The sequence below is a fragment of the Psammomys obesus genome, unplaced genomic scaffold (assembly GCF_907164565.1).
Source record: "Psammomys obesus unplaced genomic scaffold, mPsaObe1.curated_primary_1811, whole genome shotgun sequence".
In the NCBI taxonomy this organism is placed as follows: Eukaryota; Metazoa; Chordata; class Mammalia; order Rodentia; family Muridae; genus Psammomys; species Psammomys obesus.
In genome coordinates, this window is record NW_026596085.1 from 357,382 (window position 1) to 426,672 (window position 69,291).

The window sequence follows — 69,291 nt, forward strand, 5'->3', positions numbered from 1 at the left end:
CTTCTGAGAAAGATCACGTTCAGAAGTTTTGGATACCAGATAACCCTGTTCGGCCAGAACCCCTGCAAATGGGAAGGGACACTGGGCACTCTTGCCACTTCGGGGGTCACAGAGGGAACAGTAGGGTCAGCCTGAGCACACAGAACACCGATCTCGATGCTAGGTCCCCAGATCCGCATTCACCATCTGCTTGCCCGATGCCTCCCTAATGCTGAGTTCATTCAGTTGTGCAATAGCTCAGAGGGACGCCCCGAGGGTTGGGTTTTGTACACTACCTCATGCAACGATGCAAAAGGAATCGCTGTTCTGATGACCACGGGCTCACCTTTGCTACCACCCTGTGGAGCAGCTGAGGCCTGTCAGCCTGTACCCCGCTTGCAGGTAAGGCTACTGAGACTTAGAGACGGGTCCAGCTTGCCCACACTTGCGCATAATTGGTTGTTAAGACCACAGCCCACTGCTCTTCAAAACCAAACATCTCATGCTTTCCCAGGGACTAATCCTCAGAACGAAGCTGAAGATGAAAAAGGGATTTGCTGGGATGGGGAGAAGGGATAATTCTAGTTCTCACACTTGTTGCGAGGGTATGGGACATTTTATCCAGTCAGCGCTCCTAGGTCAGGAAGCTCCCTTTCCTCTGAGGCTCTGGCTTCAAGGAGACAGACTGTCCGGCTCACACCCATGATCGTCTGCTCTTTTCTGTGGCTGAGCCCGAGTATGCCTCGCTCTAGTGCTCTTCACTATGCCTAAAGCCTCAGTGAAGTGCTCTTGCTTTCTTGTTTATTTTTCTTTCTTTCGTCCTTCCTTCCTTTCTTTCTCTCTTTCTTTTTTTCAAGGCAGGGTTTCTCTGTGTAGCCCTGGCTGTCCCGGACTCACTTTGTACACCTGGCTGGCCCTTAAAATCACAGAGATCTGCCTTCCTCTGCCTCCCTGAGTGTTGGGATTACAGGCATGGGCCACTGTGCCCGGCTTGCTCTTGCTTTCTTGTAGTTTCTTATAGTGCTTGTATTTTGCGGCATCATGTGACATTTGTATACATACATGTACCATGTATGATCAAGGCAGGGTAAACATCCTCCCTGACATTTAGCACGTCTTTACAGTGGAAGCCTTCAGACACATTTCCCTGAACTATGGAAGTTCTCACTATCTGTAGTTGCTTTCTTGCCGAGGCTCCCTGGACCATGCCTTATCTAACTGTAGCTTTGTATTGGCTATCAACCTTTCCCCTCTTTCCCCTCCCCCCCCACACCCCTTGGTAGCTGTACTCTCCTGAAGTTTGTTACTCTGCAGAGTAGGCCCCTCCACAGACTGTGAACCATTGTGCCCCTTTGTTACACAGGCTCTCAGACATTCAGGCCTGAGCAGGACAGAGTTGGGGCGGCAGCTCAGTTAAGAGCACTTGCTGTTCTTGCAGCAGACCTGGTTCCCAGGTTCCCAGTTCCCAGCATCCCCATCAGGCAGCTCACAACCACTTGTGATACAGTTACGGGGAATCCAATGTCCTCTTCTGGCTTCCGCATGGCCAGGTCCACATGGTGCACACGCACTCACAAGTGCACGTAAAATAGAAGTCTTTTAAGAAGATCAGTTTGCTGATCCAAATAAACTGAAACTTGGTGCAGAAAAGCATTGAAGTGTGTCAAGGCTGACAAGGAAACCAAAGAGGAGGCAGTGTCTGTAGCCGAGACCGGAGAAGAAGAGCAGATTCCCAGGCAGCAACACTGAATGGGGGAAGTGAAGGAGAGGATGATGGAATTCCTGGATGAGCTGATATGGATAACTTGTGCCTAGGACATGGGAGGTGAGGGGTGAAACCCTGTCGGGGAATACTGACTGACCAGCACCGTGGGCCGAGCCACACGACACTGCAAGCCAGTAGCACAGCCTGGCTGTCCAAACAGCTCCAGGGAGCACAACAGTGCCAGAAGTACAGCAGCAAGGCAGAAAGTGCAGAAGTGGGCAAAGAACCCAGAGAGAACAGAATCCTGGAAACCAGCAAGAGACGCTTCTAGCAGGCCTCTGGGGCCTAATGTGGAATAAGGCAAATACAGGGGGCCCCAGGGTTTGAGGTGTAGGCCCTCAGGTGACTTCTGCCTGAGCCGCCTGAGTGAATGGTATGGAGGACCAGCCTGTGAATGGGAGGCAGAGGCTGAAGAGGCCTTTGGTGTCCTCTTTCTCTTTAAAAGAACTCGGCTATGAAAACAACTCCAAATGCTCAATAAACTAGCAAGGAAGGGAGAAACGTTGAACTGGAACCCAAGAATGGGATGGGTTGTGGCCTGGCAACAGAGCACTTTCCCAGCATGTCCGGGCTCCGTCGTCTCTAGCCACTTCTGCTGAACTGAAACGCTGTCTTCTGGAAGCAGGAGGGAGCATCATAAGACTCAGGAAGCTTGCAAGACTTGTGAGATTCTCAAGGCCCCTCCCTGAGGTTATATAAGCAATAACCAGCTTCTGGGCAAGAGGGAACTCTCTAGTGACGTCGCTGCAAGCTGTGCAGGGACACAGCTATTGGGAGTCGGCTAAGCTGGGGTGGAACCGTCCCCTCAGGTGTCTGCCTTTGAGTGACCCACGCTCCTTTAAGTAACCCCGTTAAATTCGTTAGTTCACCAAGCCAGACTTGGCTGGAGTCTCTCCTTTAGTTTGTCATTGCTCTCTGTGTGTGGTGAATAGAAATAAGCTCGAAGGAAAAGTACAGCAGTACCCGGCAGCACAGAACAAACACCTAAGTAGAAAGAGAGGAAGCCAGGTGCCTGCCTTTCACCTGGGGAGTATCTGCACACCATGCAAACTTGAAGTGTGTTTTTTGTTTGGTTTGGTTTGGTTGGTTTGGTTTGGTTTTTTTGTAGGAGGCAAAGCCTGGGTCCTTCCAAGTGAGAAGACCCCTGCGCAAAGCTTTGGCCTATAGAAGGTAATGCAGCCTAAGGATCAGCTATAAATAATTTTTTCCTCCAATACATCACAGAAAAGCTGCTGAACTTGAACTTTGGTACTGGGTGAAAGTGGAGGACAAAAGTATTCCAGGAGAATTCATAAATGCCAGCCAGCTCCATGATATGTTCTTATTTGAATCTGCCCTATCTGGACAGTTTGGGAAACTACACACTGTTCAGATTTAAGTAACTGAGGCCATGCATGGTAGTACAGAAAAAAAAAGTAACAAATCATCTCTGGAGGTAACTACAGGAGATCCTCTAGTTAATATTACAATAAATATACAGCCAAAAAACATAACCAAATAGGACTCAGATAAAAATATATCAAATTAGAACTGTATGTTCATAGAAAATGCCTTTTTTAAATGAGTCAAATAAAAAATGTAAGTCATTGCTGACTTCATGCGTCCTTTACACAGTTACATATACTGGTAGAAAAGAAAGAGGGCAAAAAAAGAGGAAACGGGGCTGGAGAGATGGCTCAGTGTTTAAGAACACTGTGCTCTTCCCAAGGACCTGGGTTCAGTTCCCAGCACCCACATGGCAGCTCACAACTGTCTGTAATCTCAGTTTCAAAGGATCTGACGCCTTCACACTAATGCACATAAAATTAAATGAAATTTAAAAAAAGAAATGAGGAAATAGGATGAAAAATATACAAGAAAGTAAGCAAGTAAATGAAAAGGGCAATATTCATATGCAATAACTAGAATATAATATATACAAATAAATTAGACATATACGTGATTATAATAAATGCTAATGAACTAAATAATCCAACTTAAAAATAATGACTTCCAGACCAAACAAGAGGGAGAAAAGATTTCAGATATCCAAGGTGAAAGGAATGATCTAACTTTGCTCTGTTGCTTTATTAAGCGCAGAGAGATTCTAGCTTACATCTAGTGAAGGAGCCAAGAGGAGTTCAAAAGCACAGGAAGATGAAGGAGTAAGAGGTAGTTGGGGAACGCAGACACCAGATGCAGAGGCGCAGGGGCCAGCTTTGGCCTGGAGGAGAATGTTACTGTCTCAGAGACAGGAGAAAGGAGGTGAGCAAAGAAAATGTGTAAGCACAAAAGGTTTATCTTAGTGTTCTCAGACAAGGAACAGTTTTTTCTCATGAGTAGTTTGCGCATAAGGATGAATGGCTTATGACGGAGGCTATGCTGGAAGAAAATGGTAACAATGTATAAAAATTCATGACAAAGTGTAGTAACATGGAAAAACCGAGAGTGACATCAGGGATTCAGAAAACTAGAAAGAATGTCCAAGTGGTGCTCAGAGCCCAGCAGGAAACACAGAACATAGAGATGAGGCCTCAGGAACCCTTTTAGGCAGTGCTGCCTTTTCCAGAGGTGGTTACCAGCCTAAGGTGGGGTAGATGGGGCGGAGGAAGAAATGGTGGAGTCAGAGGGTGGGGCAGATGGGGTGGAGGGAGAGGTCGACAGAGCATTGAACGAAGCCGAGGGTGGACTCCCTGGACGACAGAACGGGAGGGTGGTGTAGCTGGTAGCTGAGGACAGGCACGGTCTGGAGGGCGTGCTGTTGACCCTACTTGGTGTCAGCAGCCTGCTGTTTGTACACAAGTGGCCCCACAGGAAGGAGCTGAGCTGTGGCATTCCTGAAGAACACCCTTCGAAGTGCTCCTTGCTCTCTCTCCGCCCCAGAGGCTCCCACATGACTGTAGAGGAGGGCTTTCTTCTTCAGCTCTCACACTGACCTCGTTCCGCCCCAGTGCCTCCTGGGTAAACAGGCCCTGTGCCCTCAGCCGTGAGGATTCAGACTTGAGTTCCCACCTGAGCATGCCCAGTGCCCAGATAGGGTTGCTCTCCTGGTCATTTTCCTGTTGTTGCGAACCTCAGTTTCTTTCTGTCCACCTGGTGCCCCTGTTCTGCATGTTCTCATGACATTCCAGGCCAGAACTTCACAGTGTGCTGGTGCCGTAATGTCTTCATCTGCTGATCACCTTCCCCCACACCCAGATCCCAAGAGATCTCCTGGAGTTTGTCAGCCATCTTCTCCAGAGCAGACAGGCATCTTTCTTCCTCAGGGCCATGGAGATCCAAATCTAGAGGGCAATTTTAAGTTGTTGAGTCTGATACTGCTTGCCTGCTTGCTGGTTGGTTATGGTTTTTCCAGACACGGTTTCTCTGTGTAGTCCTGGCTGTCCTGGAACTCCCTCTGCAGACCAGACTGGCCTCAACCTCAGGGATCTGCCTGTCTCTCCCTCCTGAGAGATGGGAATAAAGGCATGTTCTACCATGTCTGGCTTTGATCGCGTTACAGAGAAACAGAGACTGTCTCAGCAGAGACAGTGGAGACTGGCAGTTATCGTAACGAGAACTTTCCACACACCCACCCCTAACGCACAAGGAGGTGTCCAGAGACTGACAGCACGCTTGTCTGTAGGCTTGCCAGATCCTGTATGGTCCCTACAACCATCCAGGGGTGATGTCATTCAGCTCCCTGAAGAGGAAGCAAGCCACCAGCACAAGGCCATTCATCCATACCTAGTGGGGCAGCTTCCCTGATGCCCTGCCTCCCCCTCCCACACCCCCCTGGTGCCCTCCCACACCCCCAGGTCCCTCAGCTGAAGCTGCCTTCTTACCTGTTGATCTGGCACCATGTTCGTCATCAATTCCTGCGTCTCTAGGGAGCCGGGGCTGGGCTTGTTGTGTGCGCACACTTCTGGCCACAGCTGTGGCACCAGGTCTGGCTCTCCAGGCCAAGGAAGAGCAACGTGGAGACGGGCTGAGCCACTCAGGGCTCTCTTATAAGCATCTGAACTAAGACGCAAGAAACCGAGTGACATAGATGGTGTAGGTGCCTGGACATGGCGCTGGGCTGAGCTGGGCAAGAGGTGTAGAACAAAGGCTTGAGGTGACGGGGACAAGAAACTGAGGCTCACTGGGGTGTGCTCGTGTGCTTGCGTGCTTGCGTGCGGGCGTGCGGGCGTGAGTGTGTGTGTGTGTGAGAGAGAGAGACCCCTCCAGCCTCACCCACAGTCACGTATCCAGCCCAGCGTCTTCACACCCATGAGACCCGGCAGTATTTTCCCTGGTGAGGTCCTTTGAGATTGCCATCTGTCTCCTCATGGAAGTGTCTTTGTTCTCAAAGCCTGTGACCCAGCAAGCAGAGCAGCTCACATAAGTCGATGGGCTCGGGACTGACTCCTCCAGGAAGCCTGCCCCTCCTCTGTCTGTCTGTCTGTCTGTCTGTCTTCTCCGGGTCACTCACAACCTGACCACAGACGGCAGCAGCCATGTCCCTTTCCTTCCCACCATTTGGTCATGTTGGTTGGTGGCATCTCCCAGCTTTCCGTCACCTGTTACCGTTTGAAGCTGCCTGCTTTACCACTGCCATTTTACGTCTGCCAATCCTTGTGCAGGCTATCATTTCTTCAACCTTGAGTACATGCTGAAAGTCTGTGAGATGGGCCTTGGCCTAGGTCCTGGGGATGAGTAAGCATTTAGCTCTCGCCCTCCAGTCCAGGAGGGAAGCTGCAGTTCCCCTGGCCAAACTTCAGGGCCATGATCCCAGCTCCCCACTTGGATACCCACCATGACAACGTTGATGCCCAGACCAAAGCTCTTCCCTGTGTTCTTTCGCATTGTTCAACCCCCGATCCTGGAGTCTTCTCTATCTCCCACTCTTCCTTCTTTCTGATCTTCATTCTGTGGTTCAAGAGAAAGAGAGAATGAGAGAGAGAGAGACAGTGAGAGAGAGAGAGAGAGAGAGAGAGATTGTATGCTGTTTTAGGACCCCATCACTTTTCGAAAACCTGGTGAAGAATCCTGCCAAAGCCTCAGGGCGGGGGAGGGGAGGCTGGGCAATCTGAGCCCGGGGCAAGGCCGGGTGTCTGGGAAGCCAGGTTACAACCGCCAGCTTCAGAGCCTGGGCGCAAGCTTCAGAGCCTGGGCGCAAATGGCTTCGCACCTTTGACTGCAGCTTCCTTGGCCCACTGAGGCCCTAGCCGACCCGGTCCGACCCCACAGGCCCACCTCCTCTCCAGCAAGCCCAGCCGCCTAGGACTCCGCAGCACAGCAGGCACCAAGTAAAACTGTTGTGTTTCTGGAAACACACCACACGCCGAGCAGCCTTGAAATCCTTCTTGGAACGGGTCCAGGGGTTTATTTATGAAATTCCCAGGGGGTGGGAGAGACAGAAGTCTGGACTTCGCAGACTGAGAGCTGCGCCATCATCTCGCCCGCTCGCATCCCCGCCACTCCAGCCAGCTCTTACCACAGCCCAGCTCAGGGCTGGGCCACCAGAGAGCTAGCTCAGGGGCCCAGGGCTCAGCGTTTGGCCATCGTCCTGCTCTCTGGCCTCCCTCCCTCCTCTCTGCCAGCCCCCACCTTCAGTCCACAGCCCTTCCCCTGCCCCCTCCACTTTGGGGATCCTCGCTGTCCTGTGGATCCACGCTGCAAAACTAGTTTCTACCAAAGCGACACGGCGCGAGGCTGGTCTGTGCACTGGGCGCTCTTCGGGCTCTTCTCAGTTTGGTCCAGAACACGAAGGAGTTTGACACCGAGGCATGCGTGGAAGAGGCTGCTGAAGGCTTGAAGGAAGCTCAGGATGCCCGAGCCTCCCTGGTGCTTTGGGGATGTCACAAGCCGGGTGGTTAGGCTGATGACGCTGAAGACCCAGGGGACCTGCTCCCAGCCCAAAGCACAGGCACTTCCTGCTGTGTATAGGCCTTCAGGAGAGCGACTGAAGGAGAGCCACTAAAGGAGAGCGTTCCTAGCGGGACTTGAGGGTGTTATGACCTCTTTTCATTTTTATCATTATTATTATTTAGTATTATTATTTGAGACATGGTTTCTCTGTGTAGCCCTGGCTGTCCTGGATTCCATCTGTAGACCAGGCTGGCCTCGAACTCACAGAGATCCACCAGCCTCTGCCTCCAGAGTGCTGGGATTAAAGGTGTGTGCCAGCACTTCTAAAGCAGTTTCATAGCAGAGGGTTTGTCTAGTGTGCAGGAGGCCTTGGCTTCTATCCTCATCCTGCCCTGGGAGGCAAACAAAACATACGCCCTTGTCTGTAGTTTCCTGCCTTCAGCGATGCCAGAGGCTCAACCCTACAGAGGGACTCTCTCCCACAGACGTCGCCATCTGACTTCAGGACTGGCTTCACTAATCTGCTGGAGGCATGACAGACAACTTAGGCCAAGAGTACGTGCTTGCCACAGGAGTGGGGGGCTTCTAAAAGGTCCCAGGGTACCATCCCCTAACCAATAAAACCAGAGCACACGCAGTGAAAACCCACGAGTGGAAGAGTAAAGGGAAGCATCCTTTAAGGACTACCATCTCCTCGGCCTCTAGCTCGGGTATTTAGAACGCTCGCTCTGTTCAGAAAGAAGAATCCAAAAAGTTCACTCGGCTTCACACACCTCCGGAAGCCTCTCCTCCCTCGGGAAGTCCCAGCCTGATTACACAGGATGAGCTGGGGTGGGGAGAGACCTGGGAATCTCTCCCTGGTGAGGCAAGGCGGGTGTGGGTGCACCTGAGGGGGGCAGATCCACTCCTGGCTGGGAGGGGCCGGCGTCAGCCCGCCAGGGCCTGCCTGCACGCCTGTGCGCGCCTGTGCGCACGGTGTGCGAATGCGCTAGTGCGTCTGGGTTGGGGAGGGATCGGCACAGGGATAAAGGTGTAGAGCTGTTCCAGTGCATGCCCCTGAAGTCGGCCACGGCCTTCGCCCGGGCTTGGGTCAGCGTACTCATGGCAAGGGTAAAGGTGCACACCTATTTTTAGAAAGCGCGGTGGAGGAGCGCCATGGCCTCCGGACGTAGATAGGACTCAACCCCCAAGATCTCTGATTGCTAGTTATGCAGTCTGGGGCCTACCACGGACGCGCTGCAGCCTCCTGGCTCCCAATGTGTAAGACAGAAAAACGAGGCTTTTGTCTTTTTTTTTTTTTTCCTATGAGACAGGGTCTCGATGTAGCAGTGGCTGCCTGAAACTCAGGACATAGATCAAGCTGGCCTTGAACTCACAGAGATCCGCTGCCTCTGCCTTCCAAGTGATAGGACTAAAGCGCCCCACCATGGCTGGTGAAAGAATGGTTTTTGTTTTTGCAGAATGTATGTGAGGATAGAAGGAAGTTGTCCTTTATCAGTTGCCAGAGACTGAAGGGAGGCCTGTTGTGCGAGGCCAGGAAGGCCAGTGCTGACGTCAGGCTGCCTGTTTTAAACCTTACAGTGCCGCAATCTTCCCATACATCGGTCAGGAGTGACATCGGCAGCTTCACAGGGTTGTCATAAGGCTCAAGTCGTTAGTACACACAGCACATTCATGCTATCTGTGTCACGGACCCAGTGTTTGCGCCTCCGTGGCCCTTGTCCCGGGACCCAGCCGCACTGCACAGCCCCTGTCCCAGCGTGCCCTGCCTGTGGCTTCAGGCCAGGTTTTTTCCTTACAGTAAAATCTTTTTTTTTTCCCCCCCAAGCTGGTCCTTCCCAGGCGTGCTGTTGTCATGGGAACCTGCAGAGGCTGCCTCGATTTGGGGGAGAAAGGGCTTGTTGATGAAAGCCAAAGAATCCCACCACTGCGCTTGCAGCCACTACAATAGGGGGATGGCGATTACAACGCCAGAATGCAGCCAGCCACTGCGGGCTGTTTGTCTAAGGAGGTTCCCACGCACCCCACCTGCTGCCCGGTGCTCAGGGGGCCCCTAAGTGAGCAGCTATGACTAGGTGAGTGAAATCCCTTGATTCAAACCTCTCTGAGTCCATTTCTTTCCTCCTTTTCATCTTCTTCCTTCTCCTCCCCCTCCTATTCTTCCTCTCCTCCCCCTCCCTCCTCTTTTTCATCCCCCTTCTCCTTTTCCTCCACCTTCTCCTCCTCCCCCTTCCTCCTCTTGCACCTCCTTCTCTTCCTTCCCCTCTTCCTCCTTCTCCTGCATTTGCCTTTGCTTGAAACAGGATCTCGTGTAGCCTAGGCTGGCCTCTAGCTTGCTATGCAGCCCACTAAGTAAGCCCTTGAACTCATACTCTTCCTGTCCCCATCTCCTGAGTGCTAGGATTACAGGCATGCGCCCTACACCTGGCTCTCTCTGCCACCTTCTCTCCTCATTTCAAAGATGGGGCCAGTGCTGAACAGTGCTTCGTGGTGGGCTGAACAAGTTCCAGGCTTGGAGCAGGGTTTCAGACTCCACTTGCTACTCCTCTTCCTCTTTAAGAAGATGATGTATCCACAGAGCAGGTACAGTTGGCTTTGGGGGGCAGATGGGCAAACTGAGGCCTCCGAGTGACTTCCCGAGTCATGCAGCCAGCAAAACAGAAGCCCTCTGAAGTGTGCCACTGCCTAGAAACGCTGGGGACTGCGGGGAAGCAATGTGAGTAGAGGGGGCACAAGAACAGGCACGTGCCGTCCAATCCAGCACGCAGAAGACAGTCCAAGGCACCGGTTCTCAGCCTGGCTAACGCTGCGACCCTTTAATACATTTCCTCATGTGGGGTGACCCCCAGCCACAAAATTACTGTGCTTCGACTTCACAACCGTGATTTTGCTGCTGTTACGAACTGTAGTGTAAATGTCTGATATGCAGGGGTATCCGATATGTGACCCCATAAGGTTGGTCATTTGACCCCCAGATGGGTCTCAACCCTGCAGGCTGAGAACCACTGCTCCAAGCGGACAAAGAGCCAGCCCATCTTCCCCTGGTAAAATTCCACCCCTGAAAGCAAGGCGGCCCCTCCACCTCTCTCTCTCTTTCTTCCTCTCTTGGGAGGGGCAGAGCAGCAACACAGCAGGAGCCTCCACAAACGCCATGAAACAAGGACCTCCTAATCTCACCCCTCAGGGTGTATAAGGCGCTCCACCAGCTCTAGATGTTTTTTCTTTATTATTTTCAATTGTGTGCAGGTGTGCGCGTCCGAGTGTGGGAATGTGCACACTCGTGGAGGTGCCTGTGAAGCCACAGGTGTCAGGTCTCCTGAGGTTAGACCTACAGACTGTTCAAACCACACGGATGCTTCGACTTGAACCCGGGTCTTCAGGAAGAGCAGCAAGTGCTCCCAACCACTGAGCTGTCTCTCCTGCCACTCCATGTGCTTCCTGACCCTCCACCCCATGAGCAGACGTGCTCCCGAAGCCATGGACAAGCCGACGTTCGCAGAGAGAGAACGGCCCTGTGAGGTGCAGACCCTCACACAGGCTTGCAGAGAAGTGTTTACCAGGGGCCGGGGGGGGGGGGGAGCTCAGTGGCAGAGCTCATGCTTTGCATTCATAAGACTCGGTGCCCCCTCAAGAGCACACACACTCAAAAGTAATGACACAGAAGTATGTTCATGGTGTATAATTAAGGTTGGGAAAACGGGTTATAAAATAGGTGCAGTATAATCTGAAATTATACATAAAAGAGCTGGAAGGACACACAGGAAAATGTTTACAAGATCTCTCTGTTCAGTGAAATTGTAAATAATGTCCTCTTGACTATATTATCAGCATCTTTTTTTTTTTTTTTTGAGACAGGGTCTCTCTCACTTTGTAGACTAGGTTGTCCTGGAACTTGCTATGTAGACCAGGCTAGCCTTGAACTCACAGTGATCAACCTACCTACCTCTGCCTCCTGAGCGTTAGAATTAAAGGTGTGCCCCACCTCTTCCAGTGAGATCATCATTTCCAAAGATGACTATAGCCTGCTTTTGTGATTAAAACCAAAACCAAACAAAACAAAGCTAGCCAGCTCTGTGCCACACTCCTTTAATCCCAGAAGGTGAGATGGATTACCGAGTTTGAGGCCAGCCTGGTATATAGAACAAGTTCTAGGACAGCCAGGGCTATACAGAGGAACCCTGTCTTGAAAAACAAAACAACAACAACGAAAACAAAAAACCTAACCCAACCAAGAGCTAATTTAAAATAGCCTTACCCACAAAGCATGATTATGTTAGAAAAAAAAAGAAATGTATGTATGTGTATATATATATGTGGATTTATAAATTACATAATAAACTTAAATACTATACCATCATTAAAATGATTACAAACTCTGCAGAACTATTTAAATATTTATGAGATGCTGACTGAGAAGCACCAGACTCAACATGGAGTGCGCTCTGCGGTGGTAAGTATGTGCAGTACATATGCAAGGAAATAAATGGTTTCTGTCTAGTAGGATGGAGTACGTGAAATTTCCTCCCCCACTTTCAAAGCATGATACTTCCCCTTTTCAGTAATAAGCAAACAGCCAGGCAGGGCATGGTGGCTTATTCCCATAATCCCAGTACTCACAAGGTAGAGACAGAAGGATTAGAAGTCCAAAATCATCCTTGGCTAAATAGAAAGTTCAAGGTCATTCGGGGCTATACATGACCATTATGTCATGCCAGACACAAAGGTGCATACTGTAGTCCCTGCATTCAGGAGCCTGTGGCAAGAAGGATCACCCAGGAGCCTGCGAAATATACTGGTACAATAGTGGCACAAATGTTATGGGAGTCACCAGCCACTTTTTGATTGAATTTAAGGCCAACTCCATGAGGTGGAAGCCATACTTGACACTACTAAGGTGACCAAGAGCCTAGACAGGTCATAGGCTTAGGGAGAAATCGACTACTTCTGTTCTGCTAAAGGAACACAGCAACACAAAGACTCCTCATATGTTATAGATCAGTGATTCGCTCAGGCCTCATCAGAGAAGCTGCTTCTTGGAGTGGGTGGGAATTAATACAGAGACCCATGCTGTCTGGATATACCTATCCTTTTGTAAACATGCCTAGGATATTATACCTGATCAGTTGGTCTAAAACCTGGATTAAAAGGTCTAAAACCTGGGCAGGGCAGAATGGGGTAGGCATGGCAGTTCTGGGGCTTTGGGTTCAAGAGAATCATGGGAAAAAGAGAGAGGAGGCAGGAGGGTTCCATGATGGGTTAGCATGAGCCAGGAGAAAGGACTCCAAGGATGGGATGGATGGAGAAAACACCAAGATGAAAAATATAAGCAAGTATCATGGGACCACGTATGGAAGGTAGAGCAGATGAGGATGGTTAAGGTGGGTGGCATTGGATGGGGGCTGGGAGACGGATGGTGAGATTACTGAGACAGTGTAGGTAGAATATCTGTCCAGCCTGAAGTAAATAAGGATATTATTAGATTTAAAAGGTGTCTGCTTCTTATAAATTGTGATGGTGGGTTAAATAATACTGCCGGAACGATTATAGCCCACTAATGAACATTTGTTAGACCATACCTTTTAATTTTACAGCAACCAATGCTAAACACTGGGCCTTATTCCTGAAACATTTGTAGAGACCTGGTTGCAAAGAGTTCCACTTCAACCCGTGCTGCATGAATCTGCTCAGTACTCCTCTCTGGCCACGAGTCCCTACTGTGCATGTAAACACCTCATTTATAATTCCATTTCTTTAAAATCTCTCACTTTATTTTCTTGTAACATGGTCTCATCCTGTGTCCCTGCCCGTGCGCAGACTGGACTGGCTTCAGATCTGTAGCAATGTTCTCTGCTTCTCAAGTGCTCTGATTACAGGCATGAGCCGCCACGCCTGACTCATTCTTCATTTTCATGATGAGTTGTTTGCTTGCTTGCTTTTCAAGAAAGGTCTCCTGTAGTCCAGGCTTGACGCAAACTCACTGTGTAGCCCAGGATGACCTTGCCCTGCAGGTCTTGCTGCCTCTACCTCCTAAGTGCTAGGCTTGAAGGCGTGCCCCACCCCAGGGTGCTTTTATGTGGCACCTGGGATTGAACCCAGGGCTTTGAGTGTGCTTTGCCCTCTACCACTGAGCCACCGCCCCAGCCTCAGCCATGCTTGTTTTACAGGTCACATGGGTCACTTGGGACTTCACTCAAGTCCAGGGAGCCCCTTCCTGCCCAGTCTGCTCCAGACCGCCCTCTCTGCTGCCCAGCGCCGAAGAAGAATCTAGAGGGGTGGAGGTGGGTTAGATGAAAACACGAACACACATCAGGTGTGGTGGGGCTTGCTGTGCCCCTTTCCACGGATGGGACTCTGAAAAGTGAGCCGACAGACTAAGGCTGTCCAGCTGGAGAGAGCTGGCACTGGCGGCCATGTCTGTCACCCTTCAAGGTCCATCTCCACACCCACGTGTCTACTGATGGGTACCAGTCAGCCAGGTTAAGCGTGTCCCAGACGGAGGGGACAGTATGTACAAACGCCTGGAGGCAAAAGGAACAAAGGACTGGAAAAGAAGTTCAATGGGGCACGATGGGTGTGCGTGTGTGTGTGTGTGTGTAGGGAGCCGGGGCCCAAGCTGCAGGTCAGGGGCCTGTTAGCAAGAAGTTTCCACACTTGCGGGTCCAAGGAGGACAGTGACCTGAGGGCGCTTTTCCAGCTGGGTGCTCTGGGTGGGCCGGGACCAGTGAGGTGAACAGGAACAGGGCCCAATGGCCTAGGCAAGACCGCTGGGAACTGAGGAGTGGCAGAGAGAGGCCGGGGGAGGGGGCAGGTGGATGAGTTTCAGCTGACGAGAATGGGACCCGGTGGGAGGGAGCAGAAAATTATGGATGAATGTTGTGTTTGTTGAGCTAAAGCAGGTCACTCCCAGGTAGGGGGCTAAATCGGTTGGGGGAGATCTGTGTCAGATGTGATTGTGCCAAGGAACCATCCAGAAGGCTGGAGATGTCATCCTCGGAAGGGACCGGGGTGAAACACAGCTTCTGGCATCTGGGGATTAGCTGAGCTTGCGTGGTGCTCACTGAGCATGCGCAAAGCCTCAGGTTCCACCCCCAGCCCTGAACACGTGAGGCTCACTGGAACACGCGTGTCTCTCTGCGCTCCAGAGGGAGAATCTTCCGCTCCACGGCGCAATTTGAGGCCAATTTGAGCCGCTTGAGTCCCCATCTTAGCAAACAAACAGAAACACAGATTGGGAGGCCACTGATACACATTAACACCAAATGGCACTGAGGTGGCCCAGGAAGGGTCCAAAGAAGACCCAGCCTGAGTGCTCCGAACCCCTGCGCCCAGCAGGCGGGCCAAGCAGTGAATGGAGGGACACCAGCTGTGGGCGCTAGCAGAGCCAGAGGCAGGTCAGCGGGCGAGATTAGGACGGAGTGAGAAGGGGCCACTGAATTCAGTGCTAACCTCCAGGAGATGAGTTTCCATGGCAAAATCAGGAGGCAGTGGCTGAGTGGGAGTGAGCAGGCAGACACTTTTCCAATAATGTGACCAAAAAGGGGACAGGAGGGAGGAGGAGGGGTGGGTGATGGAGGGTGAGGGCGTGAGGTTCCTGCCCGGAGCAAGCTGGTGGAACCTTGGGGAGAAAAGCTGATTCACTTAGAAGGGTGAACAGTCACGAGGAGTGAGGGGTTTAGCTGCGAAGGGAGCCGCCTCTGGTCCCAGCAGCCGGGAGGTCTGCTCAAGGGTTCGAGGTCAGTGTGCACCAGCTGGGAGATAGTAAGATCCTGTCTCAAGAAATAAAGTGAAAAGTGGGGTGAAGCTCCGGAAGAGGACTGCTTATGCCTTCAGTTGTCAAAGGGAAGCCAGCGTGCAGAGCGTCCGCTGTGGGAGTTTAAGATGTTTGAAAAAAAAAAATTACTAAAGGTGCTGAGAAGACACAATCTCCTTTTCCAAAATAATTGGAATACCTTTGTTTTTGTTTTTCTGTTTTCTTCCTCAAATTCTCCAATTTACACCTGGGTCTTTTTTTTTTTCTTAAAAAAAAAAAATTGTAACTCTGGAAGCATGGCGGAAAGATAGCTCTTCCTTCTTTTCTTTCTTTCCTTTTTTTGTCTTGTGTAACCCTGACTGGCCTGGAACGCACTATGCAGATGAGAAGGCCTGGAACTCTGGTTCCTCCTGCCTTCTTCTTCAAGCTGAACACTCAATGCCTGGAGGAAAGGCCATTTTGAATGGGTGAACCTTAGTCAAAAAGAAAAGAGAAAAAATTAATTGTATTCATTTCAGGTACAAACAGAAACATACACTGTTACCTATGGGCTGGGAGAGAATACTTTGTAATTAGCATTGAAATTGTTTGCAATGTAAATTCCAGTTCTGAAGTACTTGACTATGCTTAAAAACAGTACTTCAGTATTTTAAGAATCCCCTTGTGGGGTAAAACCACTTTGTATCTATTTTAAGAGCTTGTTAAGTCTGCTTAAATGTAGTTTAGAGAAGAATTTAAGATCCTGGCTACATCAGAAGACAGCTTCTAGCAGGTAAGGGCCTGCGCAGGTGCTTCCAAAGGCCCTTGCACCTCAGGCAGATCCGAGGCGAGATTGTAGCTAAGGGAACAGTGGGGGCGTGAAGGTAAATTTCATTTCTCCAAAGGTCTAACTAGAGTATCGATCCAAAGGGAGCAGGCAGTAAATGCAGCATGGAGAATCCAAATAAATATAACTGGAGAAATAACAAACACACATATGGAGCCCTCCCTTTCCCTTTGAGCTGCCGCTCAGCTGTGGCTCCTGGAAGAGGTCAGGGGGTAAGAGAGCGGGGGGCTGGGCTGCCGGTGACACTGAGCTGCACAGAGCACTGTAAGCTGAAGACAGGAATACTAGGGCAAGAATAACGCTCTACCACTGGTAGGCTTGTTTTGTACGTCTGTCTGTCTGTCTGTCTGTCTATCTATCTATCTATCTATCTATCCATCCATCCGTCCAGCCCATCTGTCTGTCTGTCTGTCTATCCATCCATCCAAAGTCTCAATGCTCCTATAGCCCTGCCTGGTTGAGGATGGCCTTGAACTTCTGGTCCTCCAGCCCCCACCTTCCAAGTGCCAACCAAGACCACCAAGACTGCAGGCTTGTGTGCCGCCTTGCCCAGCGGCTAGGATTCTTTGCTTAACAGTGGCTCTGGCCAGCCCACAAGGTGAGGGAGGACATGGGATGCCTGCCTCTGCTCTGTGTCCTGCTGGGTCATGAACACAGAGTGACTGATTCAAGACTCAGCTCTGTGGTCTCACCCGCCCCCCCCTCCACACAAGCCTTGGGGGAATCAGGAGGTCGTACGGTGCCCTTATGTTACGTAAGGTGGCAAAGCCTCTCTCTTGGATATTATTTTCCAGTTCCGTCTTCAGTTCCATTTCAATCTCCTTCTCTCCTGTTCCCCACACCCCACCACACTCTAATGAGCCGCTCCATGTCCTGAAATATATGAATATCCTTAAGGATGTAACGTTGTTTTGAATATGTATGCATTCTAAACTTAAATAAGAAGGCATTGTGCTATCGACTTCAGTCTCTTCCTTTGCCAATCAATTGTGTGTGTGTGTGTGTGTGTGTGTGTGCCTGTTTGTGCAATCTTTGTGTGTGTGTGGCCCTGGGCCTGGCACTCACTATGCAGAACAGTCTACCTTTGCACTGGCAGCAATCCTGTCTTTCTGCCAGGTGCTGAGAGTGTGCAACTGTGCTCCTCCAAGTCCAGCTTCAGTTGCGTGTTTTAAAGATCTCACGATGGTGCTGCACACACACATTTGCAAACACACACACACACACACACACACACACGCATAGACATATCAGGTCCACTCTTCTAATAGTCACACAACAATACAACTGTCACTATGACCAGTTATGAAACGTTTTCCTCGCTTGCTTTTATCCATTACCCCCATAAATGCTTTTCATTTTGTTGTTCTGACAGGGACTCCCTGTGTAGCCCAGGCTGGCCTCCACTTGGGAGCCCTCATTTCATACACACACACACACACACACACACACATATATATATACTTGTTTGTTTGTTTTGGAGACAGGGTTTCTCTGTGTAGTCCTGGCTGTCCTGAAACTCGCTCTGTAGCCCAGGCTGGCCTCGAACTCAGAGATCCGCCTGCCTCTGCCTCCCGAGTGCCGGGATTAGAGGCGTGCGCCGCCGCAGCTGGCTTGACTGCGTTGATTGCTGGTGTCTGACGTGTGCACATCAGTTCACAGGTGTGCCTGGGTTGGCTTCTGAGCTCTTTTCCATTCCCATTTGTCTGCTTGCCTGGTTGTGTTCTTTTAGCCTGTAATCTGTCTCATGTCTTACTACCTGTGAAAGCAAATGGCCTCTGACAGGAATTCCACTTTTCAGAACTTACAGAGTCACTGGAAGGAAGCAAACTGATGACGATACTGGTTTGCATGCTAACCATGATGCAAGGGCCAAAAATCTGGGAATAATCAGAACTTCTAGAAACAGAGACAAACGATGGGATACCACAATTGTGCTAAAACTAGAGCGAAAGCTATCTATCTACTATCTATAAAGTCCTTGAAGATATATGAAGTAAGGTACAGAATGTTGTGTTATAATAAGCTTAGTTTTGAGGGCTGAGAAGGCAAGAACGCATCTTCAAATCTGCCCATACAAACATAAAGCCATTCTGGAAGGACGGAAACAGAGGAAACTGAGACCAGGAGTTTCTTCAGGGATCTGAGTACCTGGACAGAAGGACTGCAGGGACAGGGAGCCGATGCCTCACCACTTACATTTGTTTTAGAAGCGTGTGAATGCATCCACTTTCCAGAAGTGACCGAGGGGCCTGGACCTTTTGCTCAGCAGTGCAGAGGCTGCCTGACCTGCCTAAGGCCTTGGGCTTCACTTTAGCACTGAAAACAAACCTGCAGTAAGGGAGAGAGTGAGGAGGCCTTGGAGGATGTTCTCTTCCAAGAGAACATTAAACCTCAAAGCCTGTGTGTTTGTGCACACAGGCCTAGTGCCCAAGGTCAAAAGAAGGTACCAGATCCTTTACAGCTGGAGTCACAGATGGTTGTGAGCTGCCAGGTGGGTGCTAAACACCACCCGCCCCTTCATACCCCCCATCTCCCCACCCCACTACTCCTCCGCCCCCAACTCCCTCATCTTCCCCCTCCCCCACCTCCAACCCCGCCCCCTGCAAGAGCAGCAAGTGCTCTTAACTGGTCAGCTAGATTTCGACTAGGATAAAATCCATCACTCATCTTTTTTTTTATTCCATCAAGTATCAAAAGTTCAACGAGAGCCACAAAGTGGGACGAGGGCCTTGTGGTAGCCATGACTGGGAATAATTAAGAATTCAGGAGACAGTCTCCAAACTGTATGTAACTATTTTTTTAAACTTTATTGTTAATTTCTAAAAATTATTATTTTATGTGTATGGATGTTTTGCCTGTATGTATGTCTATGTGCCACTAGTGTGCCTGGTGCCCACAGAGGCTAGAAGAGGGCATCGGATCCCCTAGAACTGAAGTCACAGACCATTGTGAGCTGTCGTGTGGGAACTGAACACAGGTCCAGTGGAAGAGCAGCCAGTGCTCTCAACCGTTGAGCCATCGCCCCAGCCCCTTTTATTCTGTCTCATTTGTGGTGCAGAGGATGGCACCCCGGGCCCTGTGCACGCTAGGCACGTGTTCAGCCACAGGGCTACGCATCCAGGCTCCTGGAGTTCATTTTTAAACTCTGAGCACGCAGAACTCCTGATCCACCTCTGTGTTTGCCAGCTTTACCGGGGAAGCCCATCTGTGGGTGGGAGGGGGAAGAATGGCCCATCAGCCAGCATGGTGCCCTCCGTCCAGAGGCAGGCTGAGCCTCCTCACCCACCTTGTGGCACATCGGCCTAACTGCAGGCATGGCTCTTGGAAAGTGGGCTCCAGAAACCCAAATGTGCAGTAGGGCGTGTCCTGAAAACTCGTTTGCTTTTCTTCTTTTTCTAAACATCTGCTGCGAGTTTTGTCCTAAAGGATCATAGGCTCCAAATTAGTAGAGTCAAAATTAATGAGACTTTCCATCAATAAGCCTGAGAATAAAACGATGGAAAATCTACTAATTATAGAGCAGCCAGCAGCCACCAAAGCACAACTTGGACCCAGGCCTCTGAGAAGAGGGAGATGCAGGAGCCAGGGAGACCCCAGATGGAAGCCAACCTGTGGGGCTAGCCTGCCTGTGCCTCTGCCCTTGCCCCTGGACATGGAGACTCGGCACCCAGCGCTCCCTGCCTCCTGAGCACCCCTCCCGGGCCAGGCTGTGCCAGGGCTGGCTTCTGAGAAATGTGTAAAATCTTCGAGCCAAATTCCTGGAACCTCCAAAATAAGGCCTGGCATGGAGGTGGGGGCCTGTTTTCTGTGAGGGGGCTGTTTTCTGCTCAGTGCTGGGAAGCTGCTGGCAGGGGAAGGTGGCGTGGAAAAGGAAGAAGGGTAGAAAAGGCAGACCAAATGCCCTCCGTACCCTAGCCTGTGGATTTCCTTCTTCATCTCTTTATCAGTGTTTGTAACTGAGCTTCTTATCAACAGGAAACGCCTGCCTGAAGGGATGAGGCAGGTCCAGGGGGACTGGATGCCAGAGACTGGGAATTCTGGGTACTGCCTTGCTGCTGGTCAGCCTGACTGGGCTGCCTTGGGATTTCCAGGATTCAGACTCATTGCCCTGGCATCCAGTGAAGGCTGTAATGTAGACTTCAACAGGGACCCCAGGCTGGAATGTCTATAGAGGGGAGCCCAGAGAGGGCTCCCAGTCCCAAGCCTCAGTGCCCAAGGTCACTCTAACGTGAGAACTATCTTAACAGCCAAGACCCCTCCTTCCCAGACGAGATGCCAAGGACCTGCCAAGGTCATGAACAGCTTGGTGACAATCATCCCAACCAGCCCTTTTGGGAGGGTGCTTGCCCCCGAGCCCCTAACTGGCACCAGTGTGGGACAGCCAGATGCTCAGCATCGGCTTGCTGCTGGCAGGGGAGGAAGGAGGGAACGGGCACACACTGGGTTCTCCCTGCCCGCTACTGGCCATGGTGGCACGCTCGTGTGATCTGAGCACTTGGGAAACTGAGGCAGGATGGTGGAATGTTTGTCATCAACCTGATCAATGTAAGGAGAAAAGCATCAATTCTAAACTGTCTTAAAAAAATCATCAAACTGGGATTCTGATGGGTCAGAGAGGTCTTCCAGGGGAGTGGCAGGCTGAGGGTTAGATCTGTTGCCCCAACGGGATTATCTGGGGGCAAGCAAGGCTTTCCCGGTGGCTCAAGCCCAGGTTGATCTATTCATCTGCCTGTCTTCTTCCTCCTCCTCCTTCTCCTTCCAAGCTGTCAGAGGACTGAACACTCAGCCAGGCGGGTCTGGTAGCAGAGGGAGGAAGGGAGCTGAGGTTCCTGAATCTTTCACCTTTCCAGCTGCCCTTGAGCAGCCAGCCGGGCTGTTGGGGACGATAACCGACCCGTCCCAGCTTCCCACCGCTGTGTCTGCCCCGGATCCCGCAGTCAGGATGTAGGTCAACACGAGTGGGTGGGTGAGAAAGAAGAGACTCATCCGGCTCGACACCCCTCAGGGCAGCAGAGTGGCAACACTTGAACCTGGAAACTGCCTGAAAATAGACAGCGTGTCTATGACATTATGCAAATTGTATGCAAAGTCAAGGAGCGTTCTGCCTCTATTTCTAGCAAACTGAATGTGGCCCTGGTAGGAGCAGCTTGTTTCAGGAGTCGTTCACCGGGAGCGAAGACTGCACAGCTACCGGGAGTCCCAGCGCTGGGCCACTGGACTGGACACACGACCCCCCCACCCCCACCCCAGGGAGGGCTTTCAAAGCATGCAGATTTTGTCATCCCTTGGGCTGTAAATCATTTCTTTGATTTGATCTCCCAAGGGCTGGGATTGCGGATGTGCGCCGCCACACCTGCCGTTAGGATGTTGATCTTAACGCAGGGTAAGCCAGAGGCGCAGGGTCCCCTCCCTACAGGCTACTGTGCGGCAGGACTGTGAAGGATGGAGCCTGAGAAGGAAAGGCTCTGTGCATGAGGGCCTGGCTACCAAGAGGCATTGGCGGAGGAAGGGATGAGCACGGGTATTTAGGCTCACGCTGCGGGGGCTACCTTCACACCACGCGGCGTGCCGTGGCACCGATCACCTCTTGGGGAGGGACAGAAATGCTCACTGTACGTATGTATGTATGTAATGAGGAAGCTGGAGGCTGGGGTCACGGAGGAAATCAATGTGGCCCAGCGCTTGGGCTGCGGTGGCCTGGCAAGGCCTCTTCCAACAGCGTGGTGATGGGGCCGTCCTGCCAGAGCCTGCCCAGCCCACGCGGAAGTGTTGCGGGTTTCCCACTGCCCTCTCCCCAGCCCTCACCCACACTGTGGTCATCCGGGTGCCAGTAGGGCTGCACGGCCTTGTGGGCCCGGAAGAAGGGAAAGGTAGAGGCTAGAACGCCGTCAGCACCCCGTCATCTACAGGCTCTGTGTGTGTGCCAGGGAGGAGGACCCCGGCCCCAGTGCAGGAGGCTGCAGGGCTGCACCCGCTTGGAGGCATGGGGAGTAGACCAAATGGCCAACCTCAGAAGAAACTGGGGCGCCCTCCCTGTTTCCCTCTTGTTAGAGAGTTTGTATCTCTGGGTTGGACAGCTCCGAAAGGCTTCCTTCGGTACTCGGCCCCTACTCTTTGTCCCACTCCTCCAGTGGCACGTCGCTCACAATTTCCCGGGTGGGGCGGGGTGGGGAAGGTGCTCTCTGAGGTGTCCAGTTAAGGGGGTGTCTTCATTTTGGGGATGTGGACTAATTCCAGACAAGGGCTGGGGCGCACCTGAGGGCGGAACTAAGAAGGAGCTACCACGGAGGCGCCAAGCTGCCTCTGAGTAAGGTCGCAGAAAGCTCCTCGGCTAGGTGTGGTTTCCAGGCACCGGCCCTGCAGCCCAGAACAGCTGAGCGCATGCACAAGGCGGCACGCACGCAGCAGCGGGGGCGGGCCCCCGCGGATGGGAGGAGCCAGCGCGAAGGGAGCTGGGCAGGCGCGGGCAGCGCGTTGGCCAGCAGAGGGCGACGTGGCCGTAGTGGATCAGGCTGCCGAGCATCTCCGGTGGGATCTGAGGTCTGAGCCTCTGAGCTGTTCTAGGTATGGGGCGTTCTAGAGCGGCCTTGTTCGAGGGCAGTTTGTGCTGTGTACTTTGGGACACTCTACCTCCCATCCCCAACAACTCCCTTTGGTCCTCTGCAACCGGATCAGTGAGGAGGCACTAGCCTAGAAGACATGGCAGAAACTCAGGGGTCAGACACGGTTTATCGAGAACCTATGGCAGGCGAAGTGCTCCCATAAACCGTATCTCTTAAGTACGGAGAGGTAGGTTCCGCTCACACAGCTTCACTTGGAGCGTTTGGAGACAGCTGTCACTTAGAGGGCCCCTTTCCTGCCGTCCCCCCTGTCACTCAGCCGCCTCTCCCAGGATCTCCTGGCCTTGGAGGAGCTGCTGTCTTCAGTTTCTGCCCGTGGAGTCCAAGGAGGAATTTCTTCCTAAGTCTAGTAGAAATAAAATCCTTCAGTCAAGAAAGCAATGCCCTGGCTCCGGTGACCGGAGAACCTTCAGATTCTGTCTGACTGTGCTAGGAAACGCTGGTCTACTTTCTGTTTCCACCTTGTTTCACTTCCTGGTTCTGCTTAGTCCTGATGCGCTTGAGAAAGCCAGGAGTACAGACCCCAGGAGCCCAGGGGGTCACGGTGTGTGTGCAGCTGGATGCGACGTTTTTTCCTCCCTTCAATGGCCGAGAGTTTCTAGGCCAGGTCTTCCCGAGATGGAGGCTGATTTTGCCTCTTGCCTGAGCCCTGCCCTACCCTCCTCAAGCCTTGCCTCCAACCCGATTTTCCTCAGCCCAGCATCCAGTCTCACTCATTCAGCACACGGGTACACACCCACCACACGTCTAAACGCCAGACTTTTACTGTCTTTCTAGGCCAGGCTCGCCCGAGGTACGCTTTCTGGGACCTGGCCTTGGGTGTGTGTGGGGGGTGGGGCTCTGGCCAGAGAGTCAAGGCCAGGAAGGGGCAGAACCCTGGTCGCTGGAGGCTTCTTGACAGGGGCCAAGTTTCTTTTCAGTCTTAAAGACCTTGAAGGAAGCCACCCAAAGAAGGCCAAGCCACAGGAGGTCCAAGGCTGCCTTAAGACACTAGCATTGCCTAAGGCAAGAAAGAACCGTGCTTGGAGACTAGGCCAGGGGGCACTTTAGGGCACCTTGGACTCTAATAGTTACTTACAAACCCTGGCTTGGGCAAGTGACAGAGAGGGGGTGCAGCAGGCAAGACTGATTTGGTGTGAGCTTTCACACAGGGTCCGAGATGCCTCAAAGGATGCCAGGACCAAACCTGAGATCCTAAGATGGTGAAGTCCTCTCTGTCAGGTGGAGAGATGCTGAATCTCTCCCACCACATATGACCTTCCTCCTCCTCGGGGGACCCTTGGGTTTAGATGCCCTAACGAGCCAGCCGACTGGTAAAGGGACAGAGGGTAGAAGGATCAGGTACCACCTCTCCCAAGAGACTAGCATTTACTAGTGGGGGTGAGGGGTGGGGTAGTCAGGAAGACTGGAAGGCATTGGAGAAGTGATAAACACCCACAGAGAGAAACTGAGGCCAGGGTGCTGAGTATCTCCGGCTGAGCCTAGGCAGGGCAGAGCATCTGCTGAAGCTGGACATGGCCCTGCGCCATCCTATCGGCTCCCATGGGGCAGTAAGGCTGACCAAGGATAGGATCCGGGCTCGGGATCCCCTGGCTTGGCCACCCTGCCTGGGGAGTGGTAGGGGGTGTGCCCTACTGGCCTTGGGATGGATGGGGAGCCCAGCCAGGCGTCAGAGAGCCGGCCACTTTGAGCAGGCCAGACGGAGGCAGATCGGATTTCAGCCCAGCTGTATTTTTGGCCGGCTGAGCTGGGGCCATGCTGGGCAGGCACGCACAGGGCAGCGTGCACGCTCACACTACCTCCACCCAGACAGCCTTCTCCACCACATGCGTCAGGCAGAGGAAGTCCAGGGACCCTGGGCTACTGAGTCACTTTGGGCTTCTCTGGGTTGTGGCTGAGCTTCTGCAAAGTCTTCTTGATGCGCAGCGCCGTGAGGCGAGCAGAGGGGTTGGGGTACCAGCACTCCCGCATCATCTGGGCCAGCCCGGAGAGGACCTAGGGGCGGGAAAGAGGCAGAGAGGACGTGCATGCATCAGGAAGGTGGGAGGATGGGCGGGGTGCGGAGGCAATGGCTCCGTTATGGGAGGCATAGCAGGAGAGAGGACAGGAAGAGGGTGTGCTGGACAGGAGGGAGAAAGGCAAGAAAGAAAGGCAAAAGAGGACCCGGAGCTGGGCGGTGGTGGCGCACACCTTTAATCCCAGCACTCAGGAGGCAGAGGCAGGCGGGTCTCTGAGTTTTGTGGCCAACCTGGTCTACAGAGTGAGTTCCAGGGCAGCCAGGGCGAGATAGACCCTGGCTCAAAAAATGAAGAGAAAGAGAGAGAGAGAGAGAATATGGAGGGGAGGAGGAGAGGATGAGGAGGAAAGGCTAAGTGGAAGAAGAGGGAAGTAGAGTGAAAAAGATGGTGGCAGAAAAAAAGCAGAAGAGCACAGGAGAGTGTGGAGGTCTTTGAGAGCCCACAGACACCCCAGGGAACAGCCTCTGTGGAGCATCGGGCTCACCCCACCCCCGGGACTCACTGTGAAGGCTATTTCTGCAAGCTTCTGTTGCCTCCTGCACCCTGGGACCTAGTGCCCAGAGTGCCCACTCCCAGGCCCAGCCATGGCTGAGATGTGGCAACCGTGGGCATTGCCCAAAAGTACCTGTCTCCAGGAAGGAGCCCATCCCAGGGATCGCTGGCTCCTCTGAAAGGCATCTGTGTGGTCTCTTAAGTATACACGAATATGTTTTTTTTATCTCTCAGTAAAAATTTCGTTGAGTTTTAGTATATGCCAGGCACTGAGGAGCTGACAGAAATCTTAGAGTGAGAAGCAGGAGATCACTTCTTGGAAAGATGGGGGGTTGAGTGGGAGGGAGAAAGGATGAGCGAGGATAACGAAGGCATACAGTCAAAATACATGGTGTTTGTGTGAAAGTGGAAGAGGAAATCAGGTTTTGTTTGCTTGCTTTTGTTTGTTTTGTGTTTTGAGACAGGGTTTCTCTGTGTAGCCCTGGCTCTCCTGGAACTCACTCTGTAGACCAGGCTGGCCTTGAACTCAGAGATCCATCTGCCTCTGCCTCCTGAGTGCTGGGCTTAAAGGCATGCACCAACACACCCAGCAAAGAAATAATTTTTTAAAAAGGAGCAAGCTGGGCATGGTGACAAACACCCCTAATCCCAGCCCTCGGGAGGCAGAGGCAGGTAGGTGTACTTCTCTGAGTTTGAGGTCAGCCTGGTCTACACAGTAAGCTTCTCGCTAGCCAGTGCTACATAGTAGGACTCCTGTCTCCAAAAAAGAAAAAAAAAGGTGAGAGAAAAACACAGTTTTTGTCCTCATGGTGCCAAGAGTCTGCCTACATGTGTAAATGTGTACATGTCTGGGAGTGAATGTTCAGAAGCATTTACAAATTTGTATGTAATATATATATATATATATATATATATATATATATATATATATATATAATGTATATTTTATATACATGTATTTCTTTAAGTGTGGAATGTCTTGAGAAAAAAATTAAAATCAACAACAAAAATTGGATAGGAGAAATTTAGCAGAGACCCTCTGATTCTTGCACGTGAGGTAGAAGGTTCTAAAAATCTCAGATTGGACCAAAAGGGTCACCCAGGACAACCCAAGATCTATCCAAGAAGCAGAGGCTGCCGATCCACCATCCTGAACCCAGAAATTCCAGCTGAGATCAATCCCCATCCATGCCAGCCCCGCCCAGCCAGCCCCGCCCAGCCAGCCCCGCCCAGCCAGCCCCTCCCGGGCCTTACCGGATCTGCAGCTAGCCGGTTAGGGATGGTGGGCGTCTGTTGGTCAATGCACACCACCTTTTTCATGTCCTCAAAGCTGGGGTCGTTGGGCACCATGTCGTAGAAGGGTGGCCTGTAGTCCTCCACAATGCCTGGGGGTTCGAGGGAGACAGGATGGTCACTTGGGACTCAGGTGACCAGAGAGCCTCTGTCCGAAGGGACCTGGAGCTTACTGCTCCTGAGCGGGATCCTATCCTATCACATAATAACTGTATGTACAGCTCGTGTTGCTGTCTGTGTTTTGCACAGAAGCACAAGATTTGGGTTGCCTAGCCAGTCAGGACAGAGTCGGGACCCGAACCCTGTCTTGTTGGCTTGCCAGGCTAGGTCTCATTGCCATCTTGCTCAGCTGTCTTCCGTGCTGGGCCTGGGTGACACTCTCCTGCTGGTGCCTGCTTACACTGGTGGCTGGCGCTCCAGAGCACTTCTTGTGTGCCAGGCGAGGCCCTTAGTGCCTCCACCTCACAAAGCACAACGGTGGATCCAGAGGTTCAAGAACCTTGTCTCTAAGGATCAACAGGTAGCAAGTGACAGAGGCGGCCATAAGGAAGAAATCCAAATCCCATGATCCTGACTCTCAGCTGCATCTATTGTAGAGCTGGATAAGGCTTGGAACAGGGACAGCGAAGGACAGAAAAAACACCTCTCCTAGAAGCAAAAGGCTTATTCCTCGGTCCAAATAACATCTCCTTATATCAGGGAAGGCTCTGCAGACCCCACAGCCAACAGCACCCTTACCGCGTCATCCTGAGGGCCTCTAACTAGGAGCCTCTTTGAAAGGTGAGCCTGCGGGCTCAGAGGCAGCCCCCAGCCTCTTCCTGCTTCCCAACCCCAGGCTGCTTCTGTGACCACGTTAGGCCATAACCTCAATGAAGCCTTCAGCAGCTGTTCTCCCCATGGCGGGCTTCCAGGCCGCCCCTGGGCCGCTGGCGCCCTAATCAGTGATTTGCAGAGCCCTGAGCGTGTCTAATGAGCCTTTAATCAGTGCCGGGGCTGACACCAGATTACAGTGTTTATAATTCGCTAGGAGTCTGTGTGGGGCTGACAGAGCTTCCCCTCCGCCCCAGCAGCCCTGGGCAGATCCATCAGCCCTTCCTTCCCTGCCTGCTGCCAGGCCAGCTCTTCGGTTTCCCCAGCTCCACAGAGCTGACTCCAGCAGTACCGCCCAGGGTCTGGAACCCCCGGGCTCTCTCTAGGAGGGACTGGTGACACCTAGGTCTCTGCTGTCTACAGACGACCACTGAGGAAGAATGACGTTGCAAAAGGCTGGCTCCTGGATGCCCAGGAAATGAGCACATCTCTGTTCCCAAGTAGCAGGGCACCAGTCGTGCCCTGGGGGTTGTCTGTAAACTTTCAGACTCCCAGAAACCCTGGTCAGAGACTGTCCCCATGAAGGCTAATGTGGCAGCTAGCTGTCCAGTCACCTATGGTCTCTCATCTACCCCAGCTGACAGGCCGTCAACCACGGGCCAGCGTAGGCCAGCACAGGACTACACAGGACTACACAGGACTACACAGGCCAGCACAGGACTACACAGGACTACACAGGACTACACAGGACTACACAGGACTACACAGGCCAGCACAGGACTACACAGGACTACACAGGCCAGCACAGGACTACACAGGACTACACAGGCCAGCACAAGACTACACAGGACTACACAGGCCAGCACAGGACTACACAGGACTACACAGGACTACACAGGCCAGCACAGGACTAGACAGGACTGCACAGGACTACACAGGACTACACAGGACTACACAGGACTACATAGGACTACACAGGACTACACAGGCCAGCACAGGCCAGCACAGGACTACACAGGCCAGCATAGGACTACACAGGACTACACAGGACTACACAGGACTACACAGGCCAGCACAAGACTACACAGGACTACACAGGACTACACAGGACTACACAGGCCAGCACAGGACTACACAGGCCAGCACAAGACTACACAGGACTACACAGGACTACACAGGACTACACAGGCCAGCACAAGACTACACAGGACTACACAGGACTACACAGGCCAGCACAGGACTACACAGGCCAGCACAGGACCACACAGGCCAGCACAGGACTACACAGGCCAGCATAGGACTACACAGGCCAGCATAGGACTACACAAGACTACACAGGCCAGCATAGGACTACACAGGCCAGCATAGGACTACACAGGACTACACAGGACTACACAGGACTACACAGGACTACACAGGCCAGCACAGGACTACACAGGACTACACAGGACTACACAGGACTACACAGGACTACACAGGCCAGCACAGGACTACACAGGCCAGCATAGGACTACACAGGCCAGCATAGGACTACACAGGCCAGCATAGGACTACACAGGACTACACAGGACTACACAGGACCACACAGGCCAGCATAGGGCCACACGGGCCAGCACAGGGCCACACGGGCCACACAGGGCCACACGGGCCAGCACAGGGCCACACAGGCTGTTTTTCCATGTTAATGTTCTTCCGTAGCGAGCCACTATGTTGATGAGGCTGCAATAGACGCCAGATAGCTTGCATGTGAGCAAAGACATCAAGGACCGGCGTTTAGTTGCCACAGTGATGGCGCACTGGCCCAGGATCAGATATTCTGGCTTAAGGTGTTGCCGACAGCGAGCCGTAGCCCTGCGCTTCTGTCCCTTTTCTTATCAAGTGGAGCCATAATGCGGGAATGCTTTCACGATGGCCGCTAGTGTTTAGAGCTCGGCACTGTTTGCGTAGCCCTGGCTGGCCTCCGTGTACACCAGGGTGCCCTTGAACTTGGAGCAGTCTTTCTTCTGCCTCCCAAGTACCGAGATCTCACATGTGGGCCACTACGCCAAGCTTCTAGCTGCTCTAAATACTTAATTTGGATCATCTCTGCAGCTACACTTAATTTTTAAAAACTTCTTACTTCACAAACGAGGAAGCAGGCACAGCGAAGCCGAGAGCTCACCGTCACAAACCTGAAACCGAATCCAGGCAAGCGGACTGCCCAGTCCACCTCCCACCAGCATGGGGGAGCTCACATTTAACTCCATGGACGCTGGCTTTGCTGCCTCCCTGCCCCACCACGCCCCCACACTCAGGAGCGAAGCCCGTGGCCTTGAACACCCTAGGCAGGCACCCTGCCACCTTGCTGTATTCCCAGCTCTGAATATTTATGGATTTTTTTCATCTCTTGCTCAAGATTTCAAGGCCAGATACAGAGGATCAGATGAACCTTCGAGGTCCATCTGTGCTGAGCGAGTTGATGCACAGCAGGAAAGGGATGCCTGGAGACCAGGCCTCAAACCCTCAGGCTCCGGCCACCAAGGAAACCCGGTGTCCGTATGTCTCTCTGTCTCTCTCTCACACACACCCTGCACATGGCGGCCCTCACCATTAATGACGGTCCGACGGGCGATCTCCCACAGCACTAGGCCGAAAGCCCAAATGTCCGTCCACTTGTAGGACTCGAAGCAGTCAGTGCGGATGTGCTCGCTCAGCACCTCGGGCGCCATGTACCTCTTGGTTCCCACTCGGGGGTTGTTGCCGATGTCCAGGTAGTCGCTCGTCTGCGAGTGCATCACAGCCAGGCCTGTGGGGGTTTGGCCTGTCAGCCCTGCGGGGCTCCCACACGGGCGGCCACCCCCACACCGGGAAGCCCGGCAGATACGGTGAGGATGGAAGCAGATGAAGGTAGACCAGCAGGGCAGTGGAGCCGGTGGCCAGAGAGAGCACCTGTCCCTTGTGCCCTTCGCCCTAGAGTATTCCCAAGGAACTCAGCAGGCAAAGTAGGCGTTACGGTGCCCTTTCACATAGTAGGACTTGGAGTTGGTTGGAAGGAGCCTTGTTCTCAGAGAGGTCAGGCTGACTCCCTGCCCATTTTCTGGAGGTAAAGTGAACCGTGGAAGGAGGCTGGGCTGGAAACAGTTTTGAGACAGGGTCTTTCTGGTTAGCCCTGGCTCTCCTGGAACTCACAATGTAGACCAGGCTAGCCTGGAACTCAGAGACCCACCTGCCTCTGCTCCTGAATGCTGGGGTTCAAGTCCAGGTTTGGAAACAGGTTTTAAAGCACTGATTCTCTCCCCTACAGAAACAGGCCGAGCAGAGCAAGCAAGCCCCGCCCAGCCGCGAAGCCCCGCCCAGCCGCGAAGCCCCGCCCAGCCGCGAAGCCCCGCCCAGCTGCGAAGCCTGCCCCCTGGCTCCTGCTCACCCAGGTCTGCGATGCAACACTGCAGGTTGCTCTTGACCAACACGTTGCGGCTCTTAAGGTCACGGTGGGCGATGGCTGGTTTGCCTTGAGTGCCAAAGATCTCTACATGCAGGTGCGCCAGGCCGCAGGCGGCGGACACGGCCAGCCTCAGGGCCAGCTGCGGCTCCAGCGGCTGCCTCTGCAGGAAGTCATAGAGGGAGCCGTGCTCGTGGTAGTGGGTGATGAGCCACAGCTGTGTGCTGGAGTTCCGCGACGTCATGTCGGAGGCGATGAAGCCTGTAAGCAGGGGGACATCAGTGCCCAGAGCTGTGTGTCCGCCAGCCCTGAGCTAAGGGGCTTGGGATGCCAGGCCTGGAAGAGCAGCCGCGTGCCCAGCTTGCCTAGGATGTTGTCGTGTCTGAGCAGAACCGTATTGTAGATCTCGGTCTCCCGGAACCAGGACTGTTCATCTCGTGAGGAGAAAATCTTGACCGCTACGCTCTCGCCGTGCCACGAGCCACGCCACACCTCCCCGTATCGGCCCTTTCCTAATCCAAAGGCCGAGGAAGAGCAAGGATCACACACTAGATGCGCATAGTCCAAAGTGCCCACCCCAACTCCGGATGCTCCGAGACCCCCTTCTCACCAATGGAAATCTGATTCTTTCTTTAAAGACAAGGTCTCACTTGTCTGGCTGACTTGGAACCTGCTATGTAGATCAGAGTGGCCTTGAACTCACAGAGATCTGCTTGCGTTTGCCTCCTGAGTGCTGGGATTAAAGGTGCATGCCACTGGCCGCCGCCACCGCCACCACCACCACCGCTATCACCGCCACCACCACCGCCGCCAGCTGCCCTTTAAATTTTCTTAAATTACATTTATCTATCTATCTATCTATCTATCTATCTATCTATCTATCTTTATCTGTGTGTGTATGTAATACACACTGACTAGGATCACATAGGGAAGTCAGAGGACAGCTGTGGGAGACAGGCCTCTCCTTTCACCGTGTATACCCTGGAGACTGAGATAAGGCCATCAGGCTTGGTAGCAAGTGCCTTCACCTGCTGAGCCATCTTGCTCTCCCCAAACCTGAATTTATACATAACTTAATCAACATCCTGTCCCAGCTTTGGGCTATCCTTGGCTTATCATCCTTGCAGGAGGACCTAACCTTGGCCTATAACCTGCCCAGCAAAGACCTTTATTCTGGTCCAGGCTGGACCTGCTCGTGATCCTGGAGCCCAAGAGCTTCCCCACCTCTCCAGGCTTATGGGAGCCTTTGGTCCCCGTTGCTAGCTCCCTCCCTGCTTACCCACGCACTCCACCAGCGCAACCTGCCGAGCTACCGTCCTCTGCACCAAGAAGGGGAGCCCAGAGCCGCTGCCCGTGGTGCAGTCGCTGTCCAGGAAGTCCTGGGGATGCCAAGTAGCCACTGAGCGGCTGCCCCCAACAGCCACAGCTCCCCCACCCCGTCTCCATTCTCTACCGCTGTCCCCCTGCTGTGTCCCAGCTTGCTTCTCACCGTCACCTTTGGGTGACTCCTGGTACTGCTGCTCCCGTCTGCGTGCCCGCCCTCCACCCTGGGTGCCAGCTTGCCCCAGGCCTATACCCCCAGCATGCTGTCTCCCTGTTCGGATGCCTTCAGGATGAGACTGGACTCGCCCAGGTCACTGTGCAGACGCTGTTTCTCCTGCCTTCGCCGGACACGCCACAAGCCCAGAGCACCCAAGGCCACCAGAACCAGCAAGGCCAGCATGGGACCCAGGATCAGAGGCAGCTGAGCATCTGCTTCCGGCTCCTCTGAAGGAGTCTGGGTGGCTGCAGGAGAGGGACATTGAGTTCCAGGTCCGTTCCAGTTCCAGCTCTCCCGACCCCGGGGCAGGCCGCTCTGACAGTCAGACCCCAGCACCGCCTCCCCACACCCTGTCCCTGTGGGCGTGGGGAGAAGGCAGGGCATGAGGACAGGGCCTAAGAGGATTAGGAAGAGCGGGAGAGCCGCTGGGCCTACCCTCCAGCACCAGGGTCACGTTGTGGTTGCAGAAGGACTTGTAGCAGCAGTGATGGTTGACGAACTCTGTGGGGCGGCCCAGGCAGGGCTCCTGGTTCAGGCTCCCGCAGCCCCGGTAGACCTGGGGGCGCCTGCCCTGCTCGCGAACCAGCACCACTGTGCACCACGCCCCCAGGCAGGTTGGCCTCTTGCAGTGTGGGCTCTCACAAGTGCAGTTCACCAGGTGGCCCCTGGAAGGCCTCACCAAGTCTCCTGGGAGGCACATGAGCAATCGGGCACTCCTCCTACTGTCCCTTCTGATCAAACCATCAGGCCTCCGTCCTTTCATTCGCTCCCCTGACTGGCCGCCCTCAGAGCCTTGCCCCCAGCCACACAGTCAGTGGAGACTGAGACACCAGCCTCTGTCTACAGCCTGTACCGAGACCTCCTCTCCCTGCCACAGGCCCTGCCCTGGTCCTGGGCTCTCCCTGTTCACACCCCTCCTCCTGCCACCCAAGATGTAGGTCCTGCCCTGGAAGAAGCCTCAGCTGGCAAGTCAGCGTCTCGAAGACGTAAAGGTCTGTAGGAGCCAACTGTCCACCCCCATCCAGGCCCTGTTTCCACGGTGCCCCTCCCATGCTCACCCTGGGTCAGGCCCACGGCCACCGACAGCACCAGGAGGCTCCTTCTGAAGATCCCCAGGGTCATGGTCCTTGGAGGCAGGAGGAGAAGAAATGCCATAAGATCTGCAAATGTGACGGCTGTGATGACCGGGGTGCCCTCCTGCCAGGAGGAAATCACTGGAAGGTTTTGGGGGGAGGCAGGGAAGCCACCTCCCCACTCCTATGTCTGGCTTTAGGGCGGAGCCTGCAAGGGAAGTCCTGGTTCACTTCCCCATGGAAACCATCTGTTGGGGGTGAAGGGTGGAGAGCCGTGTTTCAGTGACAGGCTCTGTGCCCCACGCTGGGTTCAGAGAGGAGCAGGCTGGAGGGTCGCAGGAGGGCACAGCCACGGCGGAAAGAACGTCACTGTCCTAGCTCCTTCTGTCCCCTGCCATCTGCCCACCCTTCTAGCCTCCACCCACCCCTGCCCACCCTTTCCCAAGCCTGGCTGCTTCAAACATAAACAGGCTCCTGTCTTCACTTCCTGCCATTCAGGGTCCCGCCAGGCCGGCAACAGGAATCAAGATTGTTTAGATTGAGGTCTGGATAGAGCAGGCTAGAGTCACGCACAGCAGGGAGCTCAGGGCGGCCAGGAAGGGGTCTACAGGGGCCACCTGCAGCCGGAACAACCATATGTGTGTGTAGAGACCTTAGAACCCATCAACCCCACCTCTGGCTTTATGTCTGTTTGTTTGTTTTAGTTATTCATTATTATTGTGCCCGTGTGTGAGGGCCCTTGTGCCGAGGTACAAGTGTGCAGGGCAGATGGCAATTCTGTAGAGCCATTTTTCTCTTTCTACCTTTGTGTGGGTTCTGGGGGATCAAACTCAGCTCACCAGGGTCATGTGACAAGCATCATCACCCGCTGTACCCGCTCTGTGTGCCCCTCCCCTGTAGCTCTGGCTTCAGAGGAGGGGAGGCTTGTCCAGGGGATGAGGCTTGTCCGGGCTCCATTAGAACTTTCTTGCAGTAACAGAACTCCAGCACAAGAGTCTAGACCCCTCTCCCCAAACTGTCCTGAACCACCAGGGTCAGCCCCTGCCTGTAGCAGCCATGCCCAGCCTGAGGGTACTGACGTCTAACAGGTCTCTGGGACTCCTTCCCTCTTCTTGATGTCCTGGGAAAGGGTTGGGGGAGGGCCAGTGGTATAGGAAGTGAAACACACTTAGGCGCTGAATGTTTGACCTTGGAAACTAGACTGGGGTTTGACTCTTTGAGAAGTTTGATGGAGGAGTGTTTCTGGCGCACAACAGACCCCAACCCAGGACCCAAACTAGCTATTGCCTCAGAACCAAAAGATTGTGCTGACCCTGTAGCAAGCGGGACAGGGGTCACAGAACACAGACTTTCTGAATGGCGGTCTGTGCAGGCTGGATCCCCGGTTAGGGATTTGACAGGAGAAGGCTAGAAAGGCTGGCTGAGTCACAGACTACTGAGGCCCATGTTTCTAATTTCCGTACCAAACGAAGACACAAGATGCTGAGGCTTTGGGGGTCAGGATGTCTAGGGTCAGGCCGGGGGTCCTGGTGGGCTTTTCTGGCTAATGGAGGCTGTGGTCTTCCTGCCTGGGTTTCCTCTGCCCCGGAGGCCCGGTCTGGGGGAGGAAATAGAGGCCTGGGCTATGCAGCTGTGTCCCAGCCTCTGCTGACCTCCTGCCTCTTGCCCCTGTATTAGCCAGTTATGGCTCTGCAGCGGCCCTGTGGGTAAGTGCAGACAGGGCACGTACCAAGCCGAGGGCAGGAAGCCACGACTGGCAGACTTCACCCGCTGGCATGCAGCAAGCCTCCCCCTCCCTGCCTGTCCGAGCGCACCCCTGCCTGTCTGCTGCGTCCTGCAACCTCATGTAGGTCCCCGTGGTCTGTCACCCACTGTCACTGCCTGTCTGCTGCGTCCTGCAACCTCATGTAGGTCCCCTTGGTCTGTCACCCACTGCCACTCATTGCAGGACTCAACCTGTCTGAGACAAGCCAGCAACACACTTGGGACAGGGTACACTGTGGTACATGCCTGTGGTCCAGCCTTGTGGAGGCTGAGGCAGGAGGATCGGGAACACTATCGGAAGACTTAAGATGCTGGGGCCAGCCTCGGTTATGTAACAAGACATTTCTCCAAAAACAAAAAAAACAAAAAAAAACAAAAAAAAAAAAAAAAAAAGAAGAAGAAGGAGGAGGAGGAGGAGGAAAGGAAAGCATGTGTTTATAAACGGTTCCACAGGGAATTCTGAGCCGTTTGGGTGGGCTCCGGGCCTTGAGAACTGAGCGGGCACAGAGCCAGGCCTGTGTGCTGTGCTGCTGGGTGTATGGACATGGGCCGAGGACGGAAGGGACTCTTACTTCATTCCCAGGGGCCTCCCTGTTCCGTGGGAAGAAGGAGAAGAGCACAAGAGCAGGGACTTGGTGGCACCACAGAGTGAGGGTGAGTATGGACGTGGGCGAAGAGTCTGCTCTATGTGCCAGCGGCATACCGAAAGGTTGGCAGAAGTCACGCTGGTCCAGCCCGGGGGACGTGGTGCAGCTGACCACATCCCTTCTCGGGTTAAGCGTGCGGTGGGGTGGGGTCGGGTGCCGGGGTCTATAGCTTCCCTTTTACTCCTTAGCAAACTTGCAGCAAACTCCTGCACACAGAGGCAAAGCCAGAAATCACAGATGTTAAGTGACTTGCAAGAATTAACTGGACGCAGGGAAATAGGAGCAGACACACTGCCCCGAGTTCTCCCTCTCCGCCAGGCACTGAACTTTCGTGGTTTGCCTCTTCAGAGCCTCACCACACTCCTACAGGAAATGACTCTGAATACGGCTTGGTGAACTTGAGTGGCTGACAACAAACCCTTCCTTAATCATTGCTGCTCCTCTGTTTGGGGGCCCTCAGAGGAGAGGGAGACAGTATGCCCCACCCCGGGTCCCTGCCTGGGGTCCCTGTCCCGAAGCCCTCCTCGGGTTCCACTGCATGGTGTCCAGAAACCGTCTGCTCATTGCTAGACTTCTCTGGGTTTGAGCCTCAGGTGAGGACCCAGGGTGGACCATGCTGGACTGTGGCTGTCCGTCTTTTCCCGGCTTCCATCAGCAGCAGGGATTGCGCACTCAGTGACTGTCCCAAGGCAGAAGAGTGCTCTGATAAGCTCAGCTATCTTCCACACTCTGCACTCGCTGACCTCCCAGACCAGCCGTGCGCATGGCTGCCTTCAGTGTCCATCTGCATATTCCACTAAGGCTAGAGGGGCGGGGTGTGGTAGAGCCAGCCAGGATGTTAGAGCCGTAGGCATCTGCAGAGGGGCTCAGTGGAGCTGTCCCCCTCATCTGACGGGGATGCACCCCAAAGCACCCTGGGGTGTGAGACCACAGGGCCCAAACTGCCTGTCCTCTTCTCCCCACCTATAAAGTACCTGCAGCAGAGTTCAACTGAGCATGGAAGACATTAGCGTTAAATAGAAAGTAGGATATCCACAGTCATGTATTGTAGCACTGAGCTTTGTCTTTTGACTTAAAGGAGGAACCTCGAAGCTTCGCCTTGCATCTGAGTCGCCAGAGCCACTGCACTTGCACTTTGGACCATTATTAAGTGAAATATAAAGGTCACTTGCTCACAAGCACAGCAATACACAGTCGGCATGATAACCCTGACAGCTACCGGGTGACTAATGGACAGGTAGAGTATACAGCGTGGATACGCTGGACAAAGCGATGATTCATGTGACAGACAGGGCAGGTGAGATGAGGCTTTACTGCACTCGGGAGACAGGATGGATTCAAGTCTTTGAAATCCCCTGTTTCTGGAAGTTCCCGTTCAACTGTCTCCTCACGGCAGTTGACAGTGACCACTGAAATCACCTGCAGACAGGGAGAGTCCTGTGATGACAGAGGTCACACACGGGCCCTGATCAAGCTTGTACTTACAGCCGTGAGATGGGCGTGAGAAGAGCCTTGTCCTAGGTGAGATGCAGAAGGTTTCCTGGCACGGAGGAGGCACTTAGTGCTGCTAACAGCTCAACCACATACCCGTAATCCCACCGCTCAGGGGCCTCCTGATGAGGCAGGGGAAATAACACGCTAGAGCTGTCTGTCTAGCGTGTTCTGTCTCAAATGTTCTGTCTCAAAGAGAACAAAACGAACAACCCAACCATGGTGTGTCCTGCTGTCACTACCTGGTGTCCTCCTCACGTTTGTACAAAGCCTGAAGCTGGGCACAGTGGCCTCCCCCCTCACAGGGTGTGTGAGAAAAAGTACTCACAGCATAAAAGTACTCACAGAATAATTGAGTAGACAGGTGGGGGGCAGGGGGAATAGTGAGGGGTCAGAGAGGGGACCCCAACTAGCCCAGAAGCTGCTCATAAACACAGGAGCATGCCCTCCAAAGGAAGGCCTAAGAAAGCAGCCAGCCCGGAGCAGTGCTCGGCCCAACCTCGGGAAGGCTAGGATTCCCTTCAGCCTGGATGTACAGGACACCAGGGCAGGGGACTTCTGTGGCCACATCGGGCTAGGCTGTGTGAGGAGGTTCAGTGGCACAGAACATCACCCCTACATTAATCCAGCATCCTGGAGGGCCGTGGGAGCTCAGCGGGGAAGAACCCGTCTGCCCATTTCACTATTACAATAAGCATACAAGAGACAGTTAAGTGAGTGGCTCTGGCTTGGGGAAGAGAAGCTAAAGGCCTTAAAAGTTTTTGATTCCTCATGCAGATTTGTCAGGCTCCCTCCCAGTCTCAGGTAGGTAAAAGGAAGGTGACTGTCCACACCAAGGGACTCTGGCTCTCTTGTCCAGCTAAAACTGACCCTGCCTTGCCCCCTCTGAGAGGTCTCACGAAGGAGGGTCTCCTGAGAAAAGAAACTGGTCTCCCTGCTTGGCCCAACGCGACCCAACTCACCTTCGGACGGATCGACAGGACCCCCCCACCTCTCCTTCTCGGAGGAGGCAGCCGGGGTCTCAAGTCCAGAGCCGGCCTGGGGCCCGGGAAGGGCTCGGTCCGCGCGGCTGGCGCGGCGGCCTCCCGGGACTGGGAAAGGGCTGGAGCAAAAATGTTTCTTATTCTAGCTTCTTCCTGCCTGGCCCTGCTCCACCACTCCCTCCTAATAACTCGTTTCCTATTGCCCAGCACGCCTCCCGGCAGCAGGGCCCGTCGCTCCACAGGGCTTGCAGACCCCGGTGTGGTCACCCCAGCCACCCCACCCCCCACTCACGAAGGGGCCGGCCTCCAACCCAGACCTCGGGGTCCTGGGCAGGGCCACAGGGACCAAGCTGGCAGCCGAGGCGTCACCCGGGACCCCCAAAAGGGAAGAAGGTAGTACGCACCGAGAGGGGCAGAAACCTGGATTCCGGGCGTCCGGGCTTCGTGAGGGCCCTGGGGAGGGTACCTGCGCCAGGCCTCACCCTCCTCGCTCTGGGTGCTCAGGGTTAGGGTGCTCGGTGCCTGAGAAACAGTCCTGTGAGAGCTGAACTGGGCTGGGAGGGTCTGGTCAAAGCTGGCCCCGCCCTTTGGACGCCCCAGTCGGCCTACATCTTTCTGCCTCCAAGTTCTGGCCCCTTCACCCTTAACACTTTTGCTCCTTTCCCTTTTCCACAGTCCTGGCTGTCAACCTTCAGCCTAGGGCTAGAGAGGCCCAGAGAGGTCTGTTCTGAGTCAGCGTGGCCTGAGCCCCTCAGGGCATGGCAGCTGACCCCTCCATCAGGTCAGGGGAGCCAGAATGGAGGGAAAGGCTGTCTTGGACTTTGGGTCCAGCTGGGGTGGGACCCCAACCATGGGGTGGGGGGAGGATGCAACTACCAGATGGAGCTTTGGGGTCACCGAACCTCCTGAGGCTGGGACCTGCGGCTGGGGAGTGGGGCAGAAAGGCTCGGGGTGGGGCAACATCACGCAGTCTTCCATCTCCCCGTCAGCGGCGCGGGCTGGAGGGGGCGAACAATCCAGGCCTTCCTTGGCAGGACTTGGGTCCTACTCGCAGCCTGGTGAATATCCATACCCACTAGCCGCTGTGACCCCAGTAAGGTCAGGGACCGCCAGTGCCTGAGCTGCATCTGATAATGAGCATGTCCCGAGCAGGGGCCTTCTTAGGAAGGGCGGAGACGGCGCCTGCCCTCGCACCTCAGGGATGGAGTGTGCCTGCTAATATTTGGGAAGGCTGGGGAAGGTGCCACCCTGGCGCCCAGTGGGAGGACACGGAGGCAGTCTTTAAGGGATCACACTCTGACCTGTAGATTTTGCAAGATGGGGAAGAGATGCCCCACCCTTTGGCAGAAATAGAGGCTGGGGGAGACAAAGGTCAGAGACTCACACTGACCTCACTTCCTCTGCTGAAACCCCCCCTCCCACACTGCAGCAGCTTCTTGAGTTGGGAGCTTCACGAACTTCCAGAGGCCTTGGCTCAACCAACTTTCAGCATCAGGACAGACTGTGTCCTACAGCCAATAGGAAGTACTATGGGATTACGGTATCTGCTTTTCCAGATTGTAGCGGCCACTTTGTCACACTCTGTGAGCTGTAGAAGAGGGAGCCTGGCTGCATGGCCATCTTCACTCCCACTCTTCCTCCTGCCTGCCATGGCTTCCAGCCAACCTCTCTCTCTCCAGCCTCCGTTCTCGGACTGAAGGAGTAGGAGTGAGGGCTCAGGGACAGGACCCATGGGACATCTGCAGCCCAAGCCCAAGGCCCGCCTCCTTGGGGAGGAGGATCTAGGAGATCACTCCAGAGCTTCGAAGTGGCTGATGAGAACCAGCAGGGACAGGGGACTTTCTGTGGAGATCTGTGAGGTAGAACAGAGCGAACTAGATTTGGGAAGAAGAGAAGCTGAGGATAGGAATGGTACCTCCCTCTTCGAAGCCTTCTGTTCGCTGGCTGATGCCTTAGCAGCTCTTGTGAACTGAATCTTTCCCCAGTGCACAGGGAGCCTGGGGGGTGGGCGTGGGAGGAGGGACACAGAGCTGGAGAAAGCACTGGGGCCTCGGGCCAACGAGGACATAAGAAAGGAATTACAGACGACGTCCAAGTCTACAAGAATGAACTGCTCATAGGGTCCAGCTGTTCCTACATGCACGGTGGTCAGAACGAGATGAAACAGACCCAGAGCGTTCTGGTTTAGATTTAGGGACGCAGCAGGACTTCCCGGCAGGGCCTGAAGCACGGGGCCTGCGGAAGTTAGGGTGAAGAACTGCAAGTAGGTGGGTCCTCTCATGGCGGGTGACAACGGGTCTGAGGGGGCAGGGCAGTGAGCTCTGACCTTTCAGGACCAGCTGTACTCATTAAGTTCTTAATTGTGTGGGTTTTGTTTTTGGTGTTTTTTAGAAAGGATCCTAAAGTCCTCAAACACGAGATCTTGCTGTTTCCCCCTCCCCAGAGCTAAGATTCCAGGTGCTTGCTCCATGCCTGGTTCAAGCCTCACTCTTGATCGAGGCCAGGGCCGAGTGTGCACAGACATTCAGGGCCCTCTGTTGCTGCCCATCTTGAAATTCTTCATAATATTCTTAATGGTGTTTGGGTAAAGGATATATACTTTTTGTTTTGCACTAGGCCCTGCAAAGTATGCACCGCAGTTCTGCAACAGGGTAAGTGGGGGAAAGCAGAGGAGGAAAGAAGGAGTAATGAGCTGAATTTTGCTTCTCTTAAGTTACGGAGCAGAAGAGGTAGCTCAGTAGTGGGGTACTTCCCCAGTGTGTGCAAGTCCCTTGGCAACGCACGCACACACGCACACACACACTCACACACGCACACACACACACACACACACACACACACACACACACACACACCCAGTAGGATGGAGTTGAACAGCCAAGTTTTTCATACTAGAGAGACAAGGTAAATGAGAAAGGAGAGCTGTGGGTTTTTAGGGAACTTGTGGAGATGTCTGCAGATTTTGGTCTTACATCCATGGGACACAGGAGAGGTTCCTATGGTCGGCTGAATGGGATCCTGAAGATAGGTCCCCTTAGCTGGGCGGAAGACACCCCGGCATCTTGAACAGATCGGTAGCTTTGGGTCACAGGGCTGGGCTCCAGGCCTGGATCAGGTCGTTGAGCCTCAGTATCCGTGTCTGGACAGTGAAGGATATAGGCTAGAGGGCCCTGGAGTCTCCTCCCTGCCTGGGTGACATTCCCCTCCGTCCCAGACCCTGTCACCCTAGCCTAGATCAAACCACAGCTTGGCTCCACCCAGGTGGGGAGATGGGGGTCGGGGAGCAGCCCTGGGAAGCAGCCACATCCCTAGGCTTGGGACCATGGAGGCATCTCCTCTTCAGACCCACCCACCCTGAGCCTTCAGGCCGGTGCCCTTGAGCAAGGATGGCACATCAGGAGTGTCGTGGTGAGAGGGTGCCTGTGTGATGTCACAGGGGTGGGTGGCCATGAAGCTTGCTGCCTCTTGGGAAACTGGTCTAACCTCGCCTGTGCCCACAGTGCATTGAGCTCTGGTCTGTCCCGCCCCCATGCCTCCAGAGCCTTGAACTCTCACGAGTTGGCCTGACCGCAGAAGGCAAGGGCAGTGTGTGGAAAGAGCCCAGGCTGGGAGCTGGACAGCTGGGACAGCTGGGGAGTGTGGCCCCAAGTTTCCTGCCTTAGAAGGGAGTGGGCCGTGGCCTCTCAGCCACACCACAGACATCAGAGGAGAGTCCTCCAGCACGTGCAAACCGCACACCCGTGTTTGGCTCCTTCAGGGGAGGGGCAATCGCTTCGAGGCGGTCAGTAGCTGACTCCAGGTGTGACTGTGCTGGCAGAGCGACCTGTGTCCTCACCCCGGTCAGTACAGGGAGAAATGAACGAAATTCCGCAAAAGAACTGTCCTCGTCACCTGTCTGTTGCTGTGAAGAGATCCCATAGGGTTTATTGGGAGCTTGCTTGGTTTCAGAGGGCGAGTCCATGGCCACTGTGGGGAGGGCGTGCGGCATGCAGCAGAAACTGGGGGCTCGCGTTGGCCCACAGACGTGAGGCAGAGAAAAAGCTAACCGGGAGTGGCTGAGGCTCTCGAAACTTCAAAACTAACCCCCACTCCCACACCTCCTCCTCCAGCAAGGTCACCCCTTCCCAAACAGCCCCACCAGCTTCAGGCCAGACATTCAGATACAGGGGCCTCTGGGGACCAATCTCATTTAAACCACCCTAAGAATTCATAATAAGAAGCTGAGCATGGGGGCAGAGGCCTGCAGTGCCCCCCGCTTGGGAGACCAAGGTAGGAAGAGCATGTGTTCCAAGGCTTGAATTACAAAGAAAGCTGAAGACCAGCCTGTGTAACTCAGTAAACCCTGCTTCAGACGTTATTTCAATCCTATTTCTTTATTTACGTTGTGTGTGTGTGTGAGAGAGAGAGAGAGAGAGAGAGAGAGAGAGAGCAGAGTGTACCACGGCATGTGTGCAGAGGTCAGAGAACAGCCGTGGGAGTTCTCTCCATGAGGGTCCCAGGAATCAAACTCAGGCCGTCAGGGTTGGTGGTACATCCCGTGATCCCAGCACCTGAGAGGTGAAGGCAGGAGGACAATGAGTTCAAGGTCACCCTTGATTACAAAGCAGGTTTGAGACCAGCCTGGGCTACTGAAGATCCTGTTCCAAAAAAGTCAGCCGGTGGAGTCGGCAAGACGTTCTGCTGTCAAGCCTGACAGAGCTGAGGCTGAGCCCTGGGACCCGCCATGGCCCATGGCGGGATCCTCATGGTGGAAGGAGACAAACTCCCACAAACTGCTCCCTGACTACCACATGTCCCTGAGCCTCCCCCCCAAAAATAAATTAAGATATGATAAAAATGTAAAGATAAACGAACAAAAAAATCTTTTCAAAGGCCCACGGATATCGCTCTATGGTGGAGGAACTGCCAATGCAGGAGGCCCTAGTGTTTCTCTAATTATTTATTGATTGTATGTGTGTGTGTGTGTGTGTGTGTGTGTGTGTGTGCGTGTGCGTGTGCGTGTGCGTGTTCATGCGTGGCCTATGCATGTAGAAGTCAGAGGCTGACATTAGCTGTCTTATTCAATCGCTTCTCCACGTTGTCATTGTTTTATCTGTCTTGTTTACTTATTGGTTTGGAGACAAGTTCTCTCGCTGAACCTGGAGCTCATTAAGTGTCCAGGCTGACTGGCCAGCGAGCCCCAGGGACTTGGCTGTGTCTGGAGCCGTGCTTGCATGCACCAAGTGCTGGGGGTCTGAGCCCAGGTCTTCCCCCGCGCCACGATCACGCGATCACGCGATCATGCGATCATGCGATCGTTCCTGTTAGCAGTACACAGGGTGCTGTGCTTACTGATGGCACCTCCCTCCCCCAGAGAGGCCCTTGCTGTAAGGGGGAACACAACCACCGTGCCAGGGAGTGGGTGGTCCCAAGGCCCTCCTCATGGTGCGGGTCTCCAGGGTCTTACAGAACATTTTGGATAGCACGAGCCTTCTAGGGGCATCTGGATTTTTCCTCCCTCCAGTGAAAAACTGGGCCTGAGCCTGGATGGGGGAGGATGGGGGAGGGTGGGGGAGGGTCACACTAACTAGTAAGGGTAACTAGTAAGGGTTGGGAGCTGGTGTTCTTCCTGGAAGAGACTGGAGGCCTAAGGTGGTCATAGCTAGGGGGAAGGAGAGGGGCTCTGGGAGTTGAGAGTAGGTGATGACCCAGGCTAGGAGAGAGATTGTCTGAAAGAGGGGCCAAGTGACTGGGTGAGGCCCGAGGCCAGCGGGATTTCCTTCAGCTCCAGCCACTCAGAGGGTGGGACCGGATTGCTCAAGCAGGACACAGGAATCTGCCTTTGTTCCCAGCTGGAGGGGAAATGCCATAAATGCTGCCCCTTGCCAGGCCCTACAGCAGCCTTGTCCAGGCTCTGCCCTTCCCAGGGCTGGAAGGCCTGGGACTGAGGAAACTCAGGAAAGCTCTGGTCTCCAGGACCCCTAAGCCCCATGTCTGGAGTAAACAGTCTGGAAGAAGTTGAGGCCAGGCCTGCTCAATGTCCCCCTCCCCCACCCCCAGCAGAGCTGCCGCTCTGAACAGTCAAGGCAGCCGGCTGGATCTAAAGAAATGATCTGAGGACAAGCCTTGGCCTTCCCCTGAGCTCCCCAACTTTGCCCTCACATGGTCATAGACTCTGAACCCCAGCTGCAGCCACACAGGAAATGAAGAGATGGTGCTAGAGACGCTGGTGGGCCTGGAACCCCAGGAGCGAGGGCTACTGCTTGCTGCGTCCGTGTTTCGGTGCCCGTGTGGCTATGGCGCGCATATGTGCCTTATGCTTGTGTGTGTGGCTTGTCTGTGTTCACCGGGGGGTCTGCGTGTCGACGTCGTGTCTGTGATCTGAAGGTGCCTGTGGGTTCTGGCAGACGGCATGTCTGATTGGGGCAGTACCTGAGAGTAAGGCCAACATTTCTAGAAGCGGTGTTGGTAGAGCCAAGGGCTTCAGAGAAAGAAAGCCAAGCCTTGTTCCCAAGTTCTCCCTTGAGACCCAGAATCTTTTGCCATGATGGAAAATCCTGGCCTCAGAGGACAAGAGCAGAAGCTGGGGGATTCCTACCTGGCATGTCCCTGGCTAGGTGGGCTCCTCAAGTGGCAGGTGGGCCCTAAAAGCTCAGGATAGCTGGAGAGGAAAGGATGGCCGGTGACAGAGTTCGGGGTTCAGGTGACTGTTGCTTGGCTTGGGGAGACTCATGTTTCTAGCTATTTGGGAAGTGTGGTCGCCATGGGGAGGGGCAGTGATGTCCTACCCTGGCACCTTGGAGTGGGCCAAGGGGGACACAGACCACCTGATCTCCTGTCCTTCTCACTTGTCTCTATTCCTCTGACGTCTGCTGGGGTCCCCTAGGATGTGTGCTGGCATTACCAGGGACACTGGCCTTCCTGAGGACTCGGGGATGCCTGAGAGGTCGAGGCAGATACCACAGTTCCAAAGCACAGTTCCTTTCTCTGCACATTTACTAAGCCGAGTGGCAGCCGGGCTGAGCATGGACAACCGTGACCTTACCCCAACAGGAGTCCTCCCAACCCCCAGCCTGGCTGAGGCTCTCAGAGTTTGCTAGGATAGCCAATCCTGCAGGCCTGCCTATAGAGTTCTGACCTTCCAGGGCAGGAATGCAGAGTCCATGCTCCCTAAGAGCAACTTGAGCAGCCGTCAGAACTGTGGTGGTGGTGGGCAGGGGCTGAGGGCCCAGAGAGGGATGTGAAGGTGTGTCAGAACTGGTCAGAGAAGGCTTCTGGGCTGTTTTTACCTTTCAGGGCCCATCAAAATACCATGCTAGAGTCACAGGGAGGCAAAGGATTACCACTGCCCCTCTCAGCAGAGAGAGAGAGACAGACAGACAGACAGACAGACAGACAGACAGACAGACAGACTGGGAGAGGCAGGTCTAGGGTGGAACTTGGATAGGCTGATCTCGGAGGTCTCACTGGAATTAATACCTGGCATGACAGGAAACTGAGTTTCTCAGCCTCCAAGGACCACACGGGGGGTACCTCAGAGCCTGGGACGAGGCAGGCCACCCGGGGGGTCAGAGAGGAAGCCCAGGAAGAGCATGGCCAGCCTCTTCCCCACTCAGCATGAAGGGACACAGGCAGGCTGGAGCAGGGAGCTCAGATCAGAGAGATCAGAGAGGCTGAGGAGAACTTTGTGGTGGAAGGCTGAGGACCCAGTTACCCTGGAGACGGTCAGGGATGCAGGAGCTGTGGCTCCCTCAGGGGAACCACTGTCCAGACCCAGCTCAGGACGGACAGACAGGACCCTGATGCTGGGTGAGCCCTGGGCTGGGAAAGGGGGGAGCCTGGCTGTGGGCAGCAGCCACATGCTGCAGTGGAACAGGCTTCACTTTGACACTCATCAGCTGGTGACGTTGGACCAGTCGCTTAGCTGTCATCGCCTCAGTCTCCTCAAGTGTAAGGTAGGAAGGTTGAAATGGTCAAGTGTGGCCAGGTATGGAGCTACACACCCTGTTCCTATTAATTCCTCACAGAAACCTTACCCCCTCTCTCTCTGTCTGTCTCTCTTTCTCTGTCTCTCTCTCTCTCCCTCCCTCACATATGGCTGTTTTGTTTGCATGTGTATCTATGCCACATGTGTCGGGTTTCCCCAGGGGCCAGAAGGGGGGGGCCAAATCCCCTGGAACTTGAACAGGCAGTGTGAGCTGCCATGTGGGTGCTGGGACTTGAACCCAGATCCTCTGGAAAGGCATCTAGTGCTTGTAACCACTGGGCCACGTATCAAGCCCTGAGACTTATTGGTTCTGCACGCATGGGAGGTGTGTGGAGGTGAGGGTCCCAAGCCAACCCTCCGGCCATGGCATTTTGCCACCATCGCCTTCCCGGGCTGTAGATATACTTGCTTTCCGGGCTGCTGGCAAGGCTGGCGTCTGTGCTGTGGTTTCAGTACTGGGTGAGGAGGAGAAGGACTCCGCATCCACCGAGAGGCCAGGAGCGGCTCAGCCAGGCTCAGTTCTTCAGCACTCTTCCCTAACACCTGCCCTCCTGACCGTGCAGAGCTCACAGCTTGCAGAGCCCTTGCCCCGAACCATCCAGTGTCACTCCGTTCCACGGGTGTGAGAAACACGCACTTCCCTCAGGACCACGCAGGAGGGGAAGGCAGGAGTAGCTTGCACCTGCTCAGCTGCCAAACAAGAATAATTGGGGGGCTGGAGAGCTGGCTGGGGGGTTAAGAGCCCTGGCTGCTCTTGCACAGGACCTGGGTTTGCCTCCCAGCACCCACGTGGCAGCTCGAGACCATCGGCAACTCCAGTTGTGGAGGACCGGATGCCCTATTTTGATCTCCTCGGGCACCAGGCGTTCCCCTGGTGCATAGAGCGACATGCAGACAAAAAGTACACAGAAAGTAAAGTTGAATTTTAAAAAGAAGTGATACCATAGTAATGACAATAATAACAAACTTGCTGTTTTCAGTCTTCTACGGGTTGACCCGGGAGACGCTGACTCCGACTTTATTAGTTATTTCTGTGCATTTGTGTGTGTGTGTGGGGGGGTGTACGGATGTGTGTCTACTCCTGTGTGCGCGAATGTGTGTGTGCGTGCGTGCGTGTGTGCGTGTGTGTGTGTGTGTGTGCGCGTGCGTGTGTGTGGTGTGTGCGTGTGTGTGTGTGTGTGTATCTGCATGTGTGCTGGGGCATGACTCCTGCCTGCTTGGGTGTGGGCTTCCTACAGCAGCCTCCCTTCACTGAGGGTAAAAAGTGAGGAAAGAGTTAAGTTCACAGAAGAAATTGGTCAACACCAGCCAATGGCAGGCCCTGCTCACAGGAAGCACCTCAGTCCTCCTGATGAGACTTCAGCTCTCTACACGGCCTTCCCCCTGAAGACCCCAGCCCCGAGCCCCAGAGCCCCAGGCTGAACCTAAGGAAAACATCAGCCCTGGGCTAGAGAGCAGAGCCGGTCTATCAGCCACGTGCTGTAGAACAGGAGGGGCGAAGGGGGAGGAGGAAGACTCAAAGACTCAGAGCTGTCTGGGTTGTCAGCAACAAGGAATGTTGTGTGGGATCCCAGTTGTGACAGAAGGGCGATGGTGAAAACTAGGACAGTGTGAGTTGGTTATGGACTTGGTTAATCACGTAATGGCCAGCTCACCCACTGCAGCTAACAACAGGGAAATATGACACATCTATGCACTATTGTCATAACCTTTCTGAAGTAAACCTGAAACTGAACCAAACAATGCAGGTCTTTTTGTTTGTTTGTCTGCTTGCTTGCTTTGATGAGACAGGGTTTCTCTGTGTAACCCTGGCTGTCCTGGAACTCACTCCGTAGACCAGGCGGGCTTCAAACTCAAGGATCTGTCTGTCTCTGCTGGGATCAGTCACGTTCTGCCATGGCCAGCCATGATGTAGAGATTTATTTTTTTAACCAAAATTTCTTTTTAAATAGTGAAAGGTTTCCTGGGCCAACGTGTCAGTCTTCTTCTGGCGTGGGCTAGCACTGCTGGGGAAGCCATGGCCGGTGGCCAGGCCCCCTTCTCGGTCTTGCCCGGTTTCTAACTGTGGAACCCAGGCAGTCGATAACCTCTGCGCCAGGTCTTCTCAAAGCAGGAGTTTACAGGATCATTGAGAAGGTCAAATGCTGTGGATATAAACATGTGTTTGTTTTGGCCCCAGGTGTGGGATGTGGGCTGATTCGGATGGTCACAGCAGCAGACTATTTGCCTCATGTGGGCTCTGAGAGGGGCTCCTTGTCAGGTGCAGATAGTTTAAATCTGAGGACCCTGGAGAGAGAATAAATGCCAGAGCCCAGAGAGAGTGATTAGAGAAAGACCAAGGCTGCTCCTGCTTCCCCCTTGCTGCTCCTGGTTGCCCTTGTGAGACAAGAAGATGGAGATCTCCTGAAACGAGGACTGGACTGGCTCCAAGGAACCTGACAACCCTGACCAGCAGGAAGCAGCTGAGAAAGAACTGCGCCCCTCTCCCACTAACCCTCTCTCTGCTCCTGATGTTGGGGGTGTTGGAAGGGCTTGGGGTGAAGCAGAAGAAAAGAGATAAAGGAAACAGAAATAAAAGCTTTTAAAGGCACACCGACGGGTAAATGTACGCTTGTATTCATTAGGCGCTCCACCTGTGGTGCTGTAGCTCTCAGGGGCGCACACGGGCGTGTCTGGGCTGAAGGTCTAGGGGCGGGGAGTGGACACCAAATTTGCAAATAAAGCCCCACCAAGTTACCAAGAGGCTCTTCAAAGTTCTCTCGGCTTATTGGCTAGTAACCCCACCTACGAGCCACCTAAGGTGGGCAGCTTCTCTTGACATTCTATTTATTGTTGCTCTCTCTCTCTTCCTCCCTCCTTCTCTCCCTCTTTCTTCAGACAGGGTCTCTGTGTTACCTCGACTGCTCTCAAATGCATAGGCTCAAATGATCCTTCTGTCTCAGCCTCCTGAGTAGCTGGAACTATAGACCTATGTCCTATTTTCAGCGAACATGCTATTTTCTATGCATTACAGCCCAGGTGTTGTCAAGAGGTCAACGTGTAGAAGACTGAAAGCAGCAAGTTTGTTGTTGTTATTACTACTACGATGTCACTTCTTTTTAAAATTTAACTTTAATTTTGTCTGCACGTCGCTCTACGCACCAGGGGAACGCCTGGTGCCCGAGGAGATCAAAATAGGGCATCCGGTCCTCCACAACTGGAGTTGCCGATGGTCTCGAGCTGCCACGTGGGTGCTGGGAGGCAAACCCAGGTCCCGTGCAAGAGCAGCCAGGGCTCTTAACCCCCCAGCCAGCTCTCCAGCCCCCCAATTATTCTTGTTTGGCAAGGAAGTAAAAGCAGGCTGTGCTGCCAGTTGGGAGTTTGTCCTTCTAACCTCGCCACCTTCTTCCCGAATCCCTTGCTCCAGTGTCAGTCTTTTCTCTGGTCCATCCTGCTGCTCTGCTTACTAAGCAGTGAAACAACCTTTGGTGCTCATGGCTTGCCTGTACTAACCTGTGCTCTAGTGCAGTCCAGGCTGGGGGGGGGGGGGGGGGGCTGGCGGCGGGAGCCGAGGCAGCGTCTGCAGGCGGTAATGGCTTGCCTGTGCTGGCCTCCTTTCACTCAGTTGGGGGCCCAGTCGGCTGAGCCATGCTCCCTGCATTCAGGGGGTCCTCCCTTTCTCAGTTAGGCATCCGTGGGCACCCAGAGGCGTGTCTTCTGTGTGGTCCTAAAGCCCATGAAGTTGAGGAGAAAGATGAACCAAGAAGCGTGATTTCCACTCGGACGAATGGCGTGCCATGCACGCTTTTCTACGCTCAGTTCTCAGTTCTTTATTCGATACAGGTTGTAGATTTCGTGTGAGAACAGTTTGCTTTCTCCCGCTTTGTGACATGTTATACAGAATACAGTGTGTGCGTGTTTCCACCACAGTCACGGTAGCCAGTGCCCCGCTGGCAGACACCGGGTCGGTCCCATTCCTCCCTGCAGACTCCGACTTGGCGAGAGCAGGTTCCTGCAGACAGATGATTGGGAAGCACAAAGAGGCCCACGCAGGACTGGGTCTCTCTTGCCTCTGGCCTGGCCTAGCCCGCCTCCCCATGTTTCTTTGCTTCTTCCTCCTCCTTCTTCTTCCTCTCCTGGTATCTCCAGACAGGAAGAGCCAGGCTTCGGTGCCCTGCAGGCCTGAGGATCAAGTCGTACTGGGTAGTGGGGGAAGGTGCCTTAGAGAGGAGGATCTTGGGGACTTGGGACCTGGGACTGACCCTGGACGGCAGCCACTGGGAGAGCATGGGCTGATGGCTCTGGGAGGGGACAAAGGCCTGGGAAGTGGGGACTGCCTGAGGAGGATGGGGTGCAGGGGGTGGGGGAGGGGCGGTACCCAACAGCTCTGGCACCGACTTGCCTCGGGTGCCTAGCGTGGGGGGGTGGTCAGGGCACAGCGTGTGGCAGGCTGTGCTGAGAAAAGGACTGGCCAAGCTGGTGGTGACAGTCACGAAGTGGTCCAGCACACCCCCTTCCTGCGGAGACTGAGCAAAAGCGAGGCTCAGGGTGGCTTGCAGCCTCTCCAGGAGGGACGGGGCGGCCTGGACCTGGGCCTGGGCCTGGGCAACAAGCTGGGCCAAGGCTGGCCATTCTGGCTGGTAGCACAGGCTGAGCTGCTCTGCCCGGGGTCGCCTCAGCAGCTGCCTAATCTTCCGCACTGTGTCAAAGCTGTCAGTCAGAACGGCCCACTCCAAGGCTGTCCTGCCCCGGACGGGATCCACTGAGCTCAGGTCGGCACCTGCAAGTGGCCCAGCGTGACAGGGAGGGGTTAGGGAGCTGTGGTTTGTGCAAAGGCGCACCCTTCAGCCATGGGGTGGTTTAAGTGAGATTTGGAACACCTCCCGGACTGGAAGCTCTGTGTACACAGGGCTGCAGCCTTCTGTGTAAAAGACAGGAAGCTACCACAGTCAGGACTGGGGGAGCCCACGGGGCCAGAGAAACAGTCACTCTGAAAGGAGAAAGACAGGGGGTGCCCTTCCTTCCCAGGAAGAGCTGGAGGCAGGGATCCCTCAGAGAGGGACCAGCAGAGGGCACTGTCAGCCACCTCAGGGAATGATGAGGGCTCCGCAGCTCCACAGAGAGAGCTGTCCTGGACAAAAGGCTCCAGCTGTGACCGACCACCGAACACTGCCCTGGAGCTGAAGCCGGTCCCTGCTGCTGCCCTACCCCACAGCCGTGTTCCTCTACCTGGGTCTCTGGCTGAGGCAAGGCTGGGACTAGAACTCGGGGCTCTGGCTGTAGGTCCCACCTCGCTGCTGTGCCTTTCCCCATCTGATGCCTGCACTCTCAGCTGGGCCCTCTGTACACAGAGCTGCAGCTAGCTGCACCAGCCAGCTGCGGAAGGGTGGCGGCCTGTCCTGCGCTCCGGCCACACTCTCCCGCTGTAGCTAAGTGGTGTCTGGGGGTGGTGGAGGAGGTGGGCCACACACCTGCCATGAGGAGGGCGACCACACACTCGGAGCGGTCCCGCATGGCTGCCTTCATCAGAGCCGTGAGCCCCCGCTGGTCCCTGTGCTCCAGGTCCAGGCCAGCAAAGTAGTTGAGCAAGAGACTCACCAGAGGCACATGACCTGCGGGGACAGGACCAGGGGCACGTGACCTGCAGAGCCAGCCACAGAGCTAGGCTGCCCAGGTACCAGGGCGGTGAAGCGTGGTGAGGAGAGCCTTGTTCGGGGTCTGGGGCCCATGGGGGTGGGGTGCTGTGTCTCACACCTGCCTGAGCGGCCAGCATGAGGGCCGTGTTGCCGTCTTTGTCCTGCTGGTTCACATCCAGGAAAGGACAGCAGCTGAGCAGAGCCACAATGGAACCAAAGCCGTGGTAGCTCGCGACCATGAGGCCTGTCTGGGGACAGAGCAGCTTTACTTTTACTTTCCAGTAAGGTCTCCTTGGGACCCCCTCCCCTAGCTCTCATTTTTCAGAGCCTGCTGGAACCCCCACGGGGGAGGGCAGGTCTGAGCTGTCCCCAGCTGCTCTGCTGAGACGGGGCATCTCACCCTCCCATTGCTGTCCACTTGGGAGGCCTCCTCCGGGGAGACCCCGGCGTCCAGCCTGGCTTGGAGTTCAGCAGGGTCGTGTGGACGCATGCCCAGTACAATGTCTTCAAGTCGCAGCCGGGGGTAGGGGTCTCGGTGCTGGGGCAGGACAGTGCCTCGGACATGGCCAGTCTTCTCTGCAGCACCGGTGGCTCCTCTGCCTGCAGCCTGGATCCCTCTTTAGTCAGCTGGCAGCTGTGATGGAATGCGGGGGAACAGCTTCTCCCGGAGTCAGCCTCCCCAGGGAAAGCCTTCACCCGGGGGAGGGGTGTCTTCCCCCTGCCCAGACCCAAGTCAGGCAGCCAAGGCCTCTTACTGTAGGTCAGGTCCCCAAGGGGGCTCCTGACAGGGGTTATCACCCTCCCAAAACTTACCTGGAGCTCTAGGGTCTCCAAAAGATCACCACAGCCAGCGCCCAGCCTGCGGCTCAGAGCACCCCTACACCCCAAAAGCCCACTAGCCCTTGTGCGAAGCAGCTGATAGACTGTGTGTCGCCAGGAGCCGAAGGTGACAGATGGCTGTGCCTGCAGAGCTGCCACAAACTCCTTGGGGCTGAGCTGGGTCAAGCGGGTTAGGAAGGGATTGGGGGCCTGGAGGGGTGGCAGAACTATCTGCCATTGCCCAATCCCTGCTCCAAGGTCCTGCTAGACTTGGCTGGTGGCCGAAGCTCCAGCCAGAGCTGAGGGGCTCCCCTGGGCTGAGCTTTGTCACCACTAAGCCGAGGCCTTGCAAGGGAAGCATGCTGAGGGTCTGGGTGCCCAGCTGTGGAGCCCGGCAGCACCTGCACTTCAGAGGAGCAGATTTGGGGAGGCGGCCGTGGCTGTGGTGTGGAGAAGGTGTGAGCATTAAATAATGATGGGCTCCAGGGTTTGCCCAAGGAAATCAAAAGGTAAGGAGTTGTCAGCAGCTGGAGATGGGGGTCAGGAGTGCAGAATGCTGGCTGCTCTCCCAGAGGACTGCGGTTCCACTCCCAGCACCCACCGGGCAGCTCACAACTGCCTGGGACTCCAGACCAGGGAATCTGATGCCCTCTTCTGGTCTCTGCAGGCACTACAGTCACGGGCGGTCCATAGACACAACACACAACGGGCAAAACAAAACAAAACAAAAAATGCACCGTAAACAGAAAATAAAAATAAACATTAAAATAAAAATAAACCTTAAAAAATTCAAGTTGGGAGTATGGAAATTATGATGTATTGAATTCAATGGATTAGATTTGAAGTTTCAAGTAAAAAAGTAATAAATTTATACTGTCTTTTTTTTTTTTTTTTTTTCTTCCCCAAGACAGGGCTTCTCTGTGTAGCCTTGGCTGTTCTGGACTCGGACTCGCTTTGTAGAGCAGGCTGGCCTCACATTCAGAGATCTGCCTGCCTCTGCTTTCCAAAGTCTGGGCTCAAAGGGGTGCGCCACCACGCCCAGCGACTTTTACCAGTCACTATGCTGCAGAACTTGTCTTTCACCCCACCCTGCGTTTTAAAGACCTGTCTTAGTGACGTCAGTTAGGATCTTGATGGGGTGGGGCTGACCTGGAGAGCAGGGTTCGGTCTGGGCTGGACCCAGCCTCCATCCAAAGCCAGCTTGCCGGAGACCGGCCAGGCACCACAAGCCGGCTCTGCAAGCGGCTTCCTGATTCACCAGCTCCAGCGCGGGCAGAGGTCACGTGACTGTGGCTTCGGCCCTGGAGCCTGCCTTTCCAGCCCTTCCCATCTGAGCCAGCCAGTGGTTATTTCTGGTGCGTGCCCCTGCACGCTAACGGATGCACGTGGCCTAGCAAATAGTTTTACTTTTCACACACACAAAATTTCAAGGACTAGCAAGCCGTCGGTATTGGTTAAGGGATCAGATGGCTCCGGGGCCTTACCTGGACCTCTCCTATTTTCCCTCTTAGTCACAAGATGGCTGCTCTACCCCAAACCATCCGAGTAAGACGTGCTGAGTGTGCCCTGTGGAATTCTGTGCAGTACTCAGATGTCCAGGAGATTGTAGGGCACAAATCTCTGCTCACGGACCCCCGCCCACCCACAGCTTCCTTTCTCCCCGAGCCAGGTCCGATTGTGTATCACAGGCTCCGGCGGTAAACTGTAGCGGAAGTCCGGTGGAGGGAGGCAAATCTTGGCCGTTTCACCTGCTCCCTGCGGCGTGGCATCCCGCGGATGCGCGCAGGGCCGTGCGCCCAGCACGTTCGCCTCGCCATGCTCCTTAAGGAGCCCTGGGGCACACTCCAGCACGGCACAGACGTGAGCCGGGGCGGGAAGCTGAGGCCCTGGCCACTCGGATCTGCAGCAGGAAGCCACGCAAGGTGAACGTCCGCGCTCGGCGCCCGGAATGGCGCCGCCCACCGTGAGGGTGGCCCCGCCCCTCAGTATTGTAACCTGGATAATCAATCCCTCCACCGCAGGGCCTCAGGCTTGAAGGATGGTGTTAACCCTACCGTGCCCTGGGCTGCTGGCAGCTTCTCGCCGCTAGCAGACAGTGCTTTGATGGGCGCCCGTGGATTCCTCCAGCCCGGGGCCTACTGGCTTCAGGGTACACGCTCGTGGACCAGGTCGTGCCATACTGCTCTGTTTTACAGTGTTCCCGTCTCCAGTGATTTTTGTTTCCTCCTTATCCAGGCCAATGATTCATCAACCGGACAGACAGAACTAGGCGGCCACATCCCCACTTAACAGGGAACTTCTTGGAGTCACCAACGTGAGCCTGAGCCTCATATCTAATAGCCGATTTCCAGTAGCTTCGCAGTCCACGTGCCTGGATGTCTCAGCTGACACCAGAATCCCAGATACACGCTCTCATTCCAGTGAAGGAACGGGCCTGCCAGCAAGAGCCAGCAGGCAGACAGAGCAAGCTTGCTTCCCTCTTCTTCCATATCCGTTATGGAGGCAGAAGCAGGCAGATTTCTGAGTTTGGGGCCAGCCTGGTCTACAGAGCGAGTTTCAGGACAGCCAGGGCCACACAGAGAAATTGCCTTGTGGAAAACGAGAAAAGGAATGAGTGAAGACCTGGGCAGGGCACAGTAGCCAACCCTAAGGGAGCGAGAACGGCAGGTGAACCTCGGGAATAGCCAACAGCTCTCTGACTGGACCTCCTCAACAAGAGTGAGCTCAGCCGTGGTGCTGGAAACTTAGCACCCTGTCAGAACAGATGAGGCAGTAGATCTCTGAGTTTGAGGCCAGCCTGGTCTACAGAGTGACGTCCAGGACAGGCAGGGCTACACAGAGAAACCCTGTCTCAGTAAAGCCAAAAAAAAAAAAAGAAAAGAAAAAGAAAAAGGAAGGAAGAAAGGGAGAGAGAGAAGAACAGTGCTGGTCAGGATGAGAGAAGGAGCAGCCCCTTACTTCCTGCTGGTGGGAGTGTAAATTCATGTGGCCTTTATGGCAAGGATCGAGTGAGTTCCTCAAAGAACTAAAACAGAAACTCTCTACCCGCTCTGCCAGCCCTGGCTACATCTCTGAGTCAGCATTCCTGGACGCCATGTTTACTGGGAAACTGTTGACAGCAGCTAAGATGGAGCAGTCTAGAGGCTCGTCAACAGATCAGCAGATAAAGAAAATGTGGTCACATACCATGGAGGTTTACTCAGCCATAAAGAAGGATGAAATTATATTATTTTTGGGAAAATGGATGCAACAGAGACAATCGTGTTAAATGAAATAACCCAGACCTAGACAAATATTGAGTGTTTTTTCTTCAAATGGCGAGTCTATATTTATTAAAAAATTATGAAATGAAAACAATGGTATATTAGGAAAGAAAAGGTGTCTAAGAGGAAGGGGACAACAGAAACTAAGGCAGAATATTCCATGCTTTGTTTCAGATGTGGATTTAGATGTATGACATGAAAACAGAAGTAGGCGCTGGAGAGACGGCTCAGGGGTTAAGAGCACTGGCTGCTCTTCCAGAGGTCCTGAGTTCAATTCCTGGCAATCACACTTCCAGCTCACAACCATCTACACTGGGATCTGATGTCCTCTTCTGGTGTGCAGGCGAACATGCAGACAGGGCATTCATATACACAGAATTAGTAAGTCTTAAAAACAAACAACAACAGAAGACAGCCTTGGGCTGGACTGATGGTGCAGGGCTCTTGCAGAGGACCAGGCTTTCTTCCCAGAATCCCGTTCTCACAACCTTTAATAACATTCCAGGTCCAGGCAGAGGCAGGTGGATCTCTGTGACTTCAAGGCCAGCCTGGTCTTCGGAGGGAGTCCAGGACAGCCAGGGCTACACAGAGAAACCCTGTCTTGAAAACACACACACACACACACACACACACACACACCCCAAAACAAAACACAACAACAACAACAAGAAGGCAGAAGGGAAGCCGTGAGGGAGAAGCCGGGGGAAGAACGGTGACGGTTGCTAAGGACAGGGCTGCACACGTATGAAAACGTCGTCATGAAACACTGTAGAAACTGAAGCCTGGCAGCGTGGATGCAGCTCGGTGGCAGAGCAGCCTGGCACGCAGAAGCCCCGGGTTCATTCCCAGCACTCCAGGAGCTATTGAGGCCAAAGTGGAGCCCTGGGCCAGCAGGGAGCGCTCTGGAAGGCAGAGCGAGGAGTCTCCAAACCAGGGCGAGAATGCTCTCTGAAACCCAGTCCGCTGTGCCCTGGCCTGTGGGACATTTGCTTCTGCATTTTTGTCACCTCCCACAGTGGAGGAAGAGCTGCAGCCTTGCTTTCCCTCCCCGACTGAGTCGACGGCACAGACTCGGTGGCTCTCTCCCAACTTCTGTGCCACTCCAACACACACAAGCTTGGAACTTCCTTCAGTATTTTGTGCCATCTTGTCAGACCGCCGCAGTGGCAATGGGACATTGATTTTGTGGCTCTGGCTGTATAATGTGGTGAGTTCTCACGTTTTAGGGTGTTTCACAAAATGAATTTTTTTTAATTTAATTTAATTTTATGTGCATTGGCGTGAGGGTGTCAGATCACCTGGACCTCCTTATGGACAGTTGTGAGCTGCCCTGTGGCTGCTGGGAGTTGAACCCAGGTCCCTTAGAAAAGCAGACGGTGTTCTTAACCACTGAACCATCTCTCCAGCCCATGAATTTTTATTCTCTCACATAAAATTGCAAGCAAGATCATTGGATTCTCTTTAAACATTTACAAAGGACCCATTTATTGATTTAGGTTTGTATGTGTTGGTGTCTTTGCGTGGCCCTGCACGCCACAGGGCATGTGTGGGAGTGAGGGCATCTGACAGGAGTCATTCTCCTCCCAGGCGGTGCCCAGGGTCACTTCAGGTTGTCCGTCGCGGCAGCAAGCCCCTTGACCTGAAGAGGGCTCTCCCAGCCCAGCTGCTGGAAGTTTTAAGGCTTTAATAAACATGGATAGGAATTGCGTTGATCTTATAGGTTAACTGGGGAACAGAGTCCGCCTCTCATTGTGGGTCTGGTACCGGGTGAAGACAGCCCGGATGGCGCCGTTTTCTCCCTTCAGGCAGGACACAGCTGATGTCTGTGAGCCAGGAAACAGATGCTTAGTGGATTCTGCAGCCTTCATCTTGGACTTTTTTTTTTTTTTTTTTTTTTTTTTTTTGGTTTTTTGAAACAAGGTTTCTCTGTGTAGCTCTGGCTGTCCTGGACTCCTTTGTAGACCAGGCTGGCCTGGAACTCACAGAGATCTGCCTGCCTCTGCCTCTCAAGTGCTGGGATTATCTTGGACATTTAAACTCAGGGCATTGGGGATTATACTCAGGCCCTCATGGTTGCCCAGTGAGCACTTTCCTGGCAGAGCCACCTCTCAGCCCTCAATAGCCGAGGAAAGCCGGGCATGACGCCTGGCTCTTTCCCAGGTTTGCCCATGCCTGTCACCAGGGTTAAGGTTTTTCTTCAGGCTGGCCTTAGGTGTCCGCTGTTGACTGCCAGCTTTTATTGCTATTGTTAGTCGGGTTGCTGGAATGCCTTGGGTGCTTTTCCTCCTTTTTTTCCCGAGTCCACAATTTTTGCTGAGTTAGATTAGTTACAACGAGAAGAGCGTGACACACTCCCAGTTATTCAGCTGCTTAGATTTGAGGCCTGCTTCACAGGCAGGAGCTCATGCTCCGTATTCTAAACCCGACGGGAAGACCGTGTCTGGGAAGGTCACAGACGCTGAGGGAGCCAAAGCTGCTGCCGCCCTCATCAACACCACCCTCAGCCGTGGCCCTCATCAGCGGCCGTGGGAGCCTCTCTTCAGTGGGCAGAGTTAATGCAGAGAGCCGGGACTAGTCAGGTAACCTGTGTGCCCTGAGCGTGCTCGGCCCTAAGGGGAACGTTTTATAGTAACTGACCCACGAGGCCCAGGGAACATCTCGGAAGAGGAGCCTGGAAGAGCTCACGACCACTATGGCTGCCTGCCCGAGGTCAAGCCGATCAGATCAGCCAGCATCCCAGAAGACAGTTCTAACTCGACCCCGTGTGCTACAAAAAGTAAATGAAGGAAAGATTAAAGAAGATGAGATGATGTTTGAGGTGCCAGGGGGAGTTGAGGGAGAGTTGGGAGTGGACATGATTAAGATACATTATTTACAAGTATGAACTTGTCAAAGAATACAGAAAAGGTATCCTAGTGAAATAAACAACAGCAGCACCCCTCTAAAAAAAATCACGAAAATTGCAAAAAAAAAAAAAAAAAAAAGCAGTTAGTTCATTCAAGAAATACAAATGACCAGTAAATACAGAAAAAGATCGTTAGCCCTAAAAGTAAGCAGTTCATAAGCAAATTAAAAACAAAACAATGGGTGGGGCATGGTGGCACACCTGTGATCCCAGCACTCGGGGAGGCAGAGACAGGTGGATCTCTGTGAGTTCGAGGCCAACCTGGTCTACAAAGCGAGTCTAGGACAGCCAGGGCTACACAGAGAAACCCTGTCTCAAAAATAAGAAATAAACAAACAATCAAACAAATAAATAAATAAATAAATAAGGAAGCCAGGTATAGTGGCCAGCCTGGGCTACAGAATGAGCTCTAGAATATTCAGGGCCACACAACCCTGTCTTGAAAAAGAAAGAAAGAAAGAAAGAAAGAAAGAAAGAAAGAAAGAAAGAAAGAAAGAAAGAAAAAGAAAGAAAGAAGAAAGAAAGGAAGAAAGGAAGAAAGCCAGGCATGGTGGTACAGCATCTGAGAGGCCGAACAGGGGGATCTGTCTGACACCAAGGTTAAGGTTTCAGACAGGCTGGGTCACAGGCTAGCCAGGCTACATAAAGAGACCCTGTCTCAAAGCAAACAAGCAAGCAAAAAACAAAACAAAACACTAATAGAGGCGCAGTGGTTCTGGCCTGTAAGGCCAGTGCCTGGGAGGCAGAGGCAGGATGGTAGAGAATGCAAGGCCAACCTGGGCTACACAGGAAGATCTTGTCTCAAAAACACAAAACTAGATGAAGCAATAATGATACATTAGTTGTGGGCCATCAGCTTAGCAAAAATTATATGTTAATAACATTAAGTATTCGCTCTGGGCCAGGTGGTGGTCAGGTAGGCCTTTAGTCCCAGCAGCACTCGGGAGGCAGAGGCAGGCAGATCTCTGTGAGTTCAAGGCCAGCCTGGTCTACAGAGTGAGTCCAGGGCAGCCAGGGCTACACAGAAAAACCCTATCCTGGAAAAAAAAAAAAAAAAAAAAGCCTTCACACTCTAGGAGGAATTTAGTGATCGAATTTTGGTAGCAGTTGACAGTACCTGCCAAAATACCAGCTGTGGCCGGGCTTGCTGGGAAGCTGAGACAGGAGGATCACAAAGCCAAGGTCTGCCTGGCAACAGAGTGAGTTCAAGGCCAGTCTAGACAACTATCTCAAAATAAAATGTAAAATCAGGGCTGGGGGTGCAGCTTTGCGGTAGAGTGCCTGTCTTACATGTGTGAGGGCCTGGGTTTGATCCTGGTGCTCCAAAAAAGAAAAGAAGGGGCTGTAGAAGCGGCTCAGGAGTTAAGAGCACTGGCTGCTCTTGCAGAGGAGCTGGGTTCGAGTCCTAGCACCAACATGGCAGCTCACTACTGTCTGTTCTGTAATTCCAGCTCCAGGGTATCCAGCCTCTGTGGAACACATATGCCTTGTTATTTTGAGTCAGGGTTTCTCTGTGTAGCCCTGGCTGTCCTGGAACTCTCTGTAGATGAGGCTGGCCTTGAACTCACAGAGATCTGCCTGCTTCTGCCTCCCGAGTGCTGGGATTAAAGGTGTACAGTACCTTGAGTCAGCGTTACACAGAGAGATCCTGTATTAAAAAACGAGAGAGAGAGAGAGAGACAAGACAGCCAGAGAGCTAGAGAGAGATACAGAAAGAGAGGATTCTGAATGATTCTCTTACCTCTTCCTCCTCTCCTCTGCTCCCCAAGCTCTCTGGCGCACGTAGTTCATCATTCCTTCATTCCTTTGTGATATCTAGTTTATTCAGTCAACATTTGTTTATATTTTTCCGGTTTTGGGGTTGGACGTTAGAGCCAGGGTCTCCTGCATGATGAGCACACGCGGTACAGCTGAGCTACTTTGCCTGTCTGTTCACTGAAAACGGCAACTCAGGGCTGGAGAGCTGGCTCAGCCTTTAAGAGCGCTGGCTGCTCTTCGGAGGTCCTGAGTTCAATTCCCAGCAACCACATGATGGCTCATGACCATTTATCTACAATGAGATCTGGTGCCCTCTACTGGCTTGCAGGTGTACATGCAGATAGAGCCCTCACATGCACAAAATAAATCTTAAAAAAGGAAAGCATTCTTAAAAAAAAAAAAAAAAGATTTATTTATTTGTTATTATCCTTGGCTCTGTTCTCAGCCCGGACATCTGCGTCCCGCAGGGTTAAGGGTTCAGCAGACAGGACTCCCTGCCCGTTTCTTCGAGGCCCGGAGAGGGATGATTGCACGCCAGCGACCCTTGAAGGGAAAGAACCCTCAGCCTGTGCTAAGATGCTTGCGCGCAGGCAGCCAGCGGAGGAAATTCGCGGCCTCGTAGGCGTCCCGTGAGCGTCTGCGAGGTCACGTTCAGCCACCAGGGGGCAGCCAGGAGCAGGCCGGGCCCTGAAGTCGGAGGGGCAGGTGCGCGGGAGCGGGTGGGGCGGCGCGTTCTGGCGGAGCGCCAAGATCCGGGAGCGATTTCCGCGGGTCCTTCAGCCGACCTGGTGCACACCCGGGGGTCGGTGGGCGTCGCCTTCTGTCGGAGTCCCGTGCCCGGTGCAGGTTTCCTTCCGCAGGAGGCTGCGCTCCGCCGGGATCCCGACCCTGCCAGCTCCCGGGGCGGATCCCGACCCTGCCAGCTCCCGGGGCGGATCCCGGCCGCGCGGGACCGGCGGTGCTGCCGGGGCGTGAGTGGATGACAAGCCGGGTGATACAGGTGCTGGAGTTTCGGTCTGTGGCCTGGAGGGTCGAAAGGGAACGGGCGCGTCTCCTTCATCTTTTCGTGTTGGTGCTCGTGGGCGTTCACCTTCCTTTCCGTACCAATTTTTCTTCAGCTTCACCGTTTTCACTAGTATCGTGTGTTGGCGGGGGCGGGGGGTCACATTTAAAGGTTGAGAGCAGGCCAGAAACGGAAAGATGGAATGTCTGTGACCCCAGCATTTGGAAGGCTGAGTCAGGAGGGTTGTGGTGAGTTCAAGGCCAGCCTGGGTTACAGTCAGACTCTCCCTCTTTGTCTCTCTCCCCACCTCTCATTTCAGTTGAAAACATTGTTTAGATTTATCCACTTTTTGTGCGCGTGCGTGAGTGTTCTGCAGGCATGTGTGTCGACAGCTCCTGGGCACTCGGTATCTGTGGAAATCAGAAGAGGGCACCGGATCCCGTGGAACTTGAGGGCCGTGAGCCACTATGTGGGCACGGGGACCCACACCCCAACCCTCTGCCAGTTACCAAGTGTCCCTAACACACTGAGCCATCTCTCCAGCCCCAAGACCGTGTGTGTGTGTGTGTGTGTGTGTGTGTGTGTACATTCCACACGAATGTATGCGTACCCACCGAGGCCGGAAGAAGGTGTTGGGCCCCAGCAACAGTGTGAGCAGCCACATGGTGAGCTTGGAACTTGGGTTCCCTGAAGGGGCAGCGAGTGCCTTCACTGAAGCCTTCTCTCCAGTCCCCCCCTTTCCCCCCCAGCACCATCGCCGATTGCCACCTCCCAAAGCCAGGCTGGGCAGGTGCACTCGCAGAACTCTCCCAGGGGTGTAACTACCTGGGTTTGGTCCCCAGACCTGCAAAAACGAGAGAGGGACAGAGAATGAGAGAGAGGTCAGCGTCTTCTCTCCCGCCTCACTGGCCGGCTCTCCACCTCTGCAGCCACCTAATCTCCCGCCTCTGGAGTCTTGCTTGCCTGGCTGCACCCTTGCTCTCTGGCCTGGGTGCTCTAGCCCGTCAGCTTACAGGATTCAGGCCGAGGGGCGAGCGGACGCTTGTGGGCTGTGGAAGCAACTCTGCAGGCACGACACGGAGACGCAGCCGAGTGTGGTGTGTGTGGAGCAAGGCTCCACCAAGCAAGGAAAACTGTGGCTGCCACCTCTGCTTTCTCTCTTCCGAGGGCTTCCCCCAGGAGCACCCTATCGGTAGACCTGACAGCAGAACCTGCTGGGGCCGCAGGTCAGGAGGAGAATGGCCTCACCCATTTTAAACATTAGGCCAGGGATGGGACTCAGCGGGCTGGACCAGAGAATGGAGGGGCCAGCCTCTGACCCCAGCTCTGGCCCCTTCCAGGGGTCCAGTGTGATGGGCCATAGGTCACGCCCCCACTCCCCAACCACAATCTACATCACAATGCCGACAGCTCATAACTCAGGGCTGGCAGGGGAGCCTGGGATTGATTTAGGGCTTGTTCTGATCAGCCCACCCTCCATGGACGACAGCCCTGGGGTGGGCTGGAACAAGGGTCATGGGTGAAGTTCATGCAGCAAGGTCCTTGGCACCATCGCATTGCACCTGTGACAAACCCTTGCGCCCTCCTCGTGGGTAAGGGGCAGGGGTCTGCCGGACGCTTTCCAGGCTCCCGAGAGCCTGCTCTGCTCAGCACAAGCCCAGCCTGGTGGGCTTTCGGGGGCAGCATCTTCAGGAGCCAGGTACCAGGAACCTGGAGAGACAGAAAGCCTCACTGCCTAAGGACAGTCAAGGGATGGTGTAAAAGGTCCTCCACGGGGCCACAGCCCCCGGTAGGCTGAGCTGCTCCGTCCCCAGCCTGCACGCCACAGGCCATGCTCTGTCCTTCAGCACGTCCTTCCTACCCAGCTGAGCTTCTCTGCAGAGGCCCTGCGGCTAGTTCTCCTTGCTGAGCATTTCCATCATCTTTATCCTCACGATGCTCGCCTCAGCTGGGCTCAGGCACACGACACTAAAAGTGAACTTCAGGGGTCAGTGAGATGGCTCCGTGGTTAAGGGGGGGGGGGGTCTGCCACCAAGTCTGATGACCTGAGTTCCATTCCTGGGACCCACACGGTGGGAGGAGAGAAACAGCTTTCGAAAGTTGTCCTCACACTTCCACACAGGATCTGGGTCCCATGCGCGTGCACACACGGAAGTTGCACGTGCACACGCGCACGCACAATAAATGTACAAAAAGCATTGATGATTTGTTTTGATTTTGGTTGCTGTGTGGGTGTGTGCCCTTGGAGGCCGGGAGGGGAAACTGGATCCCCTGGAAGTGGAGGTAGAAGCACCAGGTTATGAGGAAAAACCATGTTCACTCTTAAACTGCTGAGCCACCGCTTCCATCCACGGTGAAAAGCAAGTTGCTATGAAAGGTCTGTTCTTGGGCTGGAGAGATGGCTCAGTGGTTAACAGAAGACCTGTGTTCAATTCCCGCACCCACCGGGCAGCTCACGACCATCTCTAGCTCCGGTTCCAGGGGATCCGACGCCCTCTTCTGGACCCTGTGGACACCAGGCCCACATACGATGCACAGACATATTCAAGCAAAACATCCATACACAGAAAATAAAAACAAACCAAGTAAAGTGAAATTAAAAGGAAAGATCAACCCCAAGAGAACAAAGGAAAGAAAAAATTCAAATAATTTTATGGACCACTATGGCTCTACGATCATTAATTGACATTAGGTAGCCTTCACAGTTTCTTAGAACTGCAAACATTTTTGTGGTTCGTTAAATGTTTTTGGTTTATTTTTCTCATGTGTGCATGTGTGTAGATATATGTGGCGCCCAGAAGCTCCTCAGGCCCTCTCTCTGGCTGGAGCTCACCACGGAGCAGGAAGCTGGCTCCCTGAGGCCTAGGACCTGTCTTCTCCCAGCTCTGGGAGTACAAAGAGGACACCAGCCGGCTTTTCTCCTGGGCTCCGGCCACTCAAGAAGTTACCTCCTCGCTGCTGTGGAGTAAGCCCTTTGCCAGAAGGGCTCCACCTCTGTCCCCTAGTGTTATTTTGTAACTCGCCTCACAGGCTGAAGGGGTCTGGCCGGGCTCACCTGCAGAGTGGATGACGGACATGGTGCTCTCACCACATCTTTCAGGAGCCTGTTTTCGGCGGCCCCTCGGAAGCCCTCCACTGTGAAGGCCACCTCTTTAGGTGGGGAGAGGGCACGGACCAGCAGCTGAGTGAGTCGCTTTCACGTCGGCTGTTAACATGGCCGGCCATCTGTCGGGGCTACCACCCTCAACCTCCCACCCTCTCCCTGAGGCCAGACGGGGGGGGGGGGGGGGGGTCCCCCCCCAGAGCCTGAGACGTTAGGACCCTTTCGCTCCTGGCCTCAGAGCTCCCGCAGAAAGTGCTTGATGAGCAGGGGTGAGCTGGAGTTACAGCCGACCACAGGGTGGGGGTGGGGAGCAGGTCGGGAGGCGGAAAGGTGGGCACGGCGATTCGCCGCTGGTGCCAGCAGAGAGCCTCGGCAGCCCAGCCGCTGGGAGTCATGGCCAGTCAGTCTCTGTCCACCCTGCAGGGGCTGTGGGTGTGGCTGGCTTTTAATTAGCCTCCGATTCTCCGTGCCCCAGCCCCCTCTCTCGCTGCAACCCCTCCCTCGGAAGGCCTTTGTGCGGGACAAGAAAGACTCTATAAATTCTGGGGGACAGGGCTGTGGGGGAGGGGAGCGAGTCCCTGAAGAGGTGGAGAGGGGTGGGCAGGCCTTTCACGGACTTGCCCTTCACCACCTACGCAGGAAGTGCAGGCCAGGTCTCCACCGGAAGAAGCTGAGGTCCAGGGCTGGGGAGATGGCTCACCCCACAGTGTCAGCCACAGAGGTGCGAGGCTGGAGTCTCTCTCCCTGAAAGCGGAGCGGTGCCTGCAAGATGGCTCCCTGAGTCTGCTGGAGGCCTGAGATGGATGTCCAGAATCCACAGAGATGGAGGGGAAGAGCCTCTGCCCTCCATGCTCGCACTGAGGCACACCCACCATAAACAGAGAAACAAATGTGGAGAGAGAGGCAGCACACACACACAGGTGTATACCTACACACACACACACACACACACACACACACACACACACACACACCATAAAAATAGCTGGCCAGCTGGGCTGAGGCAGGATTCTGAGTCTGAGGTGGCCTACAAGGAGAGAAAGCCAGCTTGGAGGCTGGTGGTGTTTGCAGCCTGCTCTGTGTCCACCCCCCCCCCCCCACACACACACAAGCTGTCCCTCACCTCTCCTGCTGCTTCCCAGTCACTCCCTCTGCTGGGCATCTCCTCAGTGAACTTCCTGGATTTCTAGCTCCACGAAAGGCCAAGTGCAGAAGGAAGCCATGACTGGGAGCCCCAGGCCCACCGCTGTGATTAAGAGGACCAAAGGGCAGCTCTGGTGATGGGCACGCTTGCTCTAAGTCACACACTGGCCCCCAGCAGCAGATGAAGTACCCCCCCGTCTCAAATAAATAAATAAATAAATAAATAAATAAATAAATAAATAAATAAATAAATAAATAGAGTGGTAACTACAGGCTCTCCTCCAAGACCCGAGACGTCAGAACCCCTAGGTGGTTAGCTACGTTTCCAGCACCACGGCTGAGGTCACTCTTGTTGAGGAGGTCCAGTCAGAGAGCTGTTGGCTATTCCCGAGGTTCACCTGCCTTTCTTGCTCCCTGAGGGTTGGCTACTGTGCCCTGCCCAGGTCTTCACTCATTCCTTTTCTCGTTTTCCACAAGGCAATTTCTGTGTGTGGCCCTGGCTGTCCTGAAACTCGCTCTGTAGACCAGGCTGGCCCCAAACTCAGAAATCTGCCTGCTTCTGCCTCCATAACGGATATGGAAGAAGAGGGAAGCAAGCTTGCTCTGTCTGCCTGCTGGCTCTTGCTGGCAGGCCCGTTCCTTCACTGGAATGAGAGCGTGTATCTGGGATTCTGGTCGGCTGAGACATCCAGGCACGTGGACTGCACAGCCACTGGATTCCTTCCGATGGTAGACCACCATTGCTAGACCAGCTGGCCCACTGCACACATATCTGCCTATAAGTTCTGTTCCTTTGGAACAGCAGTTCTGTTATTCATTCATTTATTTATTTAGGTTTTTTGAGACAGGGTTTCTCTGTGTAGACCAGGCTGGCCTTGAACTCACAGAGATCTGCCTGTCTCTGTCTCCTGAGTGCTGGGATTAAAAGGGTGTGCCACTGTGCCCCCTCCCAAACAGCAGTTCTTACCCTGTGGGTCATGACCCCTTTGTGGGTCAAACGCCCCTTCCACAGAGGTCACCTAAGACCATCGGAAAACAGGGATCTTTACGATTCACATCAGCACAAGCACAGTCCTGAATCGGCCAGTGAAACCAATGTAACGGCTGGGGCTGCCACAGCTGAGGAATGAACGAAAGGGTGCAGCGTCAGCAAGGTGAGGACCCCGACCACCACCGGGTCCTGAGGGCAAAGGTCCGTCCTGTCCTCTACTCCTGTGGCCCACCTCGGGAGACTCTCCCCTGGTGCCCTGCCAGATTCTGTCCTCCCCCAACCCCGGCAGTGGTTAGGAGCTGTCTAGGCTCACTCTGTAGTAGCCTCCCCCAGTGCTGGTGTGTGGTAGCGAGTTGCATCCGGGGCCTGCAGCATGCTGGCACTTCCTGAGTGACAGGGCTCTGGTGGGTCTGGCCGCGTGGTGTATCTGCCCGGAAGCTGGCGGCAGACTAGTGCCTGTCTCACAGTGTGGCTTATGAAGTTCATTAGCCAAGCCACCTAAGGTGCTTGGAAGAACGCCCAGGACAGGCTGCCAGTCAGAGCGTGCAACTCCGTCGCCGTGCCAGGCCACAAGCTGCCCGAACAGGCCAGGTGTCTCCAGATGCACACGGTGCTTGTGGGGGGTCTCAGAAGCCCTGTCAGCAGGCGGAGCTTATCAAACGGGGTAGCACCCGGCTTGGTCCTCAGGGAGGCCTCCTTTTGCTAAATGTTGACAGGGTGTGGGTCGTGCCCCCAAGGCTTACTCCGTTGCCCTAGCAGAAAATGAGCCGGGCAAGGTCAGGAGCTCACCCAGCTGAGGACACTGTGAAGGGAGGAGCGGGCAAAGCAAGTGAATGAGGAGAGTAGTTGCAGAATGTGGCCGGTCCTGGGGAGGAGATTCAAGGCCTGGGCGGGTGGGGCTGCAGAGCGGAGCAGCCGAAGGGGCCAGTGAGCTCAAGAGGCAGGGGCCAGTGTGTCACGTTGGAGGAGCAGAGAGTGAATGAGGAGGCAGAGGGGAGGGTGGCTTGGGCTGCCCAGTGGCTGTAGGCAGAGAAAGCCAGCAAGGCAGCGCTCACTGCCCGCTTTCAGTGTTTTTTAAACGTCCGTTTGTGGCTGTGTGAATTATCCTGGTGAGCTGAGGGAGCTTTTGCAGTTGTGCAAGAAATGTGGAGTCAGGCGCTCACCCCCACCTTCCAGACACAGGGATGAGAGCCAGGCCAAGAAGGAAAAGGAATTCAGCAAGGAACATGGAGCCGAATGAGTCAGCCTTTTCTTTCTGTTCTGAGCAGCTCTCTGTGAGCCTGCCCTAACACGGGGTCCGGCGCTGGCCGGACTCAGGTCTTTCTGATCAGTTGCGTACCCAGGGGCAGCCAGCCTGGCCGACCGTTTGTTGCCTCTGTGGCAAAGGGGCTCTTTGCCTTTCTCCAGGACAAGTCACCAAGGCTGAAGTTTCGGACCCCGTTCACCCCCTGGGTCCTTAGTTAGCTCACAATCCCGCTCCCTTCTCTCCAGCCTGCAAAAAATCTTCTGACCATTGAGGAACCACGGGGGCAGGGTTAGCTGGAGCTCTAGGGGAGGGGCGCTGGGCCTTTCCAAAGGGGAGAGCTCCCGGGTCTATCCCTGGAGAAAGACCTGTCCCAGCCTGGTACTCATGCCCTTGCCCCTGAGCTGGACCAACGCTGCCCCTCGTGGTTTCCGCCCCTCAGGTCCTCTGAGCCAGCAGAGCCAGCGGAGCCAGCGGAGCTGATCTTCTGGCCTCCGGCGGCGGTCGGGGGAGGGTCCGAGTGGTAATTGCTGCCATCTGCTCCCAATGCCTCCCTTCCCCCATGGCCCGGCCCGGGCGAGCCACAACCTTCTTCTGCTGCTTGGTGGTTCTCCCCCCATCCCCTGCACCCCACCCCACCCCACCCCAAACGTTCACAAGCGCACCGGACTCTTAGGCTCTGCCACGCAGAGTCAGAGCTGAAGCAGAGCGGGTGGGGAGGCCATCCCCTCCTCAGCTCCCTCACCAAGCGGCCTTGAGATATGACGCCTGTGATCTGGAACCCACAGGCAGACGCCAGTGTGCGGAGCACTGGAGTGAGAAGCCAAGGCTCACACTTGGGCCGGTAGGAGGACCCACAGCTTGGCTCCTGAGGACCAGGAGGCTGGCCTTTGGGAACCTGGGGATCGGAGTTCCTAGGGGCACCTGCTCCTTGTGTGTGTTCTAAAGATTTGCTCTAGAGTCAGCGAAGAGCTAGAATGCTTGCCGGGGCAGAGAAGTTCTGCTGGTCTGGGCCTGTCCGGCCTGTCATGGCCTTGGGAAGGCCATGGGAGGACACTTGAGTCATCTGAGGGCCAGGCTTGTAATCTCAACTCGTTTGTAATCCCAGGCGGCACGAGGCTAACTCGGGCTACTGGGCGTGACCCAGTCTCAAATCAGAAACAGACAAAAATGCACCACCGAGGCAGGGGCTGCGACCTATG

General features: G+C 54.3%; 2 protein-coding genes across 7 annotated transcripts; both read right to left on the reverse strand.

The window, feature by feature from the left end:
* Positions 1 to 24,102: 24,102 nt before the first annotated feature.
* Positions 24,103 to 33,690, reverse strand: Acvrl1 (activin A receptor like type 1). Its single transcript, XM_055627182.1, has 9 exons — positions 33,381 to 33,690; positions 32,758 to 33,009; positions 32,359 to 32,567; positions 32,062 to 32,161; positions 31,148 to 31,294; positions 30,768 to 31,043; positions 29,952 to 30,149; positions 26,516 to 26,646; positions 24,103 to 24,746 (listed from the first exon to the last, which is right to left on the reverse strand). The coding sequence occupies exons 1-9, from the start codon at positions 33,475 to 33,477 to the stop codon at positions 24,612 to 24,614; spliced, it is 1,545 nt and encodes a 514-aa protein (XP_055483157.1). The 5' UTR covers positions 33,478 to 33,690; the 3' UTR covers positions 24,103 to 24,611.
* A 16,350-nt stretch (positions 33,691 to 50,040) lies between these two features.
* Ankrd33 (ankyrin repeat domain 33) lies at positions 50,041 to 54,627 on the reverse strand. Of its 6 annotated transcripts, XM_055627148.1 has the most exons (6): positions 54,165 to 54,627; positions 53,830 to 54,070; positions 52,262 to 52,495; positions 51,980 to 52,109; positions 51,697 to 51,837; positions 50,041 to 51,005 (listed from the first exon to the last, which is right to left on the reverse strand). In XM_055627148.1, exons 3-6 carry the CDS (start codon positions 52,349 to 52,351, stop codon positions 50,308 to 50,310), a joined length of 1,059 nt encoding a protein of 352 aa, XP_055483123.1. In that variant the 5' UTR covers positions 52,352 to 52,495; positions 53,830 to 54,070; positions 54,165 to 54,627; the 3' UTR covers positions 50,041 to 50,307. The 6 variants fall into 6 exon arrangements, with proteins under 6 accessions (XP_055483123.1, XP_055483125.1, XP_055483124.1 ...); XM_055627150.1 differs by lacking the exon at positions 53,830 to 54,070 and having other exon boundaries at positions 51,984 to 52,105; XM_055627149.1 differs by having other exon boundaries at positions 51,984 to 52,105; positions 53,830 to 54,627.
* Between the last annotated feature and the right edge of the window lie 14,664 nt (positions 54,628 to 69,291).

Excerpts from the sequence above, each read along its gene's own strand:
- Acvrl1 (XM_055627182.1), bottom strand. The coding sequence starts at position 33,477 with ATGGCATTTCTTCTCCTCCTGCCTCCAAGGACCATGACCCTGGGGATC. Across the intron at positions 32,162-32,358 it reads AGGGAGACAGCATGCTGGGG|GACTTCCTGGACAGCGACTG; the intron begins GTATAGGCCTGG and ends TGGCATCCCCAG. Across the intron at positions 30,150-30,767 it reads GTGTTGCATCGCAGACCTGG|GCCTGGCTGTGATGCACTCG; the intron begins GTGAGCAGGAGC and ends AAACCCCCACAG.
- Ankrd33 (XM_055627149.1), bottom strand. The coding sequence starts at position 53,870 with ATGGAGGCTGGGTCCAGCCCAGACCGAACCCTGCTCTCCAG. Across the intron at positions 52,496-53,829 it reads GACCGAACCCTGCTCTCCAG|CTGCCAGCTGACTAAAGAGG; the intron begins GTCAGCCCCACC and ends ATTCCATCACAG. Across the intron at positions 52,106-52,261 it reads AAGTGGACAGCAATGGGAGG|GCCTCATGGTCGCGAGCTAC; the intron begins GTGAGATGCCCC and ends GTCCCCAGACAG.